The 72,089-nt window shown below is 34.9% G+C and overlaps 4 protein-coding genes across 4 annotated transcripts; 2 read left to right on the top strand and 2 right to left on the bottom strand.

Annotated features, from left to right (window-relative positions):
• Positions 1–45,621: 45,621 nt before the first annotated feature.
• LOC136216863 (photosystem II CP47 reaction center protein) lies at positions 45,622–47,345 on the bottom strand. Its single transcript, XM_066003411.1, has one exon. It carries the CDS (start codon positions 47,254–47,256, stop codon positions 45,622–45,624), a length of 1,635 nt encoding a protein of 544 aa, XP_065859483.1. The 5' UTR covers positions 47,257–47,345.
• A 3,298-nt stretch (positions 47,346–50,643) lies between these two features.
• On the top strand, positions 50,644–56,524 carry LOC136217825 (pentatricopeptide repeat-containing protein At1g26460, mitochondrial). The gene is made up of 7 exons (XM_066004491.1): positions 50,644–51,383; positions 51,619–51,841; positions 51,948–52,430; positions 53,272–53,481; positions 53,998–54,135; positions 54,257–54,445; positions 56,058–56,524. Exons 1-6 carry the CDS (start codon positions 50,782–50,784, stop codon positions 54,440–54,442), a joined length of 1,842 nt encoding a protein of 613 aa, XP_065860563.1. The 5' UTR covers positions 50,644–50,781; the 3' UTR covers positions 54,443–54,445; positions 56,058–56,524.
• Positions 56,525–57,473: 949 nt separating this feature from the next.
• On the bottom strand, positions 57,474–62,084 carry LOC136217826 (triose phosphate/phosphate translocator, chloroplastic-like). Its single transcript, XM_066004492.1, has 12 exons — positions 61,577–62,084; positions 61,306–61,377; positions 61,078–61,143; positions 60,869–60,947; positions 60,663–60,783; positions 60,022–60,117; positions 59,705–59,817; positions 59,332–59,409; positions 59,123–59,239; positions 58,668–58,767; positions 57,969–58,069; positions 57,474–57,779 (listed from the first exon to the last, which is right to left on the bottom strand). Exons 1-12 carry the CDS (start codon positions 61,855–61,857, stop codon positions 57,753–57,755), a joined length of 1,251 nt encoding a protein of 416 aa, XP_065860564.1. The 5' UTR covers positions 61,858–62,084; the 3' UTR covers positions 57,474–57,752.
• Positions 62,085–68,387: 6,303 nt separating this feature from the next.
• Positions 68,388–70,715, top strand: LOC136220321 (uncharacterized). Its single transcript, XM_066008131.1, has 5 exons — positions 68,388–68,643; positions 68,757–68,817; positions 69,277–69,328; positions 69,438–69,507; positions 70,293–70,715. The coding sequence occupies exons 1-5, from the start codon at positions 68,521–68,523 to the stop codon at positions 70,374–70,376; spliced, it is 390 nt and encodes a 129-aa protein (XP_065864203.1). The 5' UTR covers positions 68,388–68,520; the 3' UTR covers positions 70,377–70,715.
• Positions 70,716–72,089: the final 1,374 nt, after the last annotated feature.

The raw sequence follows: 72,089 nt of genomic DNA, 5'->3' as shown, positions 1-72,089 counted from the left end.
CACTTCTACGGCCACTTCCTCATTTGGCATAGAAGGCTCTGCCAAAAAATCAGCATGCTCGTGTACAAAATGTGTTCCATGAGAGTTAGAATGTGTAAATTATGACACTAAAATAGCAGCAATGGGTTTAGTATTACCCATAACAGGCTCGAAGCTAAGGCAGACACTTCTAAAAAAATGGAAAGTTAAAAGGAAAGTTTAAAGAAGGGACAAATCCAAAAATCAATTAGAAACTCACCAGAGGTAAGAACCCCAGTTCCAACCATTGAAACTCCCACAGAGCTGGAAGATCTTGAGGCAGCAAAAGAGGAAGCTAGTCCCATAGGCAGAGAAGCAGAGGAATCATGAGCAGCCTTCTCCGTCTCCTCATCAGCTTTTCGTTCACCCAGTTGGCGAACTAGTAATATTTTCCAATGAGTACCCATGTTAAAGCCTGCAAACATAGGAATCAATGAATTAAAATAAGAAGAAGACATTAGTACACACCTACAAGCAACTTATCATATTGAGAAATTCCCTTTTTATAAACTATGCCTCAGGGATATTTGAGCATGATTGGCCTATTCTCAACCATATAAGTCAATAGCTTCTTTCAAGTGAAAGTAAAAGGCATATTAGTTAGGTATGCATGAATACGTTTCTCTATATGAGAAAGCAGAGCCAACTCACAAAATTATCCTTCTTCATAGCAACAGGGTTCCAAAATGTGTGAAAGGGGAATCCCTCGGGATATAGAGCCCCATCCAAAGGCTTTCCTCCTCCGTCTTTTAATAGAAAGATCCAGAACCAATAGGGCTTGAAGTTTTTGTTACTATAAGGCCTATCATAAACGAAAAAAAGGATGGTTTCAGGGAGCCTTCGATATCCACAATAAACCATCCTTTTTTCTTAGTGAAGGAGTTCAAATATGGTGGAACAAATGTCCAATCAGATCAAAATTCATACCCTCGTACATTTTGACCAACCCAAGCAAATCCAGCTAGCCGTTAAGAGACAATTGGGCAGGACAGATGTCTAGCTCATTCAAGACATTTACAACGCCAAAAAGGGAAGGGGATACGAACCTCATTTTCCAAAAAGATTTTATAAAAACCCAGAAATCCCTCAAGGGCACGAGTTATCACTTGGCCTGGAGTAGGAGCCGAGAATCTTAGATGCACGAATTCAGGATAAAGAGAAACCAACTTCGTGAATGCAAGATCATCTAGTGTAGAAGGTTGCTCAAAATTTTAAAGATTGGGGACAATAGGCTTATTTGTTCCCTAGAAGCACTACCCCTTTCAGTTCATGTTTTCTTGCGACCCATCACAAAAGATAAATGAAAGAAAAGAAATGCAAAAACAAAACAAGCAAAAGAGAAAAACTTACTGTTAGAGTAAAAGAATTTGAGAATCAAATAAGTCTATTGCTCTCAAAAATCGAAAATGGCGAAAAGTATAAAATAAGGGGGAAATTGCACTTTTACAAGAGTAAAAGAAGTGTAAGTGTCGGAAAGAGAAAATGACATATAGATTAATGTTTATAATCATTAATCACAATCGTGGTTTTCAAGAAATCGTGGCGCTCATGGGTCCCATGCCAATTAAACGCAAGACACATATACAGAGCGTGTTGGTGACAGAAACTACTCCCAGAGAAAACATAAGATGACAAGTGTCCAAAGGGCATATATGATCAAAGAAAAAAAATGAAGCAAGTCGAAGAGATCATTTTTCACTCCTCACATGTTTCACTAAATCCTGCAAGAATTCAAAACCGAAGGGGGGGAACATATGATATCATACATGTGGCATAATCACAACCCTCAGATTAAATACCACGTGTGATAAATAGGACCTTCAGATTATTAAGAAGCTTCGACTGAAACGCTTCCTCTATAAGGGAAATCCCCATACAAGCTAGTGTTCGACATTACAAAGGGCTTCTTCTAGGACTAGACTCGTAATAGGAGAAGGAATCCAAATATCTAAAGGACTTCTAGTGAACGAAATATTCGGTGCGAACCCTATAAATATAGACAGGTATAACCACATCATACGGTACGTTAACTATTATCTCACAACTAGTCCATACTCTTCAACCCTTCCTAAACACTTGACTGACTTAGGCATTAGAGCGGGTTCACCGGGCTTCGGCCTCTCTCTAACCTTGGTTTTATTTTATATGTTGATATTCGGAAGGCCCAACAAAACATTCAGATGATTAGTCAAGATTCAGCTGATATCTGTTATATTAATTTTGAAGAATCCTATATTTTTTTTTCAGGTTTTTTCAGGTTTTATACTATAGTCCATATAATTAAGTTAGTTATTTAGTTTGTTGTATGCATAAGGATTCATTTGATTTCATGGAGAAACTAAGGATAGAGAGGTAGGTAGGTGGGAAATTAAAGAGTGAATAGAGTAAGGAAATTGTTATTTTTGAAATTATGTGGTTGCTTTTATATCACTTTACTTTCAATCCGTCTCTAAAGTTGTTGATTGGGGTTTGATGATATTCCCAAATTACTTAAATCATTATTTGGCTTGTGAGTACCCAAAATGTTGATTTTTATCCTTACTTATTATTCGATAATATTTGACTCATGTCTTAATTAATATACTCATTTTGATCTCTGACGTATTATTTAATAACATTTACTTTTTAGCTATTTAAAATTGTTGAAATTTCACCTGATGGATAAGTAAATATTAACAAAAAAAATTAAAAAAACCAAATAATAAGTCATTAAGTAAATACTAAAAAGTGCTTTAATCTTATTCCCAATCCCAAAAAGAGAATAATTGGACCACACATGTCTTTTCCACTTTTCTATTGTTTTCCTTAAATTTGTATAAGAAAAACTCATTTTCTATAATATTTTGTCTCCTCCTCAAAATTATTTATTTGATTATATAAACAGCTAAAAAAACAATCTACTATTAACAACACATATTTAGCCGCGAAACTATAAACAAATACTTAGAAATCATGAATCTCATAATTTAGATAAAAAAAAGTACATATATTTTCGCTTCAAAAAAAAAAAGTACATATATTTTAAATATGTCAATGTGATGATATTTATAACTAATGAATATATGACAATTTAGACAAAAATAAATAAAATCAAGTGAAATAGTGTACTTTTAAGAACTTAATCTCAATAATGCATCATTTTATGATTTTTACACAAGATTGGTTAGCTACAAAAGTTTTTTTTTTTTTTTTTCTCTAGTCCTTGACAATCAAATTGTATTCCGCAACCACTAGTATTTAATTCCATCAATTATAATAAAACTCATGACGTAAAAAAATGTACAACTGTAATTTTTTATTTTTTTTTGAAAAAGTACAAATGTACAATTGATCAGTATATATACAACATGAATATATTTTTTGTTTATCATTATGTAGTAAAGTATATGTTTTTATAATTAAAATTGATGAATGTCATGTGTATAAGGGTTAATTCCCAATTAGGTCCATAATTTATATTTAAAAGCCAATTAAGTTCATAATCTTTTAAAATGGACATTAGATTCTTGGTCTATACCTTAAAATCAATTATGTTCCTAACTTTCTAAAACCGTCAATTAGGTCCTAGCGTGTATTAAAACCGTCAATTGGATCTATCCCTTCAATTGAAATAAATTTCCAGTTCAGTTATTTTAAATTTTATTTGTTTCACAAGCAGTTATTTTATATTTTCAGTTTAATTCTTATCTTTATTTTCTATTTTCTAGTATTTTTAGTTTTAGTAGAAAAATATTTGGTTAAACCTTGACAAAAAAAAAACTATATATGTATAAGAAATTTTTATATAATTAGTTGGGAAAGAATCCACCTAAACGATATCTGGCAAGTCTCGAATTAAAAAATCGGACAAACAATAATAAAAAAAATTTATATGATATATAGTTTTAGTTCAGTTTAACTAAAATATTTTTACTAAAACCAAACAAAATTTAAAATATCATAAACTATTAATTAAAAACGGAACCAAAAATATGAAAGAACCACATTAAACTTTTATTCCAATTTCGGAAGATCCAATTTATAAGTTTAATATATATTGAAGATTTAATTCATAATTTTAAATTGGAAATTAAAAGATCAATATCTAATTGATTTTAAAAATATAGTTTGAGAATTTAATTAGAAAGTTATATAAATTTTGGATTTGATGTGCGAGTATACATTTGTTGAGTTGGACAAATCAATTTGATTCTGTAAGGTTGGCTATGCATATTGAAAGGAAAGGGAACAAAGCATTAACATAATTTAACTGAAAATGCAAAAGTGTTCATTTTTTCTCACATATTGAGCTGTAAAGAATAGAATTAAGTGTTAAATTAGTTTTTAAAGTTCGGAATCACGAATCAATTTAGTTCAAATTGAATTTTAAAATATCAACTCGGCTCGTGAGTTGGTTGATTTGAATACGCTGCTAAGTTTTAACATCTAAAATTTGTAAATTTTGAGATAATTTATCAAAAATTCATCAATTTAAAGAACGAAAATGATATATAAATTTTAATTTAAACTAAAACGATGCTTACTACAAACTTAAAACACTGTATTGATCTTTAATTTGTAAAGAAAATGATAAATAAAAAAACAAAAACAAAATTTGATAATTAGTGTTAATTTCTTACATAACAAGGACTGTAAATGAGCTTAACTGCTCATTAGTGACCCGATGTTCAGCTTAGTAAAAGTTCAATCGTGTTCGACTCGATTTATAAACCAATCGAGTTTGAGAACGGCGAAACTCGGCTCGAAAGCTCGCGAGCAGGCTTGATTATAGGTTCATGAACAAGCTCGATTACAATGTTTATGTACACTCATGAGCTATTTTTTGAATAATAATATTTCAATAAAAGGGGAAATGTAAAACAATGTAGTTTTGTATAAACTTTAGTTTTGTAGATTGCCGGACTATGTAGTTTTGTGTTAAAGAAATTTCAAATCAATATAATTAATGAATTGTTCGCGAACGAAATTTATGAACTGAATTAACGAACTGCTCGTGGGCAAAACTCGTTAATAAGTTCACGAACAGCTCGTGGGTAGTTCATGAATAAACAGAATGTTAAAATCGAGCTCGTCAATTTTCTAATGACCAAGCTTGAGCTGATTGAGACTCGGCTCGATTACAACTCTATGCATAACATTAGAATTTCTTTAATTTTAATATTTTATCTGACAACATTTGTTAATATGTCTAAATTAATTAGTGAATTATTATGAGAAGAAACTTTAGGCAAAAAGGACTTTCCGGCCATATTCGCAAAACATATGATCACTTTATGTTTTTTTTTTTTGGATAGATATGAAAACTTTATGTTATGTTTAACATTGATCTCATCATAGTTAAAATAATTAAGTTGGAATAATTATAATAAATTTGTATAAAACATTCAGTCTTACAAAAGAAAAAAAGAATGGGATAGGATTCCCTTCCCTGATTGCAAATTAAATATTGAGGCCTGAAAGATTATAATTATTGTGGAATTGCTGTTAAGGCCTAATGTCCAGCCAATTCCACTTTGTTTATCCTTATTTATTTCCTCACTTCAAAATTTCCAATGTCGGCTTCCAAATTAAGCACCGGATTATCAAATAGTAAATCTATACTCTATAATAAAACAGTAGAAAAACTGATGACGTGTCGTTTTCTTATTCTTTAACAGCTGAGTTGTCATTTCTTAATTTATTGTTTATTATTTAATTTCGTTAAAACTGATATTTATGATTTATGCACACCATGTCCACCTTCTTCCTATTCTCAGTTTACGGTTCTTTCCACCTCTTTAATAACTTCTCCACACACACACTCTCACTCTCAGTCAGTTCTATGTCTTTGCTGCATCCGACAAAAATCTCTCAGTCATTTCTCTTTCTTTGCTGCACGGGAGTTTCCTATATGCTAACAGAAATTCTGATTACAGTAAGTTATCTTTTCTTTCCTTAATTTTTTTTGTCTATTTAAATGATGCATAACCTCAATAATTCGTAATTTCTCTTTGTTTTCTTCATTTTTGTTAGAAAAATTATCTATATCATTACTATTAGACTATGTATTTAGTTATTATTCTCTGTATTATTTATCTCTAGTCTAGAATATAGGATAAGCTGTTAATTATAGTTGTTCACCTAGAGTGAACTGTATCCTGTATAAATACTGAACTTCACATTAATAACAATCACTGAGAATCATATTGTTACATGGTATCAGAGACCTAAACCTAACCCTAATCTTCTCCCTCTCTCCTACCTTCACCGAAACACTATCTCTCTTCTCCAATATACGGCCGCCGCCGCCGTCCCAGATTCCGGCCACCGATCTCCACCGATCCAGCCAAACCGAAACACCATCCCTCTCCTCCCATCGCCGATCATGAGTACCAACACGGTAAACTCCACCGCCGGCACACCACCAAACACAAACTCGAACCTCAACAACACAAACTCAAACCTTAGCATCACAGACACAAACCCTAATCACCATCCCTCCCTCACCGTATCCAACATATCTACCTTCATCAAAATAACCCTCGACATAGAAAAGGGACATTATCCCACTTGGACGGTCCTATTCAAACTCCATGCCACGACATTTCAGGTCCTGGACCACATACTTCCTCCCTCACCCACAGACCCTTCCGCTAATACTCTCAAACAATCCAATCCTGCTCTCTGGACTCGTATTGATGCTGTTGTTCTTCAATGGATCTATAGCACCATCTCCCTTGACCTTCTACATACTATCATTGTAGCCGACTCCACAGCCGCCAGGGCCTGGAGCCGTCTTCAGGAGATTTTCTCAGACAACAAAAATTCTCGGGCTCTATTTCTTCAACAAGAGTTCTCCAAAACCAAACTCAGTGACTATTCTGACATCTCCACATACTGTTAGCACCTCAAATCCCTGTCTGATCAATTATCAAATGTGGATTGCCTGGTTACCAATGATCAGATGGTGCTACAGCTTATATCCGGTTTGACTGATGCGTATGATACTGTCGGCACTCAAATTAGACATGGGGATCCCCTTCCCACTTTTCAGAGAGCTCGATCCATGCTGATTCTGGAGGAAACAGCTCATGCCCGTAAGATTCTCCCTCCGTCCGAATCTGTTGCATTGACTGTGTCGTCTGGTGACACTGCTGTTGCGCCGCCGCAATACTCATCTTCCCGACCTGCGCACCATCGCGGCTCCTCCTCTTACCGCGGAGGTCGACACGGTGGCCGTCCGTATCGTGGCAGAGGTGGTCGACATCATCATCGGTCATCTCAGCCTCCACATTATCGCCCTGCTGTTATTCCTCCTTGGGGATATGTCACACCCGACCCTAGACGACCTCAATCGGCATCGGGCATGAAATAGAAAGATCACAATCAACACTTAATAGTCTCCAAATATCATAAATATCACTTTTCTAGGTATTCCTCTTAAATGTATATTCTAAATAAATCAATATTCCTGCTACATTATTCATTCAAGAACCTCAACATATTTACCAACTCTCCATCATATTACAATTTAAATACTAAGGTTCTAATAATAATTCTACAATAAGCAATAACTTCCAATCATCGCCTAATCAGTACTTTTAACCAAATATGCACCTTAAAATATCATAGCTTTCTATCATTCCTCAAAATACCACACATAGTCAAAACGTAAATCATTGTATTAAAACACTTAATATAAAACTCATGTCTAAAATAGCTACATATATTTATTTGTTTAAAATCTCAACTATACAAAATAAATAGGTTTGCAATTACCCATTTACTCAAATCAACTGTAAATCAATAAATACTTCATAAACCGTATTTCAATAAACACTTCATAAATCGTATCTCGATAAACACTTTATAAACTGTTTCTCAATAAATATTTCGCAAATCGTATATCAATAAATACTTCGCAACCGTATCCATCCGAGAGATAATCCCCATATGTATCAATCCCCACAATATAATAGAATCGAGATATCTCATAATTTTGCCTAACCCTGCATGGTCTTACTCAACACTTCTTTGACATGCCCTATTAGGTCTTAACTGTGTACACAGGCCGTATTTCTCACTAAATACGGACTTTAATAAAAACCACCTATCCGGATTACTCTTGATGGATACTAAAAATATTATATCATAAAATTATAACATGCTCAAATCTCTTTTCACAATCAAATTTCATAACCATAAACCATAAACCATTTGACCTCTACAAAAGAACCACAATTATTCAAATATTCTCTAAAAATTGCTCAAAATACAAAATCATTTAAAATCCATTACTCTTTTAATATAACTAAAATCAGAAATATATATGTAAAAATATATATATAACTCATAAATCAACATCATAAATTTTCTCAATACCTTTACTCAATCAATTTTCAATAAATATTAAATCATACTTCATAAATCAAACAAAAATCACCAATAAATAATTTAAAAATATACTTATCAATATTAACTTCAATTTCTTAAAAATACACATAAATCATCATATATAAACTTTATTTCAATAAATCATGAGTTCATCAAAATTACTACTTTAACAATCTCTAATTAAAACTAAAATATACTTTAAGAAATAAATTTATAGAAAATCATTTAATATATACATATACCTTTGTTCATAAATCAATTATCAATAAAGTTTCTAAATACACTTCCCTTTGAATTCTACTCTTCAAAATACCAAATCTTATACAAATATTAATCAAATATACTAAGTTCATCAAAACAAAACTCAAATCATGTATACATAAATATATATTATAGGTTGAAATTGACATGCAAATATATATATAATTACTTGAACTTAACTTTAAGTTCATGTTAAAAACTAAATCATAAAAACTCCAATTAATCAAATGCATGTCAAAAATCACCATAAAAATTCAATTTTCTGAAAAATATAGAGTTATTCATATATATATATATATATATATATATATATATATATATATAAACTCAAAAGGGTAGTTGATAATTACTTACTTTAGCACTAATTGAGAGAATTAGCACCTTAAACCTCAAATTTGCCCCTATAATCAGTGTAGGTCGAACCCATGATATAAATCTCCAAATCAAAATCACACCGACCACAATGTGTATTAGGATGTCTAGAAGCTACTGTAAAAAAATCAGCTCGATCGGACCACGGAAACTCCATATATCATAAGATCAATGTAGTTGGGTAATTTGAGATTAATGGAGAAAATATGGAGGAGATGAAAAAATAATAATTTGAAATTGTGATTTTTTTTGTTTCACTCCTTTGGTATCCGAAATATAGGTGTATAGGAAAGCATAATTTATGTTCCCAATATGGAAAAATGTCTCTTTTGGTCCCTCTAAACTTTAACTTCTTTTAAAACTTATCCTAAACTTTTAATTTTACACTTAACACATGAAATTAGCCTCCAAACTATATCCATAATATCCAATTAACTCTCCAATTAATAAATAAATATAATGTAACATAATATTAGGATATAATAACTTAAATTAGGGACACGGATGTGACAATTCTCCCCACCTTAAAGAATTTCGTCCTCGAAATTCATGCTCTCTAATCCATCTTAATTTTTTTTTCTCAAACAATCTCCGAGATCACGAAGTTATTTTAAATTATCAAGATCCCTCATAATCATCATAAGACCACAAATTCTAATGTTTCCTTCCATTAACTTCATCATTTATCAATACCGATATCTTTGTAACAATCATTTAAATATAACTCTTAATAACTCTAAACTTCAACCTAGTTTCCATCACCAATAAATAAAACTCCAAATATCATTTGTTCAATTTTATATAATATGATACACTTTATATTCATATATTCCTAGCATTATATCAAATATCACTTTAATAAATTTAAATCACAATTGATTTCATCCATTCCATATATATCAAATATATTTCATAATCTCCAAGTTCTATAGATTTCCATAAGGAAAAATCACTTTTGAACCACTAATATGTACGATATTATATTTTTCTTAAACTTCAAATAATCCGAATCAATGATTTGCATCAATCTATAATCTTACTTCACCATAATAACAATACTTGTATCTATAATTTTTCACTCCAATCATGATACACATTATTAACTTCAATCATTATCGATCAATCAAATATAAACCTTATTATCATAATATAATTTCCTATCAACAAGACTCATTTCATAAAATCTCAATATCAACATTACTCTTATAATTCTCCATTTAATTCCTTAAAATCAATTGAGCTAATATGCGATTTTTTTTAATCACCAATATATATACCATTTATCAATCTAAATAAACTTCAATCTTTTTTTCCAAACCATATAATCAATGAATATAGAGTACCTAAATTACGACAATCAATGTTTTTACAAACTCCAAATGATATCCTTACATATATAAAAGTCAATAAGTGTATAATGTCATTCAATTTCCTTATTTGACCTATAAACACCAAATTTGATCCTTATATAAACTTAGACTATAATCACCCAAACTTCAACTACAAATAACTTGACCATTAACAATAAATATATTATATAAATTCAATTGTCAATAGATATATCCTCAACTATTCATGCTAACTCCAAATTAGTGTTTATTATAATCTCCAAAATATTAATCAAACTCCATGATAATTAGTAAGAATTTTCCATATTTTATTTTCCTCAAACTTATATCTAATATCTCAAATTCATCAATTTATCATTTCATCGATTACTTATACTCTTAAGAACATAAACTCGTCATGTTATTCCAAAGTCTTCTAGCCTTATTTCCATCTAATATATATAGTTGTAAACTAATTATTAAACTCACAAATATCAATTCCAAGTCATACTTAATATCATGTATGTAACCCATGTCACCAAATATCAAATAATTTACTAATTTTCACACACCCAATATATTACTAACCATCAAATCTTATTTTTACAATTCACTAACTAGTTACTAAATCCTCAAGAAATTCCAAATTATCTCTTAACTATCACCAAATACCCATATTCCTCAATTACTATCACATATTTCTTAGCTATCACCAAATATTCATATTCCTCAATTAATATCAATTATTTCTTAAGTATCATCAAATATCAATATTCCTCAATTACTATCAATCTTAGGTCCGAAGAATTTAACCTATAATACCAATTATCAAATACTTTCATCATTCACACACATGTAAGTATACTACTAACCATCAAATATCAATTTTACAATTCACTTAAGTAATTACTCAAATCCTTGAAATTTTCAAATTAGTCCTTAGCTATTCCAAAATGCGTGTATATCTTAATCACTATATTTGCCTTAGGTCCGAAGAAATTAACCTAGGGCTCTGATACCAAACTGTCACACCCGACCCTAGACGACCTCAATCGGCATCGGGCATGAAATAGAAAGATCACAATCAACACTTAATAGTCTCCAAATATCATAAATATCACTTTTCTAGGTATTCCTCTTAAATGTATATTCTAAATAAATCAATATTCCTGCTACATTATTCATTCAAGAACCTCAACATATTTACCAACTCTCCATCATATTACAATTTAAATACTAAGGTTCTAATAATAATTCTACAATAAGTAATAACTTCCAATCCTCGCCTAATCAGTCAGTAATCTTCTCTATATCTTGTACTTTCTCACCTAAAAACATTAAAACATTTAAAAAGGTGAGACAGAAATCTCAGTAAGCAATTATCAACTACATAAAATACTTATACTCAAAATAGCTATATATATAGTTTAATTTTCAAAATGCATCATATAAAATTCATATTCTTAAAAATGAACACTTTATGGATTAAACCATAATAAAATACTCAAAATAGTACTTTTAACCAAATATGCACCTTAAAATATCATAGCTTTCTATCATTCCTCAAAATACCACACATAGTCAAAACGTAAATCACTGTATTAAAACACTTAATATAAAACTCATGTCTAAAATAGCTACATATATTTATTTGTTTAAAATCTCAACTATACAAAATAAATAGGTTTGCAATTACCCATTTACTCAAATCAACTGTAAATCAATAAATACTTCATAAACCGTATTTCAATAAACACTTCATAAATCGTATCTCGATAAACACTTTATAAACTGTTTCTCAATAAATATTTCGCAAATCGTATATCAATAAATACTTCGCAACCGTATCCATCCGAGAGATAATCCCCATATGTATCAATCCCCACAATATAATAGAATCGAGATATCTCATAATTTTGCCTAACCCTGCATAGTCTTACTCAACACTTCTTTGCCATGCCCTATTAGGTCTTAACTGTGTACACAGGTCGTATTTCTCACTAAATACGGACTTTAATAAAAACCACCTATCCGGATTACTCTTGATGAATACTAAAAATATTATATCATAAAATTATAACATGCTCAAATCTCTTTTCACAATCAAATTTCATAACCATAAACCATAAACCATTTGGCCTCTACAAAAGAACCACAATTATTCAAATATTCTCTAAAAATTGCTCAAAATACAAAATCATTTAAAATCCATTACTCTTTTAATATAACTAAAATCAGAAATATATATGTAAAAATATATATATAACTCATAAATTTTCTCAATACCTTTACTCAATCAATTTTCAATAAATATTAAATCATACTTCATAAATCAAACAAAAATCACCAATAAATAATTTAAAAATATACTTATCAATATTAACTTTAATTTCTTAAAAATACACATAAATCATCATATATAAACTTTATTTCAATAAATCATGAGTTCATCAAAATTACTACTTTAACAATCTCTAATTAAAACTAAAATATACTTTAAGAAATAAATTTATAGAAAATAACTTAATATATACATATACCTTTGTTCATAAATCAATTATCAATAAAGTTTCTAAATACACTTCCCTTTGAATTCTACTCTTCAAAATACCAAATCTTATACAAATATTAATCAAATATACTAAGTTCATCAAAACAAAACTCAAATCATGTATACATAAATATATATTATAGGTTGAAATTGACATGCAAATATATATATAATTACTTGAACTTAACTTTAAGTTCATGTTAAAAACTAAATCATAAAAACTCCAATTAATCAAATGCATGTCAAAAATCACCATAAAAATTCAATTTTCTGAAAAATATAGAGTTATTCATATATATATATATATATATAAACTCAAAAGGGTAGTTGATAATTACTTACTTTACCACTAATTGAGAGAATTAGCACCTTAAACCTCAAATTTGCCCCTATAATCAGTGTAGGTCGAACCCATGATATAAATCTCCAAATCAAAATCACACCGACCACAATATGTATTAGGATGTCTAGAAGCTACTGTAAAAAAATCAGCTCGATCGGACCACGGAAACTCCATATATCATAAGATCAATGTAGTTGGGTAATTTGAGATTAATGGAGAAAATATGGAGGAGATGAAAAAATAATAATTTGAAATTGTGATTTTTTTTTTGTTTCACTCCTTTGGTATCCGAAATATAGGTGTATAGGAAAGCTCAATTTATGTTCCCAATATGGGAAAATGTCTCTTTTGGTCCCTCTAAACTTTAACTTCTTTTAAAACTTATCCTAAACTTTTAATTTTACACTTAACACATGAAATTAGCCTCCAAACTATATCCATAATATCCAATTAACTCTCCAATCAATAAATAAATATAATGTAACATAATATTAGGATATAATAACTTAAATTAGGGACACGGATGTGACAGGATATACCTACCCTTGGGCACCACCGCAACAATGGGCATCTCCTCCTTGCCCTTATCCTACATCAGGCAGACAACCGTCAGGGTCTGGTATTTTGGAGCCTCGTCCCCCTATGCAGCAAGCACATCTTAATATGGAAGCATCATCATATGTGCCTACTGACATTGCGGAAGCCATGCACACCATGACAATAGCTCCACTTTCTGATCAATGGCACATGGACACCGGAGCTACCTCACACATGACAGCCGACAAAGGTACACTCACCTCTTATTTTAATTCGAGCCTCAATGAAAATATCATTGTCGGTAATGGTCATTGTATGCCTGTTTGTGGATTTGGTAATGCAGTTTTAGCTTCTAAACATCACCCTTTAAAGTTAACCAATGTTTTGCATGCACCTCATCTTATCAAAAATCTTATTTCCGTCCGTCAATTTACTAAAGATAACCAAGTTTCTGTGAAATTTGATCCCTTCGGTTTTTCTGTGAAGGATTTACAGATGGGCACTATTATCATGAGATGTAAAAGTTCTGGCGCTCTGTATCCAGTCACCTCTAGCTCCCACAATTCACCGTCGTCTCCATCTGTCTTTACTGCTTTGTCTTCCGCCGTTTGGCATCATAGATTAGGACATCCAGGGCCTCCTATTTTGAACGCCCTGGTCAATAAAAATTTGATTCCTTGTAATAAAGTTAAGGTTGATTCTGTTTGTTCTTCTTGTATTAATGGAAAACAAGTAAAATTACCTTTTCGGTCCTCGAACAATTTTGCATGTATGCCCTTTGATTTAATTCATAGTGATATCTGGACTTCACCCGTCCTTAGCTCAGGTGGTCATCGGTTTTATGTATTATTTCTCGACTCTTACACCAATTTTTTATGGACCTTTCCGCTAGCTCACAAATCACAAGTCTACTCTGTCTTTCTTACTTTTCGGTCCTATGTCAGAACTCAATTTGAAAGAGAAATTAAAGTTTTTCAATGTGACAATGGGGGTGAATTCAATAATAATTCTTTCAAACAATTTTGTCAAACTAACGGCATGCAATTCCGGTTCTCATGTCCGTACACCTCACCCCAAAATGGAAAATCAGAACGCACCATTCGCACTATTAATAATCTGATTAGAACAGTCATGCATCATGCTTCCATCCCTCTTAAATTCTGGCACCACGCTCTCGATTTAGCCACCTATCTTCTCAATATCTATCCGCACAGAGTTCTAGGATATCAATCACCAACTAAAATTCTATATCACCAGAAACCTAGTTACTCTCACTTGCGCGTCTTCGGATGCCTTTGTTTCCCTCTAATTCCATCCCAAACTCGAAATAAGCTTGAATCTCGTTCTTTTCCATGTGTATTTTTAGGATATCCATCCAATCATAGGGGCTATAAGTGTCTGGACACGTCTAAAAATAAAATAATCATCTCCCGACATGTTGTCTTTGACGAATCAAACTTTCCGTTTTCCACCGCACCTAAAAGTTGCGATCCCTCCCCTTCACTTCCTCCTGTGTCGGACAGCAACTTCCTACCCGCTGTCCATTTCCGCAATCCCTCACCTCGTCGCCCCTCCGTCAGTCTCGAGTCAGTCGTCGTTCCAAGATCCATCGTGTCCTCGTCTCCTGTTGCGTCGAAACAATCATCGTCGTCCACCCCTATATCCAGTCGCGCTAATCAGTCCGTGTCACCTGCTGTTCCATCGAGTCTCACCACTCCATCACCGTCATCTTCGGTCTCATCCCATAATGTCAGTCCTTCCGAGTCGTCGTCTGCGCGCACAGCGCAATTACAAACATCTGAGTCCGTATCATCTTCCACATCCTCCTCTACTGCACCACAAACACAGTCTGATACTTCTATCGTTTCCCCTCAAATACAGGTTCCTAATACTCACAAAATGACCACAAGGGCCCAACATGGAATCCACAAACCCCGTCGAATGTTAAATCTCTCTATCTTAACCAATTCTCCCATATCTCCTATTCCTAAAACACCCTCTCTTGCATTAAATGATCCAAACTGGATACAAGCCATGACTGATGAATTTGAGGCTCTTATTCAAAATAAGACGTGGGTACTTGTACCCTGTCCTAAATGTGCTAATATTATTCGTAGTTGGTGGATTTTCAGGCACAAAACGAAGTCAGATGGCTCATTTGAGCGATATAAAGCAAGATTGGTTGGCAACGATTCAGGACAGTTGCCAGGGATTGATTGTGGTGAAACATTTAGCCCTCTGGTTAAACCAGCTACTATTCGTGGTGTCCTCAGCATAGCTCTGTCTAAAAATTGGAAAATTCGGCAATTGGACGTCAAAAATGCATTCTTGCATGGGGATCTTCACGAAACAGTATACATGCATCAACCATTGGGGTTCCGGGATCCAAAGTATCCTGATCATTTCTGTCTGCTGCAAAAATCCTTGTATGGCCTTAAACAGGCACCTCGGGCCTAGTATCAACGATTTGCTAATTTTGTCATCCAAATCGGTTTCTCCAATAGCATATCTGATAGCTCTCTATTTATCTACAAACAAGGTTCTGACATAGCCTACCTTCTTCTGTATGTTGATGATATAGTGTTAATAACCTCTTCTGACAAACTTCAGGCCTCCATCATATCCCAATTGAGCTCCGAATTTGCAATGAAAGACTTGGGTCCCCTACATTACTTCTTGGGAATATCAGTAACTCACTCTCCAGGGTCACTATTCCTATCTCAGCGGAAGTATGCTTCCGAAATTATTGACAAAGCCGGACTCACCTCTTGCAATTCGGCCACCACCCCAGTGGACACCAAGCAAAAGTTAAGTATCTCTTCTGGTTCTGCTTACCATGATCCTACTGAATATAGAAGATTGGTTGGTGCACTTCAGTACCTTACTCTTACCCGACATGACATCTCATATGCGGTTCAACAAGTCTGCCTGTTCATGCACAACCCCAAAACAACACACATGGCTGCCCTTAAACGCATTCTCAGGTATGTTAAAGGCACTATTGAGTTTGGGCTCACACTCCTAGCATCTCCTCTCAGTCAATTGGTTTCATATAGGGATGCCGATTGGGCAGGCTGTCCCGACACTCGCCGTTCAACATCAGGCTACTGTGTATTCCTAGGAGACAACCTAGTCTCGTGGTCCGCGAAGAGACAGCCAACACTGTCCCGTTCCAGCGCAGAGGCTGAATATCGTGGCGTTGCCAACGTTGTGTCTGAGACATGTTGGATCTGCAATCTCCTATTAGAACTTGGCTGTCCAATTCAGAAATCCTCACTAGTGTACTGTGACAACATCAGCGCAGTCTATCTGACAGGCAACCCGGTTCAACACCACCGCACTAAGCATGTGGAAATGGATATCCATTTTGTCCGAGAACGAGTTGCCAAAGGAGAGGTCCGTGTCCTTCACGTGTCCTCTCGTTATCAAATCGCTGACATCTTCACCAAAGGTCTGCCGTCGACACTGTTTGAGGATTTTCGAAATAGTCTCAACGTTTGCCCTCCGAACCTTAAGACTACGGGGGTGTATTAGACTATGTATTTAGTTATTATTCTCTGTATTATTTATCTCTAGCCTAGAATATAGGATAAGCTGTTAATTATAGTTGTTCACATAGAGTGAACTGTATCCTGTATAAATACTGAACTTCACATTAATAACAATCACTGAGAATCATATTGTTACAATTACCAATTGTAGAACCTTTGAATGAATCTCTTTCGCTACCATGGAAAAATCTACACTGCAGCATGAGTTACTTCCTTCTTTTCTCTCCACTAATCTCCTCCACTTTGGTTTGTAATGTTGTACTTATTTTCTAGGGAAAAGTACAAAAATAAACCTTGTGGTTACACCTGTTTTCAAATACACCCATGTGGTTTAAAAGTTTGCAAAATGGTACACTGAGGTTCATTCCGTTAGCAAACACATACTAAATTGACTAACGGTGTTAAAAGTCAAAGGAAAAAGAGTTAATTTAGTCCTTATATTTATTTATTTTATAAATTAACTCCCTTTATTATCTAATTATCACTAACAAACCCCAAAATAAAAAATAAAAATCAAATACACTCTCTTCTCCATCTCTCTTTAATTTATTATTTCTCTCTTCTTTCCTCTTTATTAATTTCTCTCTCTAAAATCAATTGAATTTCATACAACTATATACAATGCAACAAAACTATTCAAGAGTTGGGCAAAGTCGGCCGAGTCGAAGAGGCCCGCCACCTGTTCGATTCAATGCCTCAAAGAGACACCTGGTCGTGGAATTCCATGATCTCTGCTTATATCCAAAATAATAAAATTCTAGATGCTAAATTACTTTTTGAAGTTTGTGAGTACAAGAATTTAAGAACATGGACCACCTTACTATCTGGGTATGCAAAAGCTGGGCTTATTGAAGATGCTAAAAGTATATTTGAATCAATGCCTGAGTGCAATGTAGTTAGCTGGAATGCGATGTTGTCTGGGTATGTAAGGAATGGTGATATAAAGAATGCTAGGAAGTAATTTGATGAAATGCCCAAAAAGAATGTTTCTTCATGGAATTCGATTATAACTGGATATTCTCGTTGTGGTTTGATGAAAGAAGCGAGGGAGTTGTTTGATAATATGAGAGAAAGGAATTGCGTTACTTGAATGTTGATTGTTTCTGGCTGTGTTGAGATAAGCGAGTATAAAAGAAGGGTGGTGTGTATAAAATTCAGATTCTCATTACCTCCTATTTGAGGATGCTTACATGAATTACTAGAACTGGGCAATTGACTGAAGGATTCTTGTCGATATTCTGTCATGAAAAAGAGAAAATTAAACAATCGGATATTATAAGCTTGAACTGAAAAATAAATAGTGAAGTTATTGTATGCAGTAGTATGGAAACTCAATTCATTTTAGAGAGAAATTAATAGAGGAGAGAGGAGAGAGAGAAATAAGAAATTAAAGAGAGATGGAGAAGATGGTATATTTGATTTTTATTTTTTATTTTGGGGTTTGTTAGTGATAATTAGATAATAAATGGGGTTAATTTATAAAATAAATAAATATAAGGACTAAATTAAATATTTTCCCTTTGACTTTTAACACCGTTAGTCAATTTGGTATGTGTTTGCTAACGGAATGAACCTCAATGTACCATTTTGCAAACTTTTAAACCACATGGGTGTTGTTCGAAAACAGGTGTAACCACAAGGTTTATTTTTGTACTTTTCCCTATTTTTTATTTCCTTGAAAAATAGAACAAATTAGCGGTAATCTTGAGTTTTCTACTTTTTTTTTTTTGAAAAATGCGAGTATTATTAAGAGTCTAAATTAAGAGCGTTACACAGAAACGGAGGCGGACTTAAAAGCCAAACCCCCCGACCAGACATAGACATCACGGCTCTAGCTAAATCATGAGCAACGTGATTCGCTGATCTACGGACAAAATTGAACACACAATTCCCAATGTCACGAGCAAGTGACCGATAATCCTCAATGACGAGATCAAGCGCTGAACTGTTTGCTGGTTTTCTTTTCACTGCGTAAACCAGCAGTTGCGAGTCAGTCTCTAGCACGACATCTTGCCACGCTTTAGCTTTTATCCACGACAATGCTTCACGACACGACAGTGCCTCTATCAGGAACGGTTCCAGCGGGCAATTTAACTCCCCATTCCCTGCTGCGAGAAAGCAACCAGCATCATTCCGTGCCACAAAGCCGAACCCGGCATTATTGCTCTGGCGAAATAGTGCCCCGTCAACATTTACCTTCACCCAGCCCCTTGGCGGCATGGACCACCTTGTCGTCACTTGGTTATGAGCCGTCCCTTCCCCCTTATTCCGCTTTCTAACCAGCCGGTAAATGCAGAAACAGCGGTGTTATAGAGATTTGTAATCGGCGCAGTCATTCCGTTCCAAACCTTATCATTCCGGTTCGACCAAAGGGTCCAGCAGATTACTGCACACAGACCAGCAATTCCTTGGGGCTGATTGGATGAGAAATTATGCCAGAATTTCGGAAAAGTCATGAATTGAGGGGCCAAGTTACCTGTAAACGTTAGCAGCCAAAGCCGTTGTGCCACTGGGCACCCAATAAGTACGTGGAAAGTAGACTCCTCCTCCCCCGAGCAAATAGGACACGCAACATCGACAGGGATATGGCGCGAGCGAAGGGCGGAGAGGGTCGGAAGGCACCCTGACAGGGCTCTCCAGATGAAGTTGTGGATCTTCGGGGCGACATCCAGTGACCAAACTACTTTCCAGTTTGTTGCAGTATGATCAGAAGTACTACTAGGGGAGGCGGCCAGCAGCTTTTGATATCCACTCCTCACACTGAATTGCCTATTTGGGTCCGCCGACCAGCACCACGAGTCCGAGTTAGGATGAAAGCTAAGAGGAGTACGAAGTATCAGTTCTGAATCTCTCTCACAGAAGATACCACGAACTAGTTCAGCATCCCACAAACTGCGCCCCGGGATCCGCAGCAAACTGACCGAATCCGACGCCAGCCCTTCAAATTTTCCACTAACCACATACGGGTTGATAGGATCATCAAGCCACGGATCATCCCACATATTTATGTCCACACCATCCCCCACCACTCGTCGGGCGGACGCTCGGATAAGCGGCAATGCCTCCATCATACTCCGCCACATATAACTCAGATTTGACCCACATTCGGCTTCTAACAAGGAATTCTTTGGGAAGTATCGCGCCTTTAGTACCCGCGCCACTAGCGAGTCTGGCGATGTCAGGATCCGCCATCCCTGTTTAGCCAAAAGAGCTATGTTAAACAAACGAAGCTTCCTAAAGCCCATACCACCGGCTTCCTTCGGGGTACACAACTTGTCCCATGATTTCCAATGCACACCAGTACCAGTAGAGCCGCCCGAGCCCCACCAAAAGGAGTTCATAATTTTCTCCAAGTCATCACATAAGCTAACAGGCAAGAGAAATAAACTCATAGCATAGGATGGCAATGCCTGAATAACAGATTTAATCAGTACCTCTTTGCCGGCTCTCGATAGGAATTTAGCCTTCCAGCCTCTTATCCGGGCCACCACTTTGTCTCTGATATAGCTGAATACCTGTGTTTTATTTCGACCCACCAGAGAGGGCAAGCCAAGGTACTTTCCGGGTGTAGAAACAAGCGATATACCAAAGAGAGAGCTCAGGACACTCCACACTTGCTGGCTACAGTTCTTGCTGAATGAGATTGAGCTCTTGTCAAAGTTTATTTTTTGCCCAGACGCCTCTTCATACTGACGGAGACACGTCCTCATCGCATCAGCTTCCTCTCTAGTAGCTCTGAAAAATAGGTAGCTGTCATCAGCAAAGAATAAATGGGAAATGGCCGGTTATTATTAAATTTAAACGTGACACTAATTTTAAATGTGATAACGTTAGTTTTATATTCATTGCAATATATTCCTTAAGTTTTTTAGTTTTCCTAAATATCTATAAGTAATGGCCTTGAGTTTTTAAAATGACCGTTTATGTTCATCAGAATCAAGTACCCACCATCTTCTTTTAAGCAGCATTATATAAATATTGTACTTGTGTAGTGATATTAGGCTTTGAAAATCTGAAATGAAAGCTGTTAAATTGAAGCAAGGGCAATCTCCAGTGGATGACACTGGCATTTTTTTTGCAACAACAATATGTCAAGCATCACTTTGTCGTCAATTTTGGAAAGCTGGGAACTACAATGATGCTATTGGTTCCTGTTGAAACACCTTTCCACATGATTTTGATTTGATAAAATTATTTATGTGAATGATAAAAATATTCTAATACAATAAATTTAAATGCTTTGATTTATTCACACTAATGTGTTTGTTTAGTGTTGAGTTAATTGATTTATAAGACATTAAGATAAAAAGCCTAAAGGCCCATAAGAGGAAGTCAAGCCCAAGTCAACAGATCAAGACCTCACGGCCCAGGAAGACAAAACGCAGTCGTTCTAAGAAAAGCACTAGCTCAGCATGAAGAAGGATCGAGAAGCCTTCTATCAATTGCTTCAAGTTGAAGCTGCTGAGTTGAACGACAAGAAGTACAAGTCAGTGGCAGAACAGAACCAACTTAGGGACAAAGTATTTCTACTTTGGGTAAAGCTCAGAAGACGCAGTAAGCTGTCTGGAAGACTTTACTATTAATGTCGAAACATTCTGTTCATCTGACGAAAAGCCACTGAGCACTGTCGTAGACAGAAGATACAAGAATCTTATTGGCCAACGACATTGAGCACGTCCAGAGTGAAAGCGACAGGAAGCCATTAGCCTCCAACGGTTATTTCGAAATTTGAAATCACCGGTGCTTGAAGTGTCACTATAAATAGGCCTTTCAAATGCTTCATTCTAAGCAGATCTTCAATCAAGTCGAAACGCTAACCAAATTCATACTTGAAGTTCTGTGAGAAAAGCAAAGCAAATCTTACACCAATTCCAATCATTATGTAAGAGTCTAGAGTGATTTCATTCATCTAAAGTGTCTTAGCAATTGTTGTTTAGGACAAACACTTATCATTTCTAGAAGAATAGAAAGGAGAAGCTGAGTACTCGGTTATAGTACTCAGCGGTAGTTATAGGAGTGAGTAGAGGAATAGAGGAAGGTACTCTTGTATACTCAGCTTCTGTTGTAAAAGGTTTCGTGCTCTACCTTTAAAGAGCTCAGAAGAGGATTCAAAAAGCTCGGAACGAGTTCCGGGGACTGGACGTAGGCAGAGAGGCCGAGCCAGGATATATCTGCTGAGTAACATATTTCTAACCTTTAAACTCCTTTATATATTGCTTGCTATAAAACTGACTAAGTAACGAACTCACGCTGAGTTGAGTGCACTAAGAAGCTGAGTTTAGGAATAGACTTAAGTGCTATCTCCTGACTCAAGGAAAGAAGCAGACTTAGTCACCAGTTGACTAAGCTTGTGTCTTATAACTACTTAGCGCCGCTGTGTAAACCTTTTCTTAAAGAAAAGAAGTCAGCCTTAATGGACAAAATTTTAAATAGTTCCTATCCCCCCCTTGGAACTAACCTTGTCACGTTATACGGGACCAACAAGTGGTATCAGAGCTTAAAAGCTCACCGAGCAAGATATAACTATCTTGAGCTGATCCCCACAATGGCTGAGAACAGCACTCGTTTCCTCCCAGAAAATCAGACAACTTAGATTCTTCCTGAGGGACTGTCCATTACTCGGCCTCCTCTGTTCTTCGGGTCTAACTACACCTTTTGGAAGAACAAAATGAAAAATTTCATTCAGGCAACAAATATGAGTGCATGGATTTTTATAGTCCAAGGCCCATTTGTTCCTGTTGAAACTGTTGACGGCCAAACGATTGTTAAAGCTGAGGGTAAGTGGACAGAAGATGACCTCAAGAAGCTACAAAATCATGCTTCGGCTATAAACATGCTTCACTGTGTGTTAGATGCTGCAGAGTACAACAAGATTTCAGGTTGTGAGTCAGCACAGGAAATCTGGAAGAAACTGGAGGTCACCTATGAAGGAACCAACAAAGTTAAGGAGTCCAAGGTGAACCAGCACATGAGGTTGTACGAGCTGTTTGAAATGAATGATGATGAAGGAATCTCTGAAATGAACTCAAGATTCACAAACATAATCAACGAGCTCAAAAGACTTGGCAAGATCTTTACTGAGGAAGAGCAAGTCAAGAAGATACTGAGGAGCCTTCCCAAAAGCTGGCAAGCCAAGAAAACTGCTGTTGAGGAAGCTCAAGACTTGACCACCTACAAGTATGATGAACTCATTGGATCTCTGCTGACCCATGAGATCTCAATGAAGAATTTTGAGGTGAAGGAGAAGTTTGAGGACAAGAAGCAAAAGTCTCTTGTCATGAAACCTGACTCCACTGATGGGAGCTCAACAGACGATGAAGAGATGGCCATATTCACTAGAAAAATGAAAAGGCTGTTCAGAAAGAATGATAAATATTCCAAGAAGCCTTACAAGAAGTTTGACAAGTACAAAGCTGAGTCTAGCAACAGCAAGTACAAGAAGGATAGCTCAAAGCCCATCACATGCTTTGAATGTCATCAAACTGGCCATATCAAATCAAGTTGTCCTACTTTGAGGAAGGAAAGGAAGAACAGCAAGAAGGCAATGGTGGCAACCTGGAGTGATAGTGATGAGTCATCATCATCAGGAGCTGATGCCACTGAGTCAGCAAAGATCTGCTTCATGGCAGATGAGCTTGCTGAGCCTTGTGTTTCTGAGCATGCTGACCCCTCCATTGCATCTGACGATGAGGCACACTCAACTGAGGTAATATCACTACCCCTGCTCAGAAATGAAATGATAAATGCCCTGAGTGACCTCTACACACTTATCAAAAAGTGTAACAAGAAGGTTAGAGCACTCAGCAGGCGATGTGACGAGATTGAAGAGGTCAAACTGAGTGACCTTCAATATCTTCTCCAAGACAACTCAACTTTGCATAGCAATGTAGAAACTATGCACAAGTTTGTCTCAGAGGTCCAATCAGATTTTAAGAAACTGAGAAAGGACATCACATCTATTCAGAATCAACTCAAGATTCCGAATAAAAGAAATATTCCTCTGAACACTCACTACCGAAGTACTAGTCAGCAGAGATGGAATCCTCAGCGGAATGTCCAGTGTGACTTCTGTGGGAAGAAGGGACACACCACAAAGGTGTGCTGGCATGATCAACACTGGGGTGCTGACCAGTCTGTGAGATATCCCAAACGGAAGGTCAGCTGTGACTTCTGTGGAAAAAATGGACACACTATCCAAGTGTGTCGTCATAAGATTAAATATGATGTTTTACCTGCTGAGCCTAACAAACAAGGACCCAAAAAGACTTGGGTACCTAAAGATAACTAGCTATATTGCAGGTAAGCCTGAGGTGTGCTGAGAAGTCAAAAATGTGGTACATTGACAGCGCATACTCGAGGCATATGACTGGTGATGAAACTCAGTTCATCACACTTATGCATAAACGAGGTGGAAGCGTAAGTTTTGGAGGCAACGAAAAGGGTAAGATAGTAGGGTCAGGAACCATTGGTGGTAATCCTACTATTGAGTCAGTCTCCCTAGTCAGTGGACTTAAATATAACTTACTCAGCGTAGCTCAGCTATGTGATAACGGGAGAAAAGTTATATTTGATAACACTGGATGTAAAATACTCGAGGGAAAAACAAATGAATTGATTTTAACTGCCCCTCATATTGATCATGTCTTTATGCTTAATTTGGAAAAGAAATTTTCAAAAAATGTATGCTTAGTGTCAAAGGAAGAAAATTCCTGGCTATGGCACATGAGACTTGGTCATGTAAGCATGGACCTCCTGGCCAAATTAGCAAGAAAGCAATTAGTTGAGGGACTGCCAGAACTTAAGTTCGAAAAGGATCAATTATGCAACGCTTGTCAGGCTGGAAAACAAACTAAAACATCCTTTCATAGTAAAAACATTGTCTCAACCAAGCGTCCACTTGAGTTGCTACACTTGGATCTCTTCGGACCAGTCCAGCCGTTGAGCTTGGGTGGTAGGAGATTTTCCTTGGTCATTGTAGATGACTTTTCTCGGTACACTTGGGTCATCTTGCTGAGTAGCAAGGATGAAACCTTTGAGACATTTTCAACATTAGTAAGAAAACTTGAAAATGATAAAGACCTAAAGTTAGCTCACATCCGAAGTGATAATGGTGGAGAATTCAAAAACCAACAGTTTGTTGAATTCTGTGAAGCCAGCGACATTGACCATAATTTTTCTGCTCCTAGAACGCCTCAACAGAATGGGGTTGTTGAAAGGAAAAACAGAACCTTGGTTGAAATAGCCAGGACAATGCTGAGTGAGCATAGGCTTCTAAAGTACTTTTGGGGAGAAGCTGTCAACACATCTTGCTACATACTTAATAGGGCTCTAGTCAGACCCATATTAAAGAAGACTCCCTACGAACTTTGGAAAGGACGAAATCCTAACATTGGATACTTTCGTGCATTCGGCTGTAAATATTTTATTCTAAATACTAAAGACAGCCTTGCTAAGTTTGATTCAAAAGCTGATGAGGCTATCTTTTTAGGCTACTCAACAAACAGCAAAGCATATAGAGTTTTCAATAAACGAACTAAGGTCTTAGAAGAGTCAGTACACGTTGAGTTCGATGAAACTAACCCTACAGGAAAAGACAAGCAGCTGACTGAGGATGATCCATACTCAGCACCCGCTGACCAAGAAACAGCCGCTGAGTCACTACCTCAAGGGCTGACCAAAGGTAAAAGCGAAACTCAAATTGTTTTCACTGACCAATCTATACCTGCAGAGATTGTTGAAACACAGCCAGCTCAAGACATCACTATACCAAAAGAGATCAGAATACCAAGAGGACACTCAGAAAGTGCCATTCTTGATGCTGCTGAAAACACTCTGATGACAAGAAATCAACTCAAGAGATACCTCAGCAACGTAGCATTCGTCTCAGTTCAGGAACCAAAGAACTTCTCTGAAGCTGAGCATGATGAGTTCTGGATGAGTGCAATGCAAGAAGAACTTGATCAGTTCAGAAGAAATGAAGTATGGGACTTAGTGCCAAATCCAAAAAGCCAGAAGACCATATGAACAAGATGGGTCTTCCGCAACAAGCTAGATGAACAAGGGAACGTGGTCAGGAACAAAGCAAGACTTGTAGCTCAGGGCTACAGTCAGCAAGAAGGTATTGACTACGGTGAGACCTTCGCCCCAGTGGCAAGGCTAGAGGCTATAAGAATCTTATGTGCATATGCAAGTTATATGAACTTTAAATTATTTCAAATGGATGTTAAGAGTACATTCCTTAATGGAGTTATAAACGAGGAAGTCTATGTTAATTAGCCTCCAGGGTTTGAGGATCCCAAGTTCCCAAACCACGTTTATAAACTCAAAAAGGCTCTGTATGGTCTCAAGCAAGCACCACGTGCTTGGTATGAGAGCCTGACCAGTTTCCTGCTGACTAGAAATTATGTCAGAGGTAAAGCTGATACAACCTTATTCATTAAGAAGAAGGGTAAAGATACCCTACTGGCTCAGATATATGTTGATGACATTATCTTTGGTGCCACTAATGAGTCCATGTGCAAGGAATTTAGTAAGCAGATGCAGACTGAGTTTGAAATGTCAATGATGGGAGAACTCAACTTCTTCCTTGGACTTCAAATCAAACAATTGAAAAATGGCATCTTCATCAGTCAAACTAAGTATGCTAAGGAGACATTGAAGAAGTATGAACTTGAGAACTGCAAGTCAATATCTACCCCTATGGGCACTGACACTGTCCTCTGCGCTGACGAAAATGGTAAGTCAGTAGACAGCAAATTGTACCGAGGTATGATTGGCTCTCTACTCTACTTAACTGCTAGTAGGCCGGACATTCAGTTCTCAGTATGTTATTGTGCTAGATATCAATCTAACCCTAAGGAATCTCACTACATAGCTGTAAAAAGAATCCTTAGATATTTGCAAGGCTCAGTGAATGCAGGTTTATGGTATCCCAATACTTATGATTTCACACTTATTGGATACACTGACGCTGACTACGGACGAGACAAGCTTGAACGAAAGAGCACCTCAAGAGGATGTCACTTCCTTGGAAGTTGTCTTGTGTCTTGGTTCAGTAAGAAGTAGTCGTCAGTAGCCCTGTCAACCACTGAAGCTGAGTACATTGCTGCTGGAAGCTGTGTCGCTCAAGTCCTCTGGATTAAGCAACAGCTAGAAGATTATGGCGTTCAGACTAAAACAATTGAAGTCAAATGTGACAACAAGAGTGCCATTGACCTATCAAAGAACCCAATCCAGCACAACAGGATAAAGCACGTCAGCATAAGACATCACTTCATCAGAGATCATGTACTCAAGGGAGAGATAAAGCTGACCTATGTCCCAATGGATGAGCAGCTTGCTGATATCTTCACAAAGCCACTGGCTAGCGAGCAATTCAACATACTTAGAGAAGCCATTGGTATGTTTAATCCTCTTCAGTAAATTCCAAGTATAATATGTGATATATGTATGCTGAGTGGATTGACATGCTGAGTGATTTATGCTAAATCAATAACCATTACATGTTGAGTAGATATACACGCTGAGTGGTTATCTTAAGCTGAGCTACTAAGCATTCGAATGATTCCTTTGCGTAGAACTGACTACTCAGAACATTAAACGTTTAGAATTCTTAACACTGAGTAAAAGATCCGTTGCACAAATTAATGCTAAATACGCAAGTTAAATAACCACCTAGGATGACGTAAGCGCAATAATTAGAAAATACATGCACCGATTGTGTCATAAATGCCAGAATCTTTATCGGTTGAGTATCTCGAGGTCAAACGGCCACCTCAACGCTTCAGATCAACTCGACACCTCTATAAATAGTGGATGAATTCCTACTTGTACCTCTTTACGCTTAGAAATTTCTGGTATTCAAATTCTCTCTTCTCTAAAGTTCCCAAACTTCTCAAATTTCTCTAAAAATCATGTCTAATGATTCTCAGAATTTCTCCGGTGCCGGTTACGACGATAACCGCTCCGATGAAAACCCTTCATCTCCTGTTCAGCAGGAATATAGCGAGACTCCCACCAAGTCTCAAGAACCTGGTCAGCGTGACCACTCTAAGGTCACTACCCCAAGCAAGAAAACCCAGGCTGACCAAGCTACCTCTTCGAAAGGGAAACAGAAGCAGGATAAGGGAAAGAAACCAATGGAACGTACCTACTCCCTTGTTTATAGCAGCATAAGGGGATATAAAGTTGACCACTCCCACTGGTTCTCGAAGGGATTTATGGAAGCTGAGCAACCTTTCTATGAGTGGATCTCAAAGAATGGCTGGACCGAGCTGTTCTCGACTCGAGAAGCCACCTACCCTGAGTTAGTGAAGGAGTTCTACACTAACCTAAGAGCCGCTGATGATAACCGGGACTACATGGTCACCAAGGTTCAAGGGAAAGATATCTTTATCAACCCTCCTTACCTTGCCTCACTGCTAAAGCTGAAAACCGAAGGAGCTAAACTTAGAAAATCAGGTGACCAAGATAAAATTGACTATCCCGCTGATTTTTGCAAACCTGCCGGTCATGTCGGGGAAATCTCGAGCACCTCCATGGGTCAGAATCAAAAGATGGCTCATTACATACTGACCAACTTCCTCTTTCCAAAGGTCAACTCCGCTTCCTCAGCGTCGAAGTTCGAGCAGTGCTTCATCTGGCACATGCTGACCTACCAGCCGATCAACATGCCAGTATTTTTAATCGGTGGTTTTCAAAGAAGTACTAGAACCCTTAGGTTAGGCTCCCTTATTACCAGAATCCTCAAAGATCACCAGGTGAATTTGGTTGAGGAAATTAATGTCCGGGGGACTAAAATTACTGCAGCTGCACTATTTGGCTTGGTCTACGATCAACCCATTGTCCCTAAGAAAGGAAAAGGGGCCGCTGTTCAGGAAACAGAGGGGATGCAGACCAGAAAAGGAAATAAAAAGAGGAAAGTTCAAGCTGACAAGCAGGACAGAAAGAGGAAAGCTGTTCAAAGCTTTTCCAAAGACGCTGACGCTCTACTGAAAAAGCTTCGGTTTGTGTCCAAAGGAACAAAGCCTCAAGTTGCACAAGGTCAGGTTGGACCTAAGTCAGCAGAAAACCTCAAAAGGCAAGATGAGCCTGAGGAAGAAGAAGAAAAAGAGGACACCCTTGAGCAACCACTGAGAAAGAAAAAGAAGATCTCTTCTGGGTTAAGTCCTATCGATGCAGCCCCACTTGGCATCATTATCTCTGAAGACTCTCATTTTGTGAGAAGTCAGGGCAGTGCTCTTGAGAAAAACGCCACTGACCAAGATGAAGAAGAATTGGGAGGTCAGTTTGATGCCGAGGAGACAGTAAATGTTGAGCAACATGAGACAACAGATGTTGAGCAACATGAAACAACCAACACTGAGCAGGTTGAAGAAGAGGCTGAGCCAACAACAAATGATCATGCTGATCAAGGGGCAACTTCACCTACTGACTCAATTGAGTCCATTCCTGCTGACCCCTCTCCTCAAAAGACTAAGAGATTAAGGAGACTTAAAAAGAAGGCTCATAAATCCCCAGTGATTGATCTTATGGATGACTCACCACTACGGGATCCGATCACTGATCTCTCTGATATGCAGTTTAAGTTCTTCTCCAATCCCACTGAGTCTCCTCCAAGAGAGCACCCGAAAAAGCAAGCCTCTATTTCTCAACCAAAGGAACATGCTGACTCAACTGCTACTCAACATCAAGTTGATACCGAGCAAGTGCTCGATGTTCCTGCTCCTCAACATACTGAGATAGCGAAGGAAACACCTGCTCAGGTCAGTGCTGAAACACCTCAATCTCCTGACACTAGTCAGCTTCAGCCTGAGTCTGAGCAAGTAGATAATTATGTCGAACATCCTCTTCCACATCCTCAAGTGCAGAATATCAACCGGTCAGCTTCTGCTGGCAATCTGAACTCAAGTCCAGCCGCTGATCTTGCTGGCACTTCCAATAATGAACTGAACCAAACACCTCCTCTATCTGGTTCCACTCATATTCCGGCATTTGGGCCAAACATTGATGGATCCTACAACTACTTACACGCTACTGAGTCTGGTCGAAGAATCATTGACTCAGCTCAAGCCTTACTCCAGGACCTTTATCAACCCAATACTGACGCCGCTGGGTCAGTTCCTGTTGAGCCAACTCAACTTTCGTCTGTCACTCAGCTTCTCACAGAAATCAAAGGTCTTAAGGATCTTCTGAGTGTCATGACATCACTCCAGTCTCAACAGCCCAAGCAGGAATCAATAGTAAAGCTGGCCGAACTCCAGCTGACAATGGTCAATCACATGAACTCTCTCCAGGGTCAACTTCAAAACCTGTCAGCTGCGAACTCCATGTATGCAACTTCTACTGAAGTTCATCAACTCTTCACCCAGCTTCAATCTGAGCAAGCCAGAACCAACGAGCAACTCTCTTCCACCTCCCAATGCTCCATTGAGCAAATTAGTGAGGCTGTTCGTCTACTCAACTTGAGTAAGGAAGAGATGGAAATTGACCAACTAAAGACAAATGAGCTTCTACAACACTCCCAATCCATCTTCAAACATGTGCGTCATTCGAATGCTCAACGTCAGTATTATGACTCGGCTCTGCTTAAAATGTTTCATCAAGCTTATACCATGCTGATTGACAGTATCACCTGGGTTGGGAAGTCCCAAGAATACATTCTAAGTATGCTCAGTGCCTCGGTCAGGGTTCCCCGTTCTGTCTTCGATGATGGTGTTCCTGTTTTTGATGGTATAAATGAAAGCACGCGCAAGCTTAAGGCATTTTCTGTACGGTTAACTCATGCTGCACTCAACGACACCTTCATTCCTCCTCCGCCTGATGCTGGCAAAACGGGGGAGAAAGAACAAGCTCAAAGAACTCAGCAAACAGGAGAAGCATCTGGATGTCAGCAGAAACAAAAGGGAAAAGCCAAAGAGCATTCTGCCCACATCAACTACAAGAAAAAATAGCTTGACTAGGATTGCTAGATTTAGCTTGTATTCTTTTCCTGATGTATTTTGTTGTGCTGACCATTAATCCAAAACTATGCATGCATCAACCTTTTTCAAAAGTGACTAATCTTATGTGATGCTTACTTATATTTTGTGCTAAACACTTAACGTATCTTCATTAAATCAACTGTGTTATGTGCTTACATTGCTTCATGATTGTCTGTTGTGTTGATCTATAAGTTGGCCTCTTTTATATGTCTTATTAACTAAAACTCATTGAACAAAGATATACTCAGCGTACTCTGATATCTAAATCTTCCGCATAACTTAACTGAGTTAAATAGAATATCTTCCATGAGCTGACCTAGTTTTGAAAACTGACCTTAGACTTACTTGATTAAACCTTGAAATGTTTAAAGTAAAACTAAGTCAGTAGCTCAACCCTTACGGGGGAGTATCTTGAGAAAAACAAAGTCAACTATCATGGGGGAGCTCAACACTGAGTTCCTTACTGAATATTTTTGCCAACATCAAAATGGGGGAGTTTGTTGAAACACATTTCCACATGATTTTGATTTGACAAAATTATTTATGTGAATGATAAAAATATTCTAACACATTAAATTTAAATGCTTTGATTTATTCACACTAATGTGTTTGTTCAATGTTGAGTTAATTGATTTATAAGACATTAAGATAAAAGGCCTAAAGGCCCATAAGAGGAAGTCAAGCCCAAGTCAACAGATCAAGACCTCACGCCCCAGGAAGACAAAACACAGTCGTTCTAAGCAAAGCACTAGCTCAGCATGAAGAAGGATCGAGAAGCCTTCTATCAATTGCTTCAAGTTGAAGCTGCTGAGTTGAACGACAAGAAGTACAAGTCAGCGGCAGAACAGAACCAACTTAGAGACAAAGTATTTCTACTTTGGGTAAAGCTCAGAAGACGCAGTAAGCTGTCTGGAAGACTTTACTATTAATGTCGAAACATTCTGTTCATCTGACGAAAAGCCACTGAGCACTGCCATAGACATAAGATACAAGAATCTCATTGGCCAACGACACTGAGCACGTCTAGAGTGAAAGCGACAGGAATCCGTTAGCCTCCAACGGTTATTTCGAAATTCGAAATCACCGGTGCTTGAAGTGTCACTATAAATAGGCCTTTCAAATGCTTCATTCTAAGCAGAACTTCAATCAAGTCGAAACGCCAACCAAATTCATACTTGAAGTTCTGTGAGAAAAGCAAAGCAAATCTTACACCAATTCCAATCATTGTGTAAAAGTCTAGAGTGATTTCATTCATCTAAAGAGTCTTAGCAATTGTTGTTTAGGACAAACACTTATCATTTCTAGAAGAATAGAAAGGAGAAGCTGAGTACTCGGTTATAGTACTCAGCGGTAGTTATAGGAGTGAGTATAGGAATAGAGGAAGGTACTCTTGTATACTCAGCTTCTGTTGTAAAAGGTTTCGTGCTTTAGCTTTAAAGAGCTCAGTAGAGGATTCAAAAAGCTCGGAACGAGTTCCAGGGACTGGACGTAGGCGGAGAGGCCGAACCAAGATATGTCTGCTGAGTAACATATTTCTAACCTTTAAACTCCTTTATATATTACTTGCTATAAAACTGACTAAGTAACGAACTCACGCTGAGTTGAGTGCACTAAGAAGCTGAGTTCAGGAATAGACTTAAGTGCTATCTCCTGACTCAAGGAAAGAAGCAGACTTAGTCACCAGTTGACTAAGCTTGTGTCTTAGAACTACTTAGCGCCGCTGTGTAAACCTTTTCTTAAAGAAAAGAAGTCAGCCTTAACGGACAAAATTTTAAATAGTTCCTATCCCCCCCCTCTTGGAACTAACCTTGTCACGTTATACGGGACCAACAGTTCCAAGGTCAACCTTGGAAGTATGTATTCCATCTTTATGTTCTACACAATTGAAAATATTATATATGGGATAGATATATATAGTAGTTATATCAGTAGTAAGTAAAAGGTAAGGAAATAGAAAGATACTTAGTAGGGTTTATCCGGGTTCGGCCTTCAGCCTACGTCAAGTTCTCGGGTCCATTTTTTTAGAATTTCAGTTTGTTCGAGAGAGAGAAATAATTTTCAATGGTTATTATTAAATTTAAACGTGACACTAATTTTAAATGTGATAACGTTAGTTTTATATTCATTGCAATATATTCCTTAAGTTTTTTAGTTTTCCTAAATATCTATAAGTAATGGCCTTGAGTTTTTAAAATGACCGTTTATGTTCATCAGAATCAAGTACCCACCATCTTCTTTTAAGCATCATTATATAAATATTGTACTTGTGTAGTGATACAAGGCTTTGAAAATCTGAAATGAAAGCTGTTAAATTAGAGCAAGGGCAATCTCCAGTGGATGACATTGGCATTTCTTCTGTAACAACAATATGTCAACCACCACTTTGTCATTAATTTTGGAAAGCTGGGAACTACAATGATGCTATTGGTTCCAAGGTCAACCTTGGAAGTATGTATTTCATCTTTATGTTCTACACAATTGAAAATATTATATATGGGATAGATATATATAGTAGTTATATCAGTAGTAAGTAAAAGGTAAGGAAATAGAAAGATACTTAGTAGGGTTTATCCGGGTTCGGCCTTCAGCCTACGTCAAGTCCTCAGAATATCATCTTCTGAGATTTTCCACTATTGAACTCTTTAACAGGTAGAGCTCAAACCTTTTACAGAAATACCTAAGATAGAAGAGAGTATTGTCCTCCTTCTGCACTTTACCTATTTCTACCTCAGCCTAAGCTTGAGCGAAGTACTGTCCTCCGCTCAACACTACTACTGATTCTTCCTTCTTCTACTTGTAATCGAAGCAACATAAGACTACTGATTCTAATAAAAAGATTACAAGATTCTTCATATATGAATTTATTTAGAACTAATCTCTCTAATCGATTTACACAGATATGAATATGATTGTGTATCTAATTGGTGCTCTGTTTTTCCTTAAGGAGTATATCTCTTTTTCACGTTAAGCTCTTCTCTCCTTGATCATCTATAAGTGGATCTAAGTCCTAAGCTTGTATTTATTGGTAGAGATTCAAACTAGCCGTTTGAATCTATAAGATGTCTATTGAGAAACTCGGTCTTTTAACTTTCTCTAGGACTCTTTCTTCTCCTAACACCATATAAAAACAAAAAAAGTAGTCATTTGATTTGCAGAGGACCAATGGACAATCGATTTTCCGTTGGTTCTTCGTTTTGTCTTCTTATCTTCTTCTAACAACTATATCTTCTTCTGACACCATACCTTACATAAGGAAAGTAGCTGTTTGACTTATAGAGGGCCGATGGACAATCTCTTTATCCACTGGTTCTTCGCTTGGTCTTTTGACTCTTCTATCGTTGTAGGCTTTCTCGTTTTGCTGATTGATTGAGAGAGACACAATGATGCAAAGATGCATGTCTTCTGCTTCTTTGCTAGAGAAGGCAATTTTTGGGGAAGATGAAAACTTTGTCTTCTTCTCCAATTGCTAATAAGCTTCTTGTGGGAGCTTCTGAGTGAGTGGCCTCTAGGCCGCTATCTTTTGGGTTTTGGCTGAAGCTTCTAGGTGAGTGGCTTCTGGGCCGCAAGCTTCTGGTCGAAGCTTCTGGGTGAGTGGCCTTTGGGCCGCTAGCTTCTGATTCTGGTCGAAGCTTCTGTGTGAGTGTCCGCTAGTTTTGGGCCTTTTGCCTTTTATTTCTAGTTGGAGCTTCTAAATAATAAGGGCCTTTTTGCTTTGATGATCAGAAGCAACCTATTGCTTTAATTTAAGTTATACACTTAACAAGCTTGTTCACTCATAAAGCAATATAATTAATTCTGACTTTAAATCCTATTAGAGGGTTCTTATTCCTTAGTTAATATTTTAGTTATAATGAAAACTTAATCAAAACTACGTTCCAACAATCTTAAGATGTTGTCTTGGGGAGTGGAGTAGACCGAGATTTTCCAAACCACTATAAACGACTGAGTGTTTAATCTCTCTAAACTAATCTTTTTATATTGCTTTATTTATGTACGAACTATCAAGAGAGCCACTTGAACTATGAAAAATTCAACCAAAAGGCTAACCTCTATCCCAAATCTTGGCTAAAAAATCATAATGAAAATAATTGATTTTAACTCATTGTTTTGGAATTAATTTAAATCAACTTAGAGAAGGTAAATATATAGATAAAATATACTCGACTTATTGTTTTGGATTAAGGTTTTCTTAAAGAAAATTACCAATTAATTTAGAGTTCTTAATTATGTTTCTTAATCCATTGTTCTTTACTTAAACTTTAATTTCATATTAATTAAGCTCAATTAATTAATCTAGGTTCATTTTAAACACATTTCTACTTAGAAATCTTAGTTTAATCGGATTAAATTGAGTTGTTCTTCCCTTGTTGATGTTCGAGAATCACTACAGTGCTAGGACATAATTTTTATGTGTCTGATATCTTAAAATGACTTTATATATTGATAATATTACCAAGTTAATATTACTGATAAAAAACTTTGGAACCGAGATTTAGGAAAAAAAGGGGACCAACCCTATTGGAATAGTCCAACCGTTACAACTTATTCGGTTCGCTCAAGTCTGATAATTCCACTCAAAAACATTATATAGTGTTATATCATAATAACATGTAAAAGGTGTATTTTTAATGTTTCGGTAAGTTTAGTAGTGCAAAGGTAATTTTTCATATCTACTACCGCCTACAGGCCTTAGGCTACCCCTAGAATTTCATCCCTACCGCCCATAATCTTTTTACTACCCACTAGACACCATTTCCTATCGCCTAGAGGTAGTAGCCACAACCTTCAGTCTCTTTGCTATGGCCCAAAGACTCGCTCATCTCGAACTTAGAAACTTGTTGTCTTTGTGATGCGATTGAAGAGCAAGCTTGTAAGTTTATGGAAATGATTCGATGAATGAAAAATTAGTAATTTCTGCCAATTTTAAGGCTTTAGATTTTGGCATTTTCGGATCTTATTTTCATGGGAAACGGCTTAAGGATCAAAACTTATGAGCTTTGCTCATGTGTTATTTCTTTTTGGTCAAATTCCATTGTTTAGGCCTTCAAAAATGAAATTTACTCTCTAGGCATTATTTTTCATACTTTCTTTTTCTCTTTCTTTTTCCATTTAGGATTCTCCTTTACGCGTTTGCCTATTTAATACTTTCCTTTTCTTTTTAGGATTTGTCGATTTGATACTTTCCTTTTTGTTTTTCCTTTTCCTTTTAGGATTTGGTTTTCCTTTGCCTTTTAGGATTCTACTTTAGTTTTTTACTATTTAACGGCTTATTTTGGTTGTAAATAATCAGTTTTGATATCTTATTAGTAGAAGAATTTTATGTTTTGCAAAGTTCTCTAAATTTTGAAGGTTATTGGTAGGCAATCATGCACGATTAAACTATTAGTAATGAATTGTTTAATCTGTTGTGTCACTTTTGTTCATCAATCTTGATCAACATATTCATCATGCCACCACGAAGAGATAGACGTCATGATGATGTTTATGACCATGATGATCTACAACACATTGGGCATATAATCAAGCAGAGAGTTGAATACGTGATAGATCAGCAGATGAAAACTATCATTTATCAACTGACATAAAGAATGGATGACTTTTTTCATAAATCATGAATGAAGGAACCCTAATCATGAAACGTATTATAATGATGAGGGAAGAAGGAATCGCTTCCCATAAGAGCATGCTAACAGAGATGATTCTGATGAAGACTGTGATGATGGAGGAAATAACTTATTTATTGGTGAGCCGATCTTCAATCAAGAGATTGTGGATGAGGGTGATGATGATGAGGGTGATACCGTGTTTACTGGTGGACTGATCTTTTATTAGGAAATTATGGATGATTGTGATAATGACGAGGGTAATGTCGAGCTTACGGGTGGAACTGTCTATGACCAGAACACTATGGATGAGGAAGTGGTGTAAGAAACTGAGGTAGTATATTCCATAAGTAGGAAGACGTAGACAAAGATGTTAAGGTTTCTGACAAAAAGCGGTGTCATGTTGAATTCAAAGTTAGAGATTTTGTGTGGATGGGGTTTTCTGGAGGTAATTATAAAAGGCTGTCAGTTAAGAAGATTGGACCGGTAGAAATTGTTGAGAAGGTGATTCTTCATATGGTGAAAATTTTAGGGCGAATTTTGTTCACCCTGTGAGCATGATGCAATGGTACTTTTGTAATTTCTACCACATTTGGGGTTTCCCATTTTGGCGTTATTTTCGAATTAATTTACATTTTCCTTTTCATTTTTCCTTTTCTAGTTATGATTCTAATTTAGTATTTTTGGCTATTGAGTATATTCCTTTTGTTTTCCCATTTCCTGTTCAATTGCTATTTTAGGGTTTTCCCTATTTAAAGGGTTGTTTTCATTATAAGGATGCAGTCTTTGAATTAGTTAAAATTTGATTTTCTATTGACCAAAATTCTTAGAATTTTGAAGGTCACTAATAGGATATTCGTGCGTGAATCAACTATTAGCAACGAATCTGTGTTTATTTTGTTGTGTTAGTTGGTATGATACCAATTGACGCAATAGAATAAACAAAGCTTCATTGTTAATAGTTGATCCGGCGCATGAATACCCTATTATAAACTTTCAAAATTCTAAGAACTTTGGTAAATCAAAAATCAAGTTTTCATTAATTCAAAACTTCATCCTTACAATGAAAACAAGCCTTTGAATAGGCAAACCCCTAAAACCGTAAAGCAGAAATTGAAAAGGAAACGGAAAGACAAATGGAAAATATTAAATAGCTAAAATACTAAATTAGAATCATAAAATGAATAGGAAACTAGAATCTTAATTAGAAAAGGAAAACTAAAATGGAAAAGACAAATTAATACAAAAATAACACTAAATTGCGATTTGAAGGCCTAAATGCCTGATTTTGACCGAAATAGCACGTGCCTAATGGAAAAGTCATGGGTTTTAATAATTGGCCTATTTCTAATGAAAATAGGATTTGAAAATACAAAAATCTAAAATCCAAACTTGGCAAAAATTACAAAATTACCATCACGTCATCCGAAGAATCACCTTTCTGAAATCCGACGCTAAAAGGGTTGTTACCTTTTAAATTAAATTGTGTTAACCTATATGTTTATGGTATAGCTCTTATCTTGTTGGTTGAGAGCTTACTTATGATCCTAGAGGTCATGGGTTTGAATCACATGGGTGGGGTGGGTTGAGGGTTTTACTTTCTCTTTAATGTAATTTTTCTTTGTTTAATGTAAGTGCATTACGTCCTTTTCCTTACGGACTTCAGATGGATCTTTTGGTATGATTGTTCGCGATTGCAATGGGTTGGTTTCATTGTCTGGTGGTGGCCCTATCAGAACCATTTTTTCTGCTTTACACGCTGAATTATTAACGATTTTGTTTTCCATGCGTATTGTTAAGGATTGTGGGTATCAATGGATTATAGGGCCCTATCACCAATTCTGATTACTTTGCAGCAATTATGATATATAAAATCTGATTGCTTTCCCAAGTTTGATTCTCCAATATGCAGCATGTTGGTTTATTCACTGGTCTTATCAGTCATTTTCACTTCATCTATGTCTCTATGTGTTTGAACTATTATATATAGACTACATGGTTTATTTACCAGAGCATTAATCTGCAATCTGCTTTGCTTATCAAGTTAGTTTGATACAAAATACCAATTTCAGCAACATTGGTGCTCTGCTGATAACAAAATCTCATACTAACCGATTGATACCTACGGGGACACAACCCTTTACACCTCAACCCATGAATATAAGCTTCATTTTTTGCTATTATATAGCTTTTTCATAGTTGATTTCTACCATTGCTTCATTTTCTTTCCCATGTTGTTAGATATTACTCACTGTGTTGATAAAGCCATACGGCTTTCTTTTTCATAGTTGATTTCTACTATTGTTTCTTTTTTTTATTGTCTTGCTCTTACTCTCCAATCTCATTCCATATCTCTCTAACCTATTTTTTATGTGATGTTGACAAACCGTATCAGCTGTCTCCCTGAAGTACTGCAACTCTATTCATTTCATCAATTTGTTTACTCTTTTTGAGTTTCTCCATCGGGTTTATGAATATTGATTCAATTGAATTACACGTTCTTTTACATATCTATTTTTTAAAATTATGATTTGACATATTTGAATTAACTTCATACATTTCTCACTTTTATAGCTTTATGGAGAATGGCTTGCTTTGATCCTTACTTTGGAGAATGTTTGATTTGTCATTGTTGTTATACCACTTTCTTACCTCCATGGAATTATTATGGAGCTCATCTATTACAGACAAAAGAAGCAAAATCATGAAGTAGAAGATCATTTGTAAAGAAAAAGCTACCAATGATGCCGTCAAGCGAGTTTCAATTGAGAATGGAGGATATCTCCGAAGCTATCTGGTGTGCTATATGCTTAAGTTTGATAGAAGAAAGGGAGGTGATAAGATTGGTTAGAACTTGCAGTCACTTATTTCACACCAAATGCCTATATGGATGGGTGGAACATGGACATAGACATGCTACATGTCCTCTCTGTAAACTTAAGTTGTTCCCTGTTGAGAAGGAAAAAGGGAAGGTAGATCTATGGAGAGAAGAGAGTATTGTTTATGTTAAATTTACTTTCTAGCTATTTTATTAATTGTATGTTAAATTCACTCTAAATTAATGAAGAAAGTGAGATGAAAAATGGTCATATATATGATTTTAACTATACGTACAATTCACAGATAACAAGATAATTCAAGAGGAACTTAATAAAATTTTATATCATGTTAGCAAATATTAAAACAATACTGCAAAGATTAAAACTGATACAAATTTAATTTAGGTTAGAGTGAAATTAAAAATTAAAAATTAAAATAAGCCAATAAAATTAAAGGAACATAGTCAAAACTTTTCTTATCTCTTTTTTTTTTTCTCAACATTCATGTACGTTTTTTTAGAAACATATGTATTCAGTTTTTTTATTATGTGATGTACTCAAAATTCTAAAGAAGCATTTTATAATAAGAATTCATTATTCTTCAATATTATAAAATGCCATAAATTAGAAAATTATTACATTAAATTTTAATACATTCATATTTATTATAGTATTAGATCTGTAATTTTCTTTATTTCTTTTAGAAACTTATTATGTAAATTTGTAGACATATAAAAAAGACCAAATAAAAAACCGTGCAAAGTACGGGTCTAAAACTAGTATTTACTAAAAAACCCACTTTTATTTTTAATAATTTAAAATCAAATTGTTTAATCAATTATAATTAAATAGTTCACGTGGTACTTTACATTTGTGTGCTCTGTATTGAAAGGTTATCTCATCTAATCAATATTGCAGTTGGGAGAGGAAAACAGAAAACTGATCCGGATTTCTCAAAAAGAACCTGCCCTCTCACATATTTTCTTCGACAATGATTTTGTTTTATTTGCAGCTCCAAAACAAATGTTAGTTATTAAGGATGATTTTGATGTTTTTTTGCGAACTCGATTAAAAAGTAAATTTTGCTAACTTTGCTATGTTCTTTAGTAAAAATTTGGATTTGGGCCAAGCTAAAGACATTAGTCTTCTCATTGGCATTCCTATTACACTCAATCTTGGGTATTGGCAATGCCTGGTATTCATGGTCAGATAACTAAAGCTTCGTTCCAACATATCTTAGATAGGGTGAATAAGCGTTTATCGGGGTGGACAGCTACAACCTTAAACTTTGCAGGGCGTTCCACTTTGGTGAAATCTGTCCTTACAAATATCCATTTTTACTCTATGCAAACCTTGCCCCTGCCAGCAGGTATCATAAATGAGATTCAATAAATATCTAAGAGATTTTTATGGGGGAGTAATGTGAATTCTCCTAAGCAGAGCCTCCTTGATTGGAAAACAGTGATTAAGACTAAATCTCAAGGTGGTTTAGTGGTACTTGACCCCAGAAAGATGAATTTAGCTTTTTTTGCCAGATCGGGGTTGAGATATTTCAAAGAAATTGATCAGTTATTGAGTAGAATGCTTCGTGCAAAATATTTTCGTACTACATCTTCCATTAACTCTATTGAGAAAAAACATTCAACTTCAAACGTATGGAGAGGAATTGTTAAAGCAAAGTTAGTAATGGTTGCTGATATGAGATATAAAATTGGTAGCCGCCAAGATATTTTGTTTTGGACAGATCATTGGCTACTCGATCAACCTATCTTCTCTGTTATCAGTTATGTCATCCCTTTGATGGAGAAATTCAATTCGATCGCCTTCTACTGGAGTCTGAACAGTTGGCGATGGGATTTACTGAAAGGCTATTTAATAGAGGATATTGCCAACAAACTCAGAATCATTTTTATTAATGATAACATCGACAATCACGACAGTTTTTGCTGGACTTGGTCTCCTAATGGCTCTTTCACTATTAAGTCCTCATATATTCAACAATTAGATGGTGCTGAGAATCTAGAAAATGTTGACTGGAAGAACATTTGGCATATTCAAGTTCCGTATAAAATCTCCACATTTTTGTGGGTTGTGATTTATGGTAAACTAATGGAGAACTATGAGCTCTTCGGCAAGGCTTTACTGAATTAGAGGTTTGCTCTAGTTGTAATTTACATCCAGAGACTACACTTCACATTTTGAGGGATTGCCCAAAAGCAAAACAAATTTGGGATATTTTTATTCCAGATAGTTTGCGGCAGTTTTGGAACTCGATGAACCTGCAATGTTGGGTAATGTTTAATCTTGATGATTTTTCTTATTCGAAATTCGGCAGAAATTGATTTTTTTTCTCTATCACTATTTGGTGGGTCTGGAATGGCGCTGCATCAGAGTGTTTGAAGGGAAGGATTAGTGGCTTCAGATGATGGTCGACTTCCTTAGAACCAGTTTTAAAGAAAATGCAACCGTCTATAGCATGGACAGGAAGAGGAACAACACACTGGTTTTAGACGATAGACGAGAGATTCAGGTGCAGTGGCATCCTCCAGCTACTAACGTGTTCAAGCTGAATACCGATAGTTATACCAAAGGCAACCCCAAGGCAATATGAGGTGGGGAGTTATCAGAAATCAAGAAGGAAACTGGATTTCAGGTTTTGCACTCAACATCGATAATTGTTTAGCTATTCAGGCAGAGTTGTAGGTTATCTATAAAGGATTGGAGTTTGTGTGGAGCTTAGGCATTGACCATCATGTTATGGAGAGTGATTATAATTTAGTAGTTTCTTAGATCAACAATAGAGATGGTAACTCGAGTAAGTGTAACAACTTGATTCGTGCCTGTTCTGAGCTCATTAATAGAAGTTGGGATGTTAGAATTCTTCATGTCTTTAGAAAATATAACAAAGTGACGGATAATCTGGCTAACTATATGTTGACTCTGCCTAGAGGCATCCATGTGTTTCAAAATTGCCCTCCTAGCGCCAGTTGTGAGTTTTGGCAAAATGTTAGTGAGATTTCCTAACCTAGAGAGGTGACTTCTTAGTAGTGTCCCTCTATTTCTATTTTTACCTTTGTTATTATTTTGTTTGTCTTTCATGACTTATTGAACCATTCGTTGTATAAAAAAAATAAGCATCACTATTAAACTGATTAATATAAGTTTGACAAATTATTCTCTTAATGAAAATGAACTTTATTAAACATTTGAGGGAAAAATTTAATGGGACAAAAATTCAAAATCATTTATCAAACACAAAAATTTGAAATTTGAAACTCTAACAAGACACGAGCAACATGATTAATTAATCACTTAACAACATTAAACATATATGAATTAAAGCTAGATGCTAATAAGTTAGCATAACGAAGAACTAGCATAAGAGAACTTGAAAAATTATTCAAGGCCTAATATATTCAAGTCCCTTTAAGTTGTTCAAAAACTGCAATTGATCCTTGAACTTCAAAATGTTACAACTAATAACCTCTTCAACCTGCTTCTTTGGAACAAATAAGCCCTTAAATAAATTAATATTTGTGATTTTTAGAGTTTTTTCCCCTTTTGCTAATGCAGTAGTAGATTAGTTAGATGTAGCAGCCGATATTTTGAAAATCTTTTATATCTAATGTAATACTATATTGAATATTTTTGTGAGGTTTTGGGGTTATTTGTTAGAAATAAGCAACTTGGAGAGTTATTTGTTCCAAATAAGGAACTTGAGGAAATATTTGTTTCAAATAAACAAGTTGAGGGAATTATTCGTAATATTTTAAAGTTCATAAATCAGTTGCAGTTTTCAGACAACTTTAGTATCCATCTCGACAATAACACTGTGAACTAGCTCGAGATACTTTAGCTATGAAAGTTTTTTTTTTTTTTGCGCATACCCAAAGCCTTCCTTATGCGACTGAGCAAATCATGCACCATCAAAATTATGTTTAAGACTAGCAATGGAGAGCGAGACCATGAAAATTTGTTTCAACAACTCCCCCAAGCGACATCCATGATTACCTTTGCTATTTCCATGCATAAACGTAACTAGTAGAATAAAAGGACAAGGTATCAAAATAGGCCAATGGTTGTTAGCAAGTATCAATTTAGACTCCATATATAAAATAGTCCAATACATGTTTAACGTTTAAAAAGGTATCAATTGAAGCCTCGATAACGGAACGTGACATGTGATTCGTATTACTCTGTTAAGTTTTGATTTCTCTCTCCACATACAATTGATAGAACTTAACAGAGTAATATAACGACGTATCACGTTTCGTTATCGATACCTAAATTGGTACCATTTTTTAAATGTTAAGCCTATATTAGTGTTATTTTATACGTGGAGTATAAATTGATACTTTCTCAAAAATCATAAGCCTATTTTAGTACTTTATCCTAGAATAAATAAAAACCTGAATTAGAGTACTAGTATTGCTACAATGAGAGTGGAGGAAATAACTAAGAACTTAACAAGATTGCATTGAATAATAGAAATATAATATGTAATCAAATTGTTAATAAACATAATGTTTATAAGTTCATTTATAGTAGTTGTTTATGTATACCAGTAACTATTTTACTAACATGAAAATGACTAATTTATTAAACTAATCCTAACTATATTTTGAATTCTATTACCTCTCTCAAGTTAAACGATGAAGATTAATAAGACCTAACATTTTCACCATTTCAGAAAAAGATTTCATTGATAATGGATTAGTGAAAATATCTACAAGTTGATGATGATTCTTTATTGACATTAAAGGATCAAGTCCAGCTTGAATCGTTTCTCAAATGAAATGACAATCAATTTTAATGCGTTTAGAATGCTCATGAAAAGTAGAATTGTGAGCAAGATACAGTGCTGATCCTGAGATTTTAAAGGCCCATGGACGAATTACCAAATGAAGCCCTAATAAATAAGTGCAAATGAAAAATAAAGTATAACAGAAGATTACTTAAAAATGACATTTTTTTTGTTTTATTTAACAAACGATCTAATAAAAACATTTCATATTGCTTTAAGTATCCAATTCCTTATGCAAAAATGACATCTACGAGCATTTCTAGATGCAAATTTCTCAAATTTAATAAATATGAAATAGTTCTAATAGATTTTATGCTCTTTATGACACAAAACATGATAACAGAAAAATGAAAAACCAAATCTGAAAATCACATCCCTTAACGGGCTTTAGCGGCTAAGTTCTTGAAATTGTAAACTTTTGATACATTTCTCCCAAATTGCCTCTGAAGACCAAGTAAATCAGAATCTAATAGTTTCTCAAGTAAAAAAAGGGTTATTAGCAATTGGAAGTTTCATAGTGAAGTGATTTGAGAACAAAATTGATTATATAGCTCATGAATTGAAAATGAAGAATAATATTACCGTTTAATATTCTTTGGGATTGGAGTGTGATTAAAGAAGAGAGAGATAAATTATAAATTTTTGTTACGATTGATGGGTGGGAGAGATAATTATAGGAAGACTTTGAGATAAATTAGGAAATTGATATCCAACGTTTTTATTAGGAAATTTGGAAAGAATATGAGATAAATTAGAGGATTTGGAAAGACTATTTAGTAATTGATGTCTACATTTTTAATCAAGTATAATTTTTTTAATTTAATCTAATACCAACATTTTTAATTTGGAAAGACGAATTTGGAAAGAATCTAATGACAATCAAGTATAATTTAAAAACATATAATAATACTAGTACATTACTATAATTGGGCCCCCTCTCATCCCTAGGCCCTGGGCAGGCGCCCCTCCTGCCCAGACTCAGGGACGGGCCTGGCAAGATACATTGCTAATTTGTTATCACGATATAACAAAATTGCTTGTTGTGGAGGAAAACCAACTAACTCTGATAAGTAAGTGAGTCATTGAACCTTACGTGAAGCATATACCAAAGCCATGTATTCTACTTTTGTAAAACTGTGAGAAACAACTGTTTGTTTCTTACTTATCCAAGAAACTAATGAATTTCTAAGAAACACTGCATAAGTAGAAATAGAATCTCCAAGTTTTTGGAATGCTCCAAATTCCACTTGAGCATCTAAATCTGGATCAATCCCAGCAAAAACATCTCTGAACAAAGTTCGAGCACCATGCCAAATGTGTCCGAAGAAAAAGAGCAGAGCGAACGAAGCATGTCCAAAAGTAAACCAACCCCTTGGACTGCTACGAAAAACACCATCGGATTTCAAAGTAGCACGATCTAATTCAAAAATTTCGCCTAATTGAGCGCGTCTAGCATATTTTTTGACAGTAGTAGGATCACTATAACTGACTCCGTTTAGTTCACCACCATAGAACTCAACAGTTACACCTACTTGTTCGACACTATACTTCGACTCTGCCCTTCGAAAAGGAACATCGGCTCTAACAATTCCATCTCCGTCTACCAAAACAACTGGAAATGTTTCAAAAAAAGTAGGCATACGGCGTACAAAAAGTTCACGCCCTTCTTTATCTCTAAAGATAGGGTGTCCTAACCATCCAACAGCTATTCCATCCCCGTTGTCCATCGAACCTGCTCTGAACAATCCACCTTTTGCAGGATTATTGCCAATGTAATCATAAAAAGTTAATTTTTCGAGAATTTTAGACCAAGCTTCGGATAAATTTTGATTTGCGGCTAGCCCGGCACTAACTCTTCGATATATTTCTTGCTGGAAGTATCCTTGATCCCATTGATAACGAGTGGGACCAAATAATTCAATCGGAGTGGTTGCTGAACCATACCACATAGTTCCAGCAACAACAAACGCTGCAAAAAAGACAGCAGCGATACTACTGGAAAGGACAGTTTCAATATTTCCCATACGTAATCCTTTGTATAAACGTTGGGGCGGACGGACACTAAGATGAAATAGGCCCGCCAATATGCCCAATGTCCCCGCTGCAATATGATGAGAAGCTATTCCTCCTGGAACAAAGGGATCAAAACCTTCCACACCCCATGCCGGACTTACGGGTTGTACCTTTCCAGTTAATCCATAAGGATCGGAGACCCATATTCCAGGACCATACAATCCGGTTACATGAAAAGCGCCAAACCCAAAGCAAGCTACCCCTGAGAGAAATAAATGAATTCCAAAGATCTTAGGCAAATCCAAAGAAGGTTTTCCTGTACGCTCATCAAAAAATACTTCGAGATCCCAATATACCCAATGCCAAATAGCTGCTAAGAAACACAAGCCAGAAAACACAATATGCGCCCCAGCCACACCTTCATAACTCCAAATACCCGGATTGCTTATAGTTCCTCCTGTGATATTCCAACCACCCCACGAATTGGTTATTCCTAAACGAGTCATGAAGGGTATAACGAACATACCTTGTCTCCACATCGGATCGAGAACGGGGTCAGAGGGATCAAAAACTGCTAATTCATATAGAGCCATCGAACCGGCCCAACCAGCAACCAACGCTGTATGCATTATATGGACAGACAGCAAACGACCGGGATCATTCAATACGACGGTATGAACACGATACCAAGGCAAACCCATGGAAATACCCCTTATATTCACGAAAAATAAACACTATGTAACTTTCTTGCACTGGAAAAACTATGTTATGGATCTCCCTTTTGAAGTGGAGAAATAATTACTATTTTTTTTTTAGTTTTTAGTAAAACATAGAACAATTCTGTTTGTAGGAACAAAAAAAAGAGAAGCAAATCTATTTTATACCCGATAAGTACCAATACGCAATGGTGAGTTGACTCCATTTTATATGAGCGAACACATAGAGATTTGTAGGATATATTCGTAATAATTTGACTCTATTCTTTTTGGCTTCCTTATATTTTGTATATTTATATATATTTTATAAATTATAAATAGAAATTCTAATAGAAATCCACGCATAAAATATTACAAAATTTTACTAAAATATTAATAAATTAGAAAGGTCAATATTCTTAAAACAAGAAACTCATTGTTACGTTTTCACATCAAAGTGAAATAGAGTACTTAATCTTTTTTCTTTCATTTAATGCCTATTGGTGTTCCAAAAGTCCCTTTTCGACATCCTGGAGAAGACGATCCATTTTGGATTGACTTATAGTGCGACTTGTCAGATATATTGGGTCATACGGAATTCCCCCGTTCTCTCACCCGATTGAGATATCCTCTGTTTCGCCCAAGAAAGATTGATTAAATCATCAAAAATTTGGAGCGTGAAGTGCAATCAAGTTCAATTAGATCTATGCTTTTGAGGTACTCAAATTAATAGTATTATAGAATAATTTATGGTTGCCTTGTTTAGACCAAACAAATGAAGTATCCAGACTCCGTTTAGAAAACCCAATCGATAAATGTCTTGTATCTAGACAACCAACCCAATCAGAATAACTAAAAGCCCTTACCACCATTTGTGATGAAGAACAGAATAAAAGGTCTTGTGCTTGAGTTGATTTAATATACTTCAATACCTTCACCGTTGTTTGAGAATGAATATCAGTTAGAGAGTCAAGAAATTGACTCAACTCATTACCGACAAAGGTAATACCAATTTTGGTTGTTCTGAGATATATTAATCTACCAAACAACCTACAATATGATGTTTTATCATGAAGTTTATTACTACTAATATTATCAGAACGAGACCGAATATAAAATCGGATTTGTAGTTGGATCATGGATCACTTGGTTGACTCAGATTAATCTGATCGAATAATATAATAAATAAATAAAAATATATAATAATTCTATATAATTAATTTAAAATTATTTTATAAATTATATAAATAATATAAAATTATAAACAAATAGATTTATAAAAAATGCAATTAATATCCAATTTTTTTTATCATCAAATATAAAACATAAAATCACAAACAAAAAATATATAAAACAATTAAATTATATGTTAACAAAAATCTAATATCAAATTAAAAATTTAAAAATAAGATCAAGATCACATTTTAACAGGGCTTAAGTATGGGTAGGAGGGTCGTTTGTTGAGGGCCCAAAAAGGAGGGGCCAAAAAAAATTTAAAATAATAATATAAAAATATATTAAAAGATGCATGATTACGGGTTTAAACAAATGACCACACACATCTAGACATAAAGGATGGAGGGGTTCAAATTTTGTTTTTTACAAAAAAAAAAAGTAAAAGAATTAAACTTCAAAAGATGCAAAATAATAATTATAATTGCTAAGCCTAAATAATTACAACACACTATTTTATGATTGTATGTTAATATAAATGATATTTTTAAAAAAATGAAAGTGTTGCAAATGATTTTATCAAACTTATTGATATGGGCATTTGAAATTCTTGAGTTGGTTAAAACAACATATTATTATCCAAATGTTTCAATTGCCTTTTAGATACTCCCAAGCATATCAATGGTAAATTACATACATGATGTACAACCTTTATCTGTTTTCACATTTTGATGTACAACTAAATTTTTTCACACTAAAGTGTACAATCGGTAAAACTGACCGGTCAATATTGTCACGTCAGCATTTTGACCACTTTAAAAGTTAAAAATTCACACTCCTAGTATGAAATTACTAAAATACTCCCATCCTTTCCAAATTGAAAAAAAAGTAGAACTCACTCCCTTTCTCCCTTCATTTTCTATATCCAATCTCTCTATCTTTCCATTTCTCTCTCTAACTTTTCTAGCTAAAATTTGTAGAATTCGAATTAATGTCAAAATTTGCATAAGTTGATAGCTAACCTTCGTTTTGGACTAAAATTAATATTCGCTATCAACTTTAAAGCCATTGTGACCCTTGATTCAAATAATTCCATTGAACATACCAAAATCTCATTCGTAGTGTACAGATTAACATCTCAATTCACTTGGGATTTGTATCATAATTTCAGTTTATAACTCATGGAGTTCACAGAGGAAATCAAACCTCTCCAACTATTTCAATTCATGAAATCACCATCATTTCCAGCACAATCATGCTCTATTAAGGAATAACCATCCATTGTGTTCAATCCAATCTCTTTTAATAAGAAATCTTACAACATGATTGCATGTGAACTGATAATTTAGTAATTTGATCATGTTTAATCGCCAATAATACTAAACAAAAATAAACTTGCACATTGCAAAGAGTAACTTCTCGCAGGTGATAAAAGTATGATAGCGCCTACATGATCAAATTAGGCACCACGGAATTATAATGCTCACCCAGTCCGAACGCGTGCTTATAATACGACAACAAAATAAATGCGTTGGATGAAACCGTCTCCCCCACCAGATTTGTACTCTTTCCCCATCTCCACATATATAACAACAAAATCAGGCTATTTGGTTTGAGAAAGGAAGCTTTGGTTAGGTAATTGATGGCTACTTGTAATAATTATATAACACTAAAACGATAGCAAGATTTGTCACTAAAAATTATTAACTTTTTTCTCTCAATAGTAGGAGTGATAGAAAGAAAAGTTAGAGAGAGAAATGGAAAGAGAGATTGAAAGCTTTTAGAGAGAGAGATAAGCGTTAAAGAGAGAAATGAAAAGAGAGAGAGATGAGATATAGAAAATGAAAGAACAGAGAGAGTGAGTTCTACTTTTTTTCAATTTGGGGTGTGAATTTTTAACTTTTAAAGTGGTCAAAATGCTGATGTGGCAACATTGACTTACGTTGAGCGATCATTTTTACCGACTGTACACTTTAGCGGGATGTCATCAGAAGGTTTTACACTTTAATGTGAATATTTTTTGGTTGAAAAATGTGAAAACAAATAAACGTTGTATACCACGTATGTAATTTACCCAGCATATATTGTATTTTTTTTAATAGATTATTACATATAAATATTATTAAAAGTACTAATGTAAATTGTAATGTAGATAAAATTTGTCCAAATAATGCGGAAAAATAGTTATGTTAAAAAGAAATAGAATGGATTCGAATGGGTCAGATTTCGGATACAAAATTACGGGTTTGTATGATCTGAAAAGTTCGGATCAAGTTGAAGTTGCCTCCTTCATCATAAACCCTAAATTAGAACAAAGTCATTCACTAGCAGTGAACTCTCACAACTCAGAGCTCGCATATGGCGTCTAGGATGGCGACCCTGGCACGAACCAGAACCGTAATCAAAACCCTAAACCCCATCAAATCCATCTCTACTTTTACCTTCGTCTCCCAACAAGCCGAGCTGTCTGCAGAGCCAATTCACGCCGATCCCACCGCTGTTCCTCTCCCTCCTAACCCAGCTTCAGGCAGTCCACTCTACAATGAGAACTGGAGAAATCCAATCATGAGTTCTAGCTCCTCCATTATCCCTCTAGGCCATCTCGGCCGGTCCCAACCCGCCCGCATGCAGCATATGTCTCAAAGTTTGGATTTGAATTCTCTTATGAATACGTTCGCTGATTGGATGACCTCTCAGCGATGGTCCGATATGAAGCAGCTCTTTGAGTTCTGGATTCGGTCGCTGGACAAAATGGGCAGGCCTAATAAGCCTGATGTGCACTTGTATAATCATTATTTGAGAGCTAATGTGATGATGGGAGCTAATATTGTGGATTTGCTGGATATGGTTGCTCAAATGGAGGACTATGGCATATCGCCTAACACTGCGTCCTTTAATTTGGTGCTGAAAGCCATGCATCAAGCTAGAGAAACTGTTGCCGCTGAGAAGTTGATCCAACGGTTAGCTATTTGAGCTTTTTCATTCTACCCAAAATCAAAATGTATGCCTTTTGTGCATTATTTTTGTGAGATATAGGGACGTCCGTATTCATGATTCAAGGTCTTGAATTTGCTGAAACATTTGCATTTTTGTAGACTAATTGGCTTTCATTTTAGAATTAGTAGATCCTATAAAATTCCATGTATGTCTCCTCCCTGTATTAGCTTTTTGAACAGGCATTCTTCTTCATTTCAGGATGGAAATGACAGGGAATGAATCTCAGCCTGATGATGAGTCCTATGACTTGGTTATAGGCATGCTGTTCTTGACAGGCGAAATTGATAATGCACTAAAATATGTGGATAAGAATTTAAAGAGAGGTTATATGCTCTCAATGGTAGTGTTTAATGATTGTGTTCGAGTATGTGTTGATCAAGGGAGACTTGATGCATTGGCCTCGATTATTGAGAAATGCAAGGTACTTTGCGTAGCAACTAATAATGGAATCTTTCTTTACTAAATATATTTGCTAAACATGTACATGATTGTAACTATGTGATTCTATTCCTATGTTGTGCTATCAGACAATGGATCAGAATAAAGCTCTCTGTCCACCTTGGAGTATGTGTAATTATATTGCAGGCATTGCAACGCACACGGATAATAGCAAGCTAGCCTATTATGCGCTGGAATTTATGGCTAAATGGATTGCTCGCGGGGAGTTTGCAAAGCCTCTTGTCATGCTCTCTGTAGATGAAGGGTTGATTGTATCAACCCTTGGAACTGCTGGCAGGACCTATAATTCTACTCTTTTGGATGCTTCCTGGGCAATTCTTCGTCGTTCACTACGTGAAAAGAAGGCCCCTAACCCAGAATCTTATATTGCAAAAATATACGCATATGCATCGTTAGGGAATCTGCAGAGAGCTTTTAGTACTCTGCGTGAATTTGAGACTGCTTATGCGAATTCTGACAAAGAAATACACGAAGAATTGTTCTCACCATTTGCTTCTTTACATCCATTGGTTGTGGCTTGCTCCAAAAACGGTTTTGAGACTCTGGACTCGGTATCTATTTATATTTGATAGTACATAAATAGCATTTGCATTGCTATGTGATTTTTAAATGAGTTAATTGGTATTTTTAATTTGGTACATTGTGTTTTGGATATCTGCATGTAAATGTTCAAAGTGAATTTGGAGGTTGGTTGTTTTATTTTTATTTTGTAACCAGTTGAGAGTTCATGATTGGAAAATAGAGTGCAGATTACACTTTGACTTTTTCAATATGAAGGCTATTTATGTGAATCATCATAACTTAGATTTTGTCAAACTATTTAGGCAGTTGCAATTGCAAAGTAATTTTACTTATGTTTTCACTGCGTGTATTGAGAAAAACAAAAGAATTGTTCGGGAATGCATTTTCTCATCTCAATTGTATTATGCTCATGGTCCTTCTGCTACCTATCTGGCACAGATACTTGAGCATTTTCCATGAATTATTTTCTTTCGAAGGAGGTGATATATTTGAATTCACAGTTTTCCAAAGTGGCGAAGTTTTTTTAATCATGGTATGCATGCTATTTCATTGATTTACAATGCATATGTTAAAATGTTTATTTGGCTTGTCAATTTCTTGGATTTCGTACAGTATTATCAAAATAATTCATATTTTTGTTGTAGACTTGTAGTTGTTGCAATTTCTTTTGGCAAAATCATATCTTTGATATTATACTCAAAGCTTTCTAGAGTCCTGTTTTATGGAGTGCATTTCAAAACACTCTGGAAAGCAGATTTTTTCTTCTTTCAGTGAAACCTTTTCTCCTTTCTGTTACTTTTGTTTTCACATTGGACTCCATTTACCTTTTTTCTTATAACAGTATTGATATACACCATGTCTATCTCTCAGGTCTATTTTCAACTGGAGAGTTTAAGCCGTGCAGAAGAACGTCCTTACAAGTCTGTTGCTGCTATTAATTGTGTAATCTTAGGCTGTGCTAATATATGGGATCTTGATCGTGCCTACCAAACTTTTGAGGCAATCGGTTCTTCTTTTGGGTTGTCTCCTGATATTCATTCATACAATTGTCTGATGTATGCTTTTGGAAAGCTCAAGAAGGTGCAACTTTTTAGTTTCTTCGTTGAGTTTTTTTTTTTTTTTTCATTCTAGTACTATTAATTTTTTAATGATTCATGAAAAAGCTCCTGCTGCTGTCTCTGTCCTAAATCTTTATTCTTTCCCTTCGTTTTGGTTCCTGCATGATGTACATGGCTTCATGACACTCTGTTATTGTGGAAAATATGGGACAATAGCCAGGAGATTCGCAATTGCGGTCATGATGAACTGTGTGAACTAAGATGTGATACAAAAATTGTCTGGACCCAAAAGTCTGCAATTTATTGGCTCCCCAACACCACATATATGCCAATGTGCTATAATAATGGCTTACTAATTTGTCAGCATTGCATCTCCATATGTATTGTTCTACATACATAATCACATACATGTGCACCTAATAGCTTGCATGATTCGCTGGCACAACTCAAACTCAAAACTTACATTCTTCCATGAACTGCAAATTGTATATGCTTGGTGTGTTTTATTGCTAAAGTTCCTCTACTTTTCTCATCACAGACATTTGAGGCTGTAAGGGTGTTTGAGCACCTGATCAGCATGGGGATAAAACCCAACGCAATGTCATATTCATTGCTTGTTGATGCTCATCTAATAAACCGAGATGCAAAAAGTGCTCTGACTGTGATTGATGACATGGTAAGTTGATTATTTGTTAATTGTTATTTTTGTTGTGGCTACTGAGCAGTTCTGAGATTCTATCACTGGTTTTGCTATCTCAGCTTTGGAACTAATGCATACATAATAATCTGTTGCACAGGTGTCTGCGGGATTTGCTCCCTCAAAGGAAACTCTAAAGAAGGTCAGAAGGCGTTGTATTCGTGAAATGGACTTTGAGAGTGATGAGCGTGTGGAGTTCCTTGCTAAAAACTTCAGAATTCGAATGGGCACAGAGAGTCGTAGGAACATACTGTTCGAAATGGATTACTCCATGGATTACGCCTGAAAGGTATATTCTGATAAATGAAATGAAGTCTGGCATTTAAAGAGCATATAGAGCATTTCTTAGGTACTTTTTAAAATACTGCATACATAGAGGTGAACACAATTTGATACAATCTAAAATTTAGCATTCTTCTTGGGGACCATATTGAACTTTAGTTATTTATACATGCATTGATCTGGCATTGAGTCTAAAATCTCCATTTTGAGTTATGCTGAAATTTTTAGAAACACTCGAGAACTCTTTTTTAACCTTTTCTTTTTTTTTGCAAAATAATACAATATACATCAAGAATCTATTTTTTCACATAAATTCTGCATGAGTAAAAATAATACCATCACGAGCAATATGCAATGAAGCTATAGCCTATGTGTACTCCAATCAAATATCTAAGTAAAATCCTAATATTTTCTTCAATTTGAAAAGTACTAGTTTATATAACAATATCCAATCCGTAAAAATTATATTTTGAGTAAATTACAAGTATAAGTTAGCGAAAAATATAATTTGAGAAATACTTGGTAATTGATATAAGGTGTCATTGTTAAATTAATTTTATTGAAAGATGTTTGTAGTACACATGTCTAATGGCATTTAGATAATAGAAGGTCATGAAATCATTTTTGCTATTTGTCAACGAATCATATGGATGTTTGCTTAAATTATATTTCTTGTATAATTAAGTTTATCCTTAAAAAGTGCATTCTAAAGGTTATTTCGTAATTTAGGAAAATAGGTCACTGTATAATGTGGTATCAATTACAAGGTATATCTGTTATTTGTTATTTTAATATAAAAAAAATTCAACATTTTTTCGTATTAATAAATATAAATGTTGTCAAAGTTAATCCAGTTATATAAATATTTATATAATTATTCATTTGTTACACTTGATTGTAAAATTTAACAATTATGTTAATATATAGTACATATTATCCATAATTATATATAGATAATTTCATTTATAATATATAAGAGAATAAATAAATAGGGAAAGATTGTTATTTAGGTCCAATACAGTTCGCTGTGGTTCTCAGACCAGAAATATGCTAATTCTACAGTCATACCACAACATTAAATATTAGTAATAAACTTGATTTCACTTCTAGTTAACAACAATTTTGGATTTTTTTTTGTGTTGTTTTTCAGTTGGGTTTGAAGATTTAAAATCCAATTTCAACCCTACGTTCACTAGATTCCTAAGATTCATATCATACCTCATAGTCTCCTCCCTCTGCTTTCTCCATACCAGAAACTAGTCTTGGTAAAATAACTAAGCTGGTGTCTATAGGAGCTATCAGATATTCTTTTGGCACTCAGTCGCCATTGATTGAGCCTTTTCCTAGTCTTGTAAAATAACTAAGCTTAGGACGATTTGTAAGCTTCATCGCAGCCCTTGTACCTTTTTCCAGTTTTGAGTTCAAATTGGAAGGTTTATTCCCTCAAGCATACACTATTTTTTGATGTTGGAAGTGATTTTTCGAGTTGGAAATACAATTTCTTTGCTTTACGAATATTGCACTAATTTTCTGATGTTGGAAATTCAGTTTCTTTGCTCTATGAATTTTGCACCAGACATGACTGACTGCCTGATGTTTCTCTTGGTTTGACTTTGCAGATTGCTAATGGTTTTTGGTGATTTCAGTTTTGGGCGTTGGAATTCGGCTGAGGTTTCTTTTGAGAAGAATCGTCATTCTTGTATGTAAATTTTGATTTTGAATTTTGGCATGGGATAATAGCTCCAACAGCCATAAGTTTCTTTCACTTTGAACTGATTCAGACAAAGACTACATAGGATAGGAGGAGCCAGAAAATGTTGATCCAGAAGATGTTAAGATGATCACAAATAAATTTAGGACAATGTTTTGTTATTATTTATTTAGAGTAGAAATTTTATTAGATTGGAAAACAGGAGGGCAAGCGGCTTACATGTAGACGCTTTCTCACTCATCCTCTCTTTGTTGAATTTTATTCTGCTACTTGTAAATGGTGTATTGAGATCAATTTTAGTTGCTAAGAATTTTGTGTATGAATTTGGATTTTAATTCGAAGCCTTAATAATACTGCTAACTGCTGACAATGAAATTGATGTGCTGTTTTCAGAATACTGTTCACATTTAGACTTTATTAGAATCCCACATTTAGACTTTATTCGAATCCCATGGTGGAGATTAATAATCCCATGGTGGAGATTAAACTTACTCTTGGTCTACAAATTGGTCAGTTAGGGTTCGTATGTGATTGTTTTCAAGAGCTTTGGGAGTATTTTGTGATGATATTTGTTTTTTTGACCTATTATTTAGTAATCAGAATGTTGATTTTTGCATCATGATTTAATATTTGGTAATATTAAATCGAATCAAAGTCAAACAGATTATCACCTAGTCCGCTATTGTCATGTCACAAGTGTTAATGTTGCAAATGCCTGTGCTGGTAACAGATTGGTGTGTTGAATCTTTTACCAGGAAATTAATCCACCCAAATCTAGGAAATCATTTCTACATTTGTGAAATTTGAATCTGTTAGCAACCATGTTAGGGAATTTTTCTATTTTGCAGCAGTTTTTCAATAATGCCCTGGTATATAAGTGTTTTATTGAATTAGAAATTAATTATATATTAAAAAAATCGGAAAGAGAAATAAGATTGCCAAAAGGGGTTTTACCCAAATGCAATTTTAGATCAATTTAAAAAACATATCGTATGTTGTATGAGTTGGACAAAAATTAAAAAAAAATATGAAATCTTTTCTTTTGAACCAATTGATGTGCTATTGGTGCAGAATAAATAAAAAATATTTGTGTTTGATAATAGTGTTTAAAATTGATCAAACTTCAATGTCAAGGGTAAATTTGCTCTTGGCCGTCACGTAAAATTACACTATTTTAGATGTTAGAGTAAAACTGTTTTTGGCTGTAAATGTTAAAGATACTTTTGCAATTTTTTTATTTATAATAAATCTGGTCTTTAAATCAATGATAAAAAAAAATATAAAAAGGTAAACTCAAGTAAAAGCTTTTAAGGAGATTGCTATGGAAGAGAATATTTTCTGAAAAATGTTATACTCAGATTGGTAATCTATAATCCCATGGTGAAAGAAATGGTTGAGAGTCTAGGTACAGTTCCAATTTTGTAAAAAAAGAAGAGTAGCCTATTATTTGGAGGCCATCTTCGATACTAGACATTATTCCATCCACGATTTCTAGGTGCACAAATTTTCTTCTATTTTCACCTTGAATTTGGACATCCGGTTATTAAATTCTGAAGATAAAGACACTGTTTTTGCCTTCCATAGATAAAAAAGGGTTATCCCTTTATGATGCCGAACTTAACGCAGCCTTCTGAAATAAACAAAGGAAAATTCATGAATACAATGTCAAATTATCTTTTCTAACCCCAAACTAATTAGAAAAAAATCCACTTTCATCCTACTCTATAAACTTGTTAAGAGGAGAAAAATGTATGGAAGATGCAATAAAAAAATTGTTAAAAACTAAGGGATGCATGATGTCTTAAAATAAAAATAATACCCGTTTTTGCTCCTCCAGGTTAGCCTTTATCAGAGAGTAGATGGCAACTCCTGCAATGGCTATTGCTGTCCCAATACCAGTTTGAGTGGAGATTCTATTACCTGCAAAATGTTCAATTATTATTATCAAGTATAAACATGTGATAACATCCGGAAATATTTGGTCCGGTTCAAGAGACTAGATTAACCAGATTTCTTTATTAGACAGGATATTTCCTGAATGAGATATGTTACTCCTAATCTAATTAGAATACATGAGACGGTGCCATTAGATATTCTATCCTCGTTAAGGTTATTTCCTAGATAGAATATAGTAACATTAGTGTTATTCTAAATAGGATATTTATTTCAAGTCTCGTATAAAGGCTCTAGAATTGTTGCTATTCAAATTTAGTTCTATCTTAAGCAAAGATTGATTGACTTAAGCATTAGAGAGTTTTTGGCGGACAGCGGCCCTCTCTTTGTTTTGCTGCTAACCTGGATCTTCCTTGAAGAGACATCCGGTTAAACCAAGTAAATTTTTCTACAAAGTTATAAAATATCTTTAGATTTTTACCAATCTAAAGCAACAGTTCTATTAAGCGCCTCCTCTGATAAACTATTCCCCATATAAAAAAGGAGCATTTTACATATATAATATATCAGAAACATGTTTGTTTTTTATATTTTGGCAAGTCATGTAAGAGTTAAGAAGAGTTACCAAATACTACAATGGAGAACCCAATGACGAAGACTCGCTTCAACACGTTTCCAACTGCATGCGTCAGAGGTGCAACTCGTTCCAAAGTATTCGTGGCAACCTGAAATTGAAGCTCAAAGTCATCAATGGACGTAGCAGTACACAATACACAGTTCTTATGTCAAGAAAGGACACACAATTGGATTGGAATAGCCTAAAGAGCTCGAGTCCAAAAGGAGCCTCCATAAGATGCCGAGGGAAAAGGTTGACTTAAGTTGGAAGAATATCTATTGACATATTAGGACTATTTTCATGCCATACTTTCTTCCTATTAACTATTAAGACTAATCTATCAAATTTTGAAGGTACATTATGAACAATATATATTTGACACCATCTTATTTTTCTTTATGTTGTTCCCCTTCTTTGCATACTTACCCAGAAGGGGAGCTGTAAGTTCCAAAGATGTGAAGTACCTGATTGTATAGATGATAAAACATTCCTATCCAAAACAGGTCAGACACGAATTTGTGTAATCCCACTTTGGCAATTGCATCTTTGAAACCATATTGCATAAGCTGAGGGCCTTCAATCTGTACAATCAACCAACAGTCAAACATTTGCGAAAGAAATAAAACAATAGAAATGTAAAAGTTATAGCTATTTCTGTAACAGCTATACTTACTAGTACTGCTGGTGGGATGCAAACTATGAGGGCAATTATTGAAATGTAAGCATATACATTTGTGCTGTCCATACCAGTCTGTAAAAGTCGAATGTCAGTCACAGGATTTGGTAGATTTAAGGAACGGGAAATATATCCTACTCCAAATTCAACAGTCCAAGGATCAGTTGATATAATCAGTGCATTTTCACGCCTGAAAGCAGTAGCATAGGATTTTATAGAACTCTTGAGGTTATATTTTGTTGGTATTCATCATGGTTAAATTAGAATAAATGGTAAGAGTAACACGTTAGAAATACAAATGTTAGAGGAAATTGTACTAAATTACAAAATTAAGAACAGGGCAAATATCACACTTCCTAAATAACCTTACCATTGCTTTCTTAGAATAGATACTTCTGTAGGTAAATGCAATGTTTGAAATCATTGCACTAACAAACCCAGTCCAGTTAAAGGAAAGTTCAGTCAATGATGCCATGGATACACCTAAAAGAGAAACCAGAATACTTCAGCCAATAGCATACGCAAGAGGACTGAAGTGGCATTACATATCACATAAAAATCAGGAGCTAGAAACTGGTGTAAGTCTTCAGAGTATTTAAGATTCTGAAAGTAGTACTTTATTTCCTTGCAATAAGGAAACAAATCAAGGAGATATCACAATACTATTACTATGATATTCTGACTTACCAATAACTACAGGAGCCAACGATAGCCATAGAGACAAGGGAATTTGCTGGCCAAGCACAAACTGAGAAGCAGAAGCACTGAAGAATGGCTCGAGAGCTGTAGAAGAACATCAGAAAAATAGTCAAGTACTAGATACATCAAAGCCTATTTCTCAACTTACAAACATCTTAAGCAAAAGAAAATTAAACAATGTTTCCTTATCCCCTAAACACGAGATATAACTGCCTCAGTTTGAAAATATTTTAAAATCCATTATTAGGAACTTGTATGGCAATGCCTCAAGTGTACACAGGATTTTAGTACAGTACCTTCATCAACCTAAATATAACACGGACATCTAATTTTTATTTTAGAGAAAGCAGGAAAATCTACTTAAGATATGAACAACTAAATTTCACAACCATACTCTTCTTACATCCAAGTGTTCTAGGCATCAAGGAAACCTGAAGAGTGCAGTTGTATGTACGTGTGTGTTATACTCTGTGCATGTGCAACTAGGACTAAAACTGTACAGCCTCTATCTGTGAACAATCACACTTTAGCGTGATCAAACAAAAGAAAAACAAAAACTAAACCAGTTTTTGCACGAGTTAAAAGTCATTCCAAACATGTAGTTTTTCATCACTTCAGATAGTCAATACCTTTGATTGTGTGTGTGAAAGATACAGCAACTGCTGCAAATGACACATTTGACATGACATGTCCGAGGGCATGACAGAATGCAACTGGAGTCAATAACATCAAGAGTTGCCTATCAATTGGCTGGTTACAGAAGAAAATTTGTTATGATCAAAATTTACTGAACAATTGTTGAGTAAATATAGCAATTGAAGCTACTGTAACTTACTGCACGTTTGGGAAGACCCACAGACCAAGAAACAAGGCAATATACCACTCCAACCAGGAGATGTACGACGGAAACAAAACTGAAAAAAGAGCAGACTAGGAATTATGAGATAAAGTAATAAACTTCAAAAGCGCCAGGAGTGACCATAGTGCAGTATACGATAGATAACATGAATCCATAATTGATCTAAGGGAGAAAAATCCACATACTATGGATATGGGAAATAATTGTAGACTTTTTTGTTGAGTATGTTGAAGATGACATTTAAGAAGTACCTGTACAGGAAACACAAACCAATCAGTTATTCCTTAAATCAAATACAAGGCAGAGCTTAATGGCTTTTTAGCAGCTGCTAGGGTGCTAGATTAGCCTCAAAATTGGATCTGCAAACAAAATGATAATATTTGCCTGCAACTCAAATATATATGATATCTTACCACGTAAAGAAGAAGAAACCTGTAACCAGTGCAGGAAATCTCTCACCAAAGCTTTTAGCAGGCTCTACATGTCTGCACCCGCAAATTCAAATTATAACAGATATGCAGCACTGATATCATATATTTCAAAACAACACTTAATGGGTGAAAATTCAGCTTCAATTTCAATTTCAATTTGATTCACCATCTATTCTTTGCGAACTAATTGGGAGGCACATTTGTTTTTCCATTTTTTTCTTTTAAATTCAGAAAAAGAATATGCAAGTCTTACCCATCGGCATCAGCGGCCGCAGCCTTAACAACCGGAAAGTCAACAGAACTCGGTCGCCTAATCGGTTGACTCAAGCCAACGATTCTCAATGACTTACCGGAGAAAAGAACCGGCGAAACAGAAATTGGAAGTTCCGGCAACGATAAGGAAGCCAATCGCGTGGTTTGAGCGGCAGGCAGTGATCGAGGTTTGAGTGAAAGTTGATTCGAAGAAATTCTAGTAGGAGATAAGTAGAGAGAAGAGAATCGAGAAGAAGAAATTGAAGTTGGTGTAGAAGCCATTGCCTTTGTAATTTAGACTAAAAAATCAAGGGATCATTAATGACTTAGGAGGAGCAGATACATCGATCAGAAGCAAAGGGCATGGTTTTGAGAAGCAAGCAGTAGTCTCTTCTTCTTGGAAAGTGAAATGAAGTTTTTCTAAAAAAATATAAAACAAAAATTTTGGAAATAATGAAAAAGAAGAGTAGCTGATGACTGAAAAAAGTTCAATAATAGAGAAGAGGAAGACGAAGACAGTTACGTGCGTTTTGATTTCTTGTCTTTTTGCCTATACTTTCCCTCTAAAAACTTTTCTTGTTGGACTTCATTTTTTATTATTTTATTTTTATTAAATTATTTCATTTGCTACAAATTTAAGTAATTGTTTACAAATAGTTTGAACTTTCAATTTTTGGGCAGATCATAAGAAACCATAATACAATTAAAATTACAAATATTGTTATTTTGATAATTCATATATCAAAATAAATAATATTCTTATGCTGAGATGTTACCAACTTCAAAAACATTGACTGTTTATGTTGTTTTTTTATTAGATTATTGTAAATCTCAATATTCAATTTTAACTTGCTACTAAATCCTACCAGATGCTTGTAAGATATAGTTTCCCTTATAATGTAAAAGTCAAGCCATACATGAAATCTGATGTAATTAGGAAAGGATTTTGAAATCTACTTAAGTGGTTGGGTTATTCTTACTTTGTTTTTTTTCACTATTGGATGGTGATAAACTTTAACAAAGTAAGCCCATCCAATGATAGAAAAAACAAAGTAAAACTTACTTTATAAAAAAGAAAGTAAACATAGAAGACACTCTTACTTAAAATATAAATAAAGGAAAAAGTTATAAAAATACCTTGAACATGTCTCAAAAACCATTTTACTCATTAAAACATCACCAAAATTTCAATTTTACTTTAAGATACATTTTATGTAATTACTTTATAATTGATATCACTTTACCCTTTTCCATTAAAATTTTACGTGTATACTGAGAATCGAATTTAAAACTTAGATTAATTGATTAATCTTTCTATTCAAACCAACTTTAATTGATATCAATTTAGTTTTTATAATAGTAAAATATCATTAATAATAGTAAAATTTCTAACTTAAATTTTATTATTTTCGAGTTAAATACAATTTTTTTTTTCAAGTGACGATTGTCCTTTATCTATTTTACCTTGATCATGTTTGGTATAAAGATTTTTAGGAAAAAATTAGAGGTTTTGACTTGTTAAACTTTTAATAGTTGTGATAGATGTTTGGAAGAACTTATTAAGTAAAAAAAGCTGGTTTTATGAATTTATTATTCTATCTCTTTTGAATGACATTTTTACGCTAATTACTATCATTTAACCTTAAATGGAGACTTCATCATATCCTTATTTGTCACTTTACACAAATAGTTATAAGCAATCAGATAAGTTTTACCAAACAAGTTTACACAATCACTTAGTTAAATTAACTAACCAAAACGATAATAAACTAAGAGCTAATATAATCAGTTATCGGCAAACAACAAGGTCCTTATATTAGTGTTGATGCCGTAACTTTTTCTTTCTTATCTAATTGGAAAATTAGTTGGGAGAAATGGAGATGGCCGGCTGATATGGCACTAAAGGCAACTCAGTTGTTAGTTGCTAACTAAAACAATCATAATAATATTTAGTAAGTTAAGTTTAATCATTGAATGGATCGCCACTAAATAATAAAACATTATAAGTTTGATTTTACTGATAAAATGACATTTTATTTTACGGACGATACGAAAATAGGATGACTGTTATTACTAGCAAGGAATAAATAATATTAATGTATAATTGTATGATGGCGTAGGTAGGTGTGGTGTGGTGATGTCCATTCCGCTTCAACTTTGTGGTTGTTGCAGTTGCTCCATCTTGTCATTTTCTTTCTACATCATCATTGCATTTGTTACTAGTAGGCAATGGGTGGGACTAACCTTCATGGAATTGGGTTATTTTTCCAAATTCAAATAAATAAAGGGTAAAGTAAAATAAAGTATGTGGTTTTACATATTGTCAAACTGCCATCTGATTATGTTTTTGTCTATAAAATGATTTAGCTTTTTTCGTTTTTGTCAAGAAGATGATTAGATTTTTCATTTTACTGATCTAGTGACAGTTTTAAAATTAAAAAATTAAAAAATTTTGTGATATTATAAATAACTTTAATTTTTTAATGGGTAAATTACACATATTGCTACTGAATTTTAATTTTTAACGGTAAGACCACTAGACTTTACACTTTTTAACACATGTGGTCACTCAACGCTTCAAAACGACCATTGACGGTCTCAAAATAAAAAATTCGAAGAGTTAATGATATTCTAATGAACTTTAATTCTTGAAATTTTTCGTTTTGAGGTTATTTAGGTGTTGTTTGGTCAGGAGAGAGAAAGAGAGAGTGAATTTTTAGTGAGATAAAACTCCAAAAAGTGTGATTTTTGAAAATAAAAAATATGGTTTCATGGTAATGTCGTTCTGAACAACTTTAATTCTTGAATATTTTCATTTTGATGTCGTGGTCATTTTGAGGAGTTAATTAAAGTTTAGTGGCAACAGTGTTAAAAAGTATAAAGTTCAGTGATCATACCGTTAAGAATTAAAGTTCAGTGGTCACAATGTTAAAATGAGAGAAAATGATCCGAAAATGAAAAATTTGGTTTCATAGTCAGTGGCGAATCCAGGATTTGAGGGAGAGGGGGGCAAAATTCTACGTAAAAAAAATTTAGACAAAAAATGTAAAATTGTTCAATTTTTTATTACAAAAAAATACAAAATTGTTCAATTTTTGGTGACGAAAAATGCAAAATCGTTCAATTGTCATGCATTATTTTCATGATTTTTTTTTATAAAAAACGTAAATTATAATGTTTCCGACTTGTAATCATCCATTTCCGGAATTCTCGGGTTGTTACACATCAAATATCCCTAACGTTTTGGGTCAGGTGCAATTTTACCCCTAACATCTAAAATGGTGCAATTTTACCCCTAATGTTTGTAACCAACAACAATTTTATCCCTAACGTTGATAAATTGGATCAATTTCAGACACTATTATAAAATACAGTCATTTTTTTTTCTTTATTTTGCACCAATTGCATATCAATTTTATAATTTTACACAAATTTTACCCCTAACGTTGATAAATTAGATCAATTTCAAACACTATTATTCATGACCGAGAAGACAGTTTGATGAATTATTTCTCAAATTGACCCAATTTATCAACGTTAGAGGTAAAATTGCTTTTGACTTCCAACATTAGGGATAAAATTATACCATTTTAGACGTTAGGGATAAAATTGCTCCCGACCTAAAACATTAGGGGTATTTTTGCACTTTAACCCTTATTTTTGGACTTAAATTCTTGAAATTTTCTATTTTGAAGTCGTTAATAGTCATTTTTTATAGTGTCAAATTAAAAGATCATCGTTTTCAGCAAAACGAAAATGCTCAGTCACCTTTTGGACAATTTGTTTTCAAGCACTGGTTTGACAACACATGAGTTTTTTTGGACTTTACCCATATAAATGTTTTGTGTGATTTTTCGATGTACTACTTTTAAAGTATATTGCTGTCTGAATGCTATTTCATAAAATAAAGAGGTGTCAATTGTTGGGTATGCATCCCAAGTCCCACATCGGAAAGATACAAGAGAGTTGCATAGTTTATAAAGAAGTTCACCAACTACATTAGTATGAGGCATTTTGGGAAGGAGCCCAAAAATAAATCCGTGCGGGCTTGGCCCAAAGCGGACAATATCATACTAATGGTAGAGCTATTGGTGAACTCGTGGGCCCAACAACTGGTATCAGAGCCGATGGTTTGGCTGGGAGAACGTGCATGAGATCTAAGGAGATGTGGGAGGCTCTCAATGTGACCTCGCGATGGGAAATCTGTGCTTGGTGCCTTGTGTCGAAAGTCTTCCTGATATTGTGGTGGTCAGGCGGCGTGTTTCGCGGGTTGGCGGCGGTACAAGATGATTAGACAGATTATCGCTGAAGGGGAGGCTCGTGGTCCTTGGTCTGAGGGGAGGATTGTTGGGTATGCATCCCAAGTCCCACATCGGAAAGATACAAGAGAGTTGCATAGTTTATAAAGAAGTTCACCAACTACATTAGTATGAGGCCTTTTGGGAAGGAGCCCAAAAACAAATCCGTGCGGGCTTGGCCCAAAGCGGACAATATCATACTAATGGTAGAGCTATTGGTGAACTCGTGGGCCCAACAACATCAATTGCCCGATTAGACATTTCAATGCTAAATTTAGTATTACCCTTAATAATAGTGAAACAACTGAGGACCGAATTTTAAACATGTCTATAGAATTCCTTTGAATCCTCGTCTATAAGCTCCTGATCATTCCTATTAGAGTTATAGGGAGTTGCTCGTTATCGGTAGATTATCGTTCCAATAGGAAACCTTCATGTGTACTGTAATTGTAGAAAATTATTTGTGGATCAAAACTGACAGAACACGAGATTTGTGGCTTGATACCAATGAAGGAAAAAATATCGAGTTATCATATTACTTTTTGGAGTGCAGATAACTTTCAATACAATTAGCAATAAAAAAGCAGATCACCACGATCTTCGTATTACCAGTCATACTCAACTATGTTAAGGTTAATTGGAAGAGAAAACGATGGATTTATGAACTGAATGGCTGCAAGTGAGAGAGAGAGCACGGTGCGAGAAAAAGTGGAAGATAAACTTTTAGCTATTTTAATTTGATAGAATGATTAACCAACCTTTCAATAAAAAAATTTGATAGAATGATTTAATTAAAATAACAATAAATTATTTATTTATAAAAAGTGGTTAGACAAATTTTAACATCATTCACTATAATGGATCAATTCATTCTATTTTGGGTGAATTACGTAATAGTCAAACTGCCTCACAATTTAACAAGTATCTCATTCTGTGAAAATATAATTTTTAAAATGTCAAATGTTAAACTTTGTGATTGAATTTATCATATAAGTCTCATTTATTATTTTATGGGATAATTTATTTATTTAAAAAATAAGAAATAATATCTTTTGAATATAACTTCTTATGTCTCTGCAAACTATCCTTTTGACATTTTTTTTCCAGAGATTCATGGTTGAATATCTGGAATTTTTTCATTTTAAAATCATACCATTCAAATTAGAATATGGAAATGAGAGAATAACTAAGGAAATCAACAATATCATTAAGATGATTTCCACTTTTCCAACTTTGAGGAAAACTCTAAAACCAATTAAACAATTAGGAAAAATGCCAAAAACCAAATCTAAAAAATTGAAACCTTTTTTATTTTGTTTCGTTCAACCACCATAATAAGACTATGAGAATTTCTGGAAAAAAATAATTAATTTTTTCATGAAAATATATGAATTTCTTAAATGGTGATTTGATATTGATCCTGATTTCTTTACAAATGACTAATCATCTTACTTCATTGATGTCTGGAAACGATTCCATCCGGAAACAATTCCATACTAATGTATGTTTTGATTTTAATTGTATAACATTTCAAAACTTTTTAGTTTTCAATTGATATATTGATTATTTTTTATTGGACAGAAAGATTAATTAACTGCAGAAGATTGAATCATTAAATTCTCAAACAGATATTTATATAAAAAAAACTGGCGCAATCAAGATGATAGAAGATGGTGAAAAGAAATGGAAATAGTGGAAGCAAAGATTTAGGGATTAGTTATTAGTATCTAATTAATAATTTAGTAAAATAAAATAATTATTAAAAAAATAGAGTATCCGATTAAATATGACAAAATCATAAAAAAATTGGGTTATTTGCTATTCTAATTAAAGAAAATAAGGAATTGATAAAAGCAAATAAAAAATCAGTGTTAATTGTAAAATCTATATAATATGTGATTATTGATGTAATTTCCTCGAGCGGATTTTATATTCGATCCATCTCTAAGAATATTTCGGAGATATGCTTTATAAAATGAATCAGGCGACTGACTGGTTGGCAAATTTCGCAGGGACATCACGAATGTGATGAGCCTCCTGCAGGCCTCCAGCACATTCTTCATGAAGACCAGCATGGCAGGCTTCTTCAAGAGTGATTATGGTCCACCAAGGACCCCATCTGACTTAACTTCCTTCCTAGCTCTTTCTTTTTGTTTCTTTTTGTTGTCCCCTGGGCTTTTTAGCCTTCCTTCTTCCCAAAAAAAATAAAATGATAACGATTTCATATCCTATCTCACAACTAAACATTTATTTCACGTGGAACCAACAGCTACACGTAATAAATAAATATTTTACGTAACAAATCCTATCATATTAATGATTTAAAAGAAAAACCTATCATGTTAATAATTGAAGCTATTAAGTACGTGTAGTTATTTAATTTGTATCTGAAATAGCTTCCATTCCATCCCGACGGCTTCCGTTAGCATTTTGGGCTCAAGAATCATCATTCGGCCCAATGTTCAAACCCATTCAAAAAGGGCCTAACTGAATTATGGCCCAAAACATATTAACCGTTTTATGCTCTTAGCTAGCCCTTGATATAAAACGCTAAACCCCTGCAAAAATCAAATAGGAGCGAGTTCTTTCCTTGTTTCGAAATCAAAATTCATCTACACACGAAACTCTCCAGGTTTCGATCGGGAAAATGGAGGGAAGTGGAGGCAGCAAAGGCAAAGGCAAAGGCAAACAGAGAGAAGAGGAACAGGACGGTATGTCCGTACATTCTCCATGTAAAGTTCCTCCGTCTTCTGCTTCCTCCCTCTCTAAGGTTTCCCTTTCTCCCTCTCCCGTCCAGCACTTTAACTTCTGCACTTGTTTTCATGGAGTCCACTCCTTCCTTTTGTTTTTCTTTTGGTTTTGGTTAATTTGGAACAATCACAGGTTGAATTGGAGCTCAGGCTATTGGAAGCTCTCGAAATTTATCCTCCTGTTAAACTACGGGGTATGTTCCATTCACTTATTCTTTTTTTCTTTATAAGGATTCCATTTGGATTGTCTTCATCAACGTTATTTGAAACCTCAATTACTTGATTATGAAATTTGGTATTGATTGAGCATCCAAATCTCTACATAATCGCAGAACTGGATGGAATTAATGAGAAATACTAAGAATATGTCAATTAAATAAGCCTGTTGTTGTCAATTGAATTAATAGATATGTTCTCTTATCATCCTTAAATTTGTTTTATGGTCTGCTTCATTAGTGCTAATAGATCAGTTCATAGCTGTTCAGAAAACCTTAGGTGACTTTGGAATGGTTAAATGTTGTTGATTATTTGTCTGAGTAGGTGAAAACTATTTTCAATTTATCTTATTCTCCAGTCTTAACTTACTTTCTGCCTAATTTGTATGTATATGTTTTAAAGAATTTGAAAATAAGCCCATAAATTGTCTTATGCAGGCATGCATCGCCACTTTGTTATTTATGGTCTAATGGAGTTTATGCGTAAAAGGTTGTTTGGCCTTTGAACTCTCTTTCGTTTTGATTTTTATTAGGCTGCTGTGTAATGATTCTATTAACCTTCTACTACATACTGTTAATATTATGATGACTCTTCACAGTTTTGACCGACACTTTGCTCCAGATGAGGTTTTGCAGTTGCTAGAACGTTTCTACAACATCGAAATGCTGGTATTTACCAGTTTTTATCATACATTTCCTTTCAGTTTTACTATCATTATAATTGTTTTTATCGATAAAAGTATAAGATCTGGTTGGCTGCTGGATTTAGTAATTGCTACTCACCTCCTAACAGAGATAAAGGTCGGCCCGGTGCACTACGCGTCCCCGCTGAGCGAGGGTCCGGGGAGGGGTCCCACCACAAGGGTGTACTGGGGGCAAACCTTCCCCTGCCAATTTATTTGGCAAGAGGCCGCTCCTAACACTCGAACCCGTGACCTCTTGGTCACACGACAACAACGTTTACCGTTGCGCCAAGGCTCGCCCTAACAGAGATACTATGAATTAATTTATAAGAATCACATAAAAGATCAATGGGTTTAATTGCATATATTCTTGTAGACACACATGCTGTTCTCATTATAATCTTGTTAAGGTTATGTTTTGGATCTGCTCCAGGATGATTTTACTGGTGTTGCTAGCTAGCTGCAGAGGTTGGGAGTGGGCTAGTTTAGTTTTTTTTTTTTATTATTATTTTTTTTTATTTATGTTTCAATTAAAAAAGAAGGTAATGTTTTGGATGGAAGAATTTGGAATTCTCCCCTTCAATTAATTCATCCTAAATATGTGGTGACTGCAAGCCTACGAAATACAAAGTTCCATGAAAGAATATTCCTTTTTGAAACATTAAAATCACAATGCCTGCTTCTACTTTTGATTTTTGAGTATCATATCTGTTTATGTACGTGGTGATCGTAATTTTATTGCTGATCTGACGTGTTAATTCTGAATTTCAGAAACCAGACGACGAAGATGCAGAAATCCTAGGACATGAAGAAGAATTTTCCTTGCCACGAAGTTATTTCGTTAAGGAAGAGTGACGACTTGCAATTTTGGCATAAACTTAGTTGTTTGAGGAGGTTTACTCAGAATGAATGTTAACAAAGCAAAGAAGCAAAATTGAAAGGAAATAAAAATTGCAGCAAATGTCATAATTGTATTCTGGTTAATCCTCGTCAATTTACATTTTAGTTTCTTTTATTTGATAAAATCTTAGTTTGTAAATGCAAGTAGAGATGTCACGTATAGCAGAAGAAAGAAGAAACATGCTAATTAGGTTAAGATAAGTACTCTATTAGTTAGCATAGCAATTAGTCAAATTATCTTATGTTATTATGTTATTGATATTGTTTGCACTGTTTTGGTATTGTTTCCTATAATTTTGCTAGTTGTTATGAGGCACCTAGTCTATTTTGGATCGTAGTAAGTTAGTTAAGCCAACTGTCACATTCCAGGTATTTCTTTGTAACTGTTTCTGATCTCAGCTTGTAAGGTCATGCTTGCGAAAGCAAATCTATCTATGGAACATATCTCCTAAATTCTCTTAACTTCCTTCTCTCCTTCTATTCTATCCTATCCTTCTTGACATTAAATTCAGAACTTGAGAATCTGACATTGGTATTAGAGACAACGGTCATTTTGAACGTTTATAGTACACAAACGAACCAAAGCAGCCATAAAAGCACGAACTGCATTAATGGAGGCCTTGGAAGAGCAAATAAAGGCTCCCAGTGCTAGTTGAGTGAGCAAACAGAGGCCATCACCACTCAATGTGATGCGTTCCCAGCTTATGGATGAACAAAGGCAGCAACAACAGCGACGGGAGGTCATGTTAGAGCGATGGGAGGTCAGGTTAGAGGAACAGAATCTGCTCAGGAAGGAGCACTAAAATTAAAAGATGTCAGGTTAGATGAACATAATCTGCTTAGGAAGGAGCACTAAAATTAAAAGATGTCGGTGTTAAGTTTTTTTGGGGCTTACTACATTTGTTGCTTTTTATATTTGGTTCAAAATATCAACTACCTCTTTAAACTCTTAAAATTCTAAATGGTTCTCTGTTTTTTTTTTCTAATTACATTTAATAACCTCAAATTCTTATCCAATAACTTTTATTTTTGTCTAATTGCATTCAATAACTTCAAAATTTTAACTGTCTTATGAACTTGCAAAAGTTCCTAACTATTTATCGATTTGACTTTTTTTTGACATGTGTTCCATTTTTTTTTTGCATCCAATAGATTCTATAGAGAAATAGAGGGTTATTGAATGCAATGGACAAGAATAGGAAGTTATTTGAAAATTTAGAAAGTTCAAGGAGACAATTAAAGTTTTGCACTAAGTATAGGAGAAAACAGATATATTAGGCCTATTTTTTTTAGGATAAGGTACCAAAATAGGCCTAAGGTTATTGGGGAAGTACCAATTTAGGCTCAACGTTCAAAATAACACCAATATAGGCTTAACGTTTACAACATAATATCAATTTAGGCTTAACGTTTACAATATAACATCAATTTAGGCCTCACGTACAAAATAGCACCAATATAGGCTTAACGTTTACAAAATAATACGAATTTAAGCTTAGCGTTTTACAAAATATATACAATTTAAGCTAAACGTCATAATTAAATTAATCATATTATATTCTTTCCCTATTAACTTTATATGTTATCTTTTTATTTAGTTCTATATTCTTATTTATTATAATACAATTAATTAGTATTCTTGCCCATTAAAATCTTATATTCATTTTT

Source organism: Euphorbia lathyris, chromosome 2 (assembly GCF_963576675.1).
Source record: "Euphorbia lathyris chromosome 2, ddEupLath1.1, whole genome shotgun sequence".
Taxonomy (NCBI): domain Eukaryota; kingdom Viridiplantae; phylum Streptophyta; class Magnoliopsida; order Malpighiales; family Euphorbiaceae; genus Euphorbia; species Euphorbia lathyris.
This window is presented reverse-complemented; position numbering and strand designations above follow the sequence as displayed.

What these genes read in the sequence shown, in the direction of transcription:
- LOC136217825 (XM_066004491.1), top strand. Translation starts at nt 50,782, where the DNA reads ATGGCGTCTAGGATGGCGACCCTGGCACGAACCAGAACCGTAATCAAA. An exon ending in GCTGAGAAGTTGATCCAACG is followed by an intron (nt 51,384 to 51,618) that starts GTTAGCTATTTG and finishes TCTTCATTTCAG; the next exon opens with GATGGAAATGACAGGGAATG. An exon ending in CGATTATTGAGAAATGCAAG is followed by an intron (nt 51,842 to 51,947) that starts GTACTTTGCGTA and finishes TTGTGCTATCAG; the next exon opens with ACAATGGATCAGAATAAAGC.
- LOC136216863 (XM_066003411.1), bottom strand. Translation starts at nt 47,256, where the DNA reads ATGGGTTTGCCTTGGTATCGTGTTCATACCGTCGTATTGAATGATCCC.
- LOC136220321 (XM_066008131.1), top strand. Translation starts at nt 68,521, where the DNA reads ATGGAGGGAAGTGGAGGCAGCAAAGGCAAAGGCAAAGGCAAACAGAGA. An exon ending in ATGGAGTTTATGCGTAAAAG is followed by an intron (nt 69,329 to 69,437) that starts GTTGTTTGGCCT and finishes GACTCTTCACAG; the next exon opens with TTTTGACCGACACTTTGCTC. An exon ending in TCTACAACATCGAAATGCTG is followed by an intron (nt 69,508 to 70,292) that starts GTATTTACCAGT and finishes TCTGAATTTCAG; the next exon opens with AAACCAGACGACGAAGATGC.
- LOC136217826 (XM_066004492.1), bottom strand. Translation starts at nt 61,857, where the DNA reads ATGGCTTCTACACCAACTTCAATTTCTTCTTCTCGATTCTCTTCTCTC. An exon ending in GTTGGCTCCTGTAGTTATTG is followed by an intron (nt 59,818 to 60,021) that starts GTAAGTCAGAAT and finishes TTTCTCTTTTAG; the next exon opens with GTGTATCCATGGCATCATTG. An exon ending in ACCTGGAGGAGCAAAAACGG is followed by an intron (nt 57,780 to 57,968) that starts GTATTATTTTTA and finishes TGTTTATTTCAG; the next exon opens with AAGGCTGCGTTAAGTTCGGC.